This window comes from Marmota flaviventris, chromosome 10 (genome assembly GCF_047511675.1).
Source record: "Marmota flaviventris isolate mMarFla1 chromosome 10, mMarFla1.hap1, whole genome shotgun sequence".
NCBI lineage: Eukaryota > Metazoa > Chordata > Mammalia > Rodentia > Sciuridae > Marmota > Marmota flaviventris.
Window position 1 is genome coordinate 107,328,276 of NC_092507.1, and position 71,868 is coordinate 107,400,143.

At 43.4% G+C, this 71,868-nt stretch overlaps 1 protein-coding gene across 1 annotated transcript; it reads left to right on the forward strand.

The window, feature by feature from the left end:
• Window positions 1–28,221: 28,221 nt before the first annotated feature.
• Atp1a1 (ATPase Na+/K+ transporting subunit alpha 1) lies at window positions 28,222–57,702 on the forward strand. Its single transcript, XM_027940230.2, has 23 exons — window positions 28,222–28,512; window positions 38,604–38,714; window positions 39,309–39,368; window positions 41,000–41,203; window positions 41,787–41,900; window positions 42,231–42,365; window positions 42,492–42,609; window positions 43,008–43,276; window positions 43,801–43,999; window positions 44,332–44,441; window positions 46,766–46,900; window positions 47,368–47,560; window positions 48,810–48,985; window positions 49,682–49,818; window positions 50,589–50,739; window positions 51,284–51,452; window positions 51,585–51,739; window positions 52,291–52,414; window positions 53,511–53,656; window positions 53,788–53,918; window positions 54,193–54,294; window positions 56,645–56,736; window positions 57,343–57,702. The coding sequence occupies exons 1-23, from the start codon at window positions 28,501–28,503 to the stop codon at window positions 57,369–57,371; spliced, it is 3,072 nt and encodes a 1,023-aa protein (XP_027796031.1). The 5' UTR covers window positions 28,222–28,500; the 3' UTR covers window positions 57,372–57,702.
• The last annotated feature ends 14,166 nt before the right edge of the window (window positions 57,703–71,868 follow it).

The window sequence follows — 71,868 nt, forward strand, 5'->3', positions numbered from 1 at the left end:
AATAACAAGAATGAGTTTGGAAGAAGACCTCTAAGCCCCAGCCAATCTAGGCATTTCAATCTAGTGAAACCTTGAGCCGGGTATCTGGCCACACCATTTGCCATAATTAGGTGCCCTTATAATACATTTTATAAGATGGTCTATTATAGACAAAAGAGTTTAAGTGACTTGTCCAATGTCATACAGTTTATCAAACAATCTAGATTCTACAAAAGTCTCTGCTTAACACAGCACTGAAGTTTCTACCTCTTCCCATCCTTGCTGGCCAAAACTGAAAGCCTTTAAATAATGAGCTAAGCAAGTTGGCTCCTCCAGCCCCCACTCACCTGTCCTGCATAGGCACTCAGACATGCTGCATGTGGTGCTGCAAATAATCATCAGCATATACGGAGTGCTTACTATGTGTCCAGCACTATTCAAAGCATGTTGTATGATTAATGCTTCTAACCTGCAAAATGACACTGATGGAAACTACTACCACTACCCCCCTATTTCATAGATGAAAAGACCATGCTAGCACTGAAAGTTTGAAGAACATGTGTATGGTCATACAACTAAGTGGTAGAACTGAGATGAGAACACCACTAACCTGGAGCCTGAGCCTGTGCCACTGAGTTTTGAGCATCTTCTATGTTCTGGGTACTAGACTGGGTCCTCTGCATATAGTTTCTCTAATCTTCACAGTATTCCTGTAAAAGATTTATGTTCCCAATTTTACCACCCAGGAACTTGAATGTCAAAGAGATTAAATAAACTAGCTGAAGATCTTCCTGCCTAGTAGGTATAAATGTCCAGTTTCTACCAGGTTTATGCCATTCTGTAAAGTAACTTGCCTTTCCATGCACATGTTTTTTTTTTTTTTCTATAGCTCTAACCAGGTTTCCTATTCTATCCTCCCAAGACCTGTCTGAGATCTACAGCCCAGGTCTGTGTTCTGAGCAAGGTAGAGGGAGGAGACAGAAAGAAGAAGGTGGTGGCTGCCAGCTGCTGCTCCAAATAAAATATATCCCCATTTACAAAGGCACCAGGGACTGGTTGCCTAGCAACATCTTTCCGCCTCCCCAACCTGCTCCACCCCATCCCTACCCACTGCACATTATGCACACCCTTTGGCCTACAAATGCCCTTTGGAGACATCCCCCTCAAGACTGCCTTTGTTCATGTTAACCTGATTCGCTGGGCAAATGCTTGCAGTTTGCAACTTGCAGGGGAATCCAGGAAGCACACAATTTGTGCCACAGATGGCCCTGGGACGGGCGAAACAGAGCTATCCTCCCTGCATGGCCCATCCCTTGGCTCTCACAGGGTAGCTAGCACTGCAGGAAGGAGGGGGTCTCATTTCAGGCTCTTTGTCATATCCCCAAAGGTTTAAAAAAAGAGTTTTGTTTTTCACATATGTCAGGTCCTTTAAATAGTTCTTTGAAATAAAAGTTTGATTGGGATAGAATTAAAGCAGGCTGTCTGGATTTCTTTTTTCATCTTATCTCCCATGTTTGAAGTTAGAGCCTCTTAAATTTAAACTTATCTTCAGTTCAACCAGTCTAAAAGGCCTTGGGGCTATTCTTGTCCTAGAGTCTTAAAGAGAAGCAGGACGAGGCAGAGAATATGCAGTTCTCTGAGCTCTTCAAACACAAATGAAAAGTTGCAACAATAGTAGAGTCCCTAAAAGTCCAGAAGCTTCCAACTTCATGGTAAGAAGGGGATGCTAAACTGGGAGTCAGGGCTGCATTATTGCTTCCATGGGCTCTGAGCACCTGGGTCTCTATGAGCCCTTTTTCCATAAAAAGAAAGAGAAAATATTAAAAAATTATATTTTATGACTAGCTGGTATAAAGACAAATATAATCCAGCTGGATTCGTTTATATATATATACATATACATACACACACACAGAGTTATACTCATATATATAGTTATGATATACATATATATATATAGTTATGCTATACTCATATTTTACTGATTTTAAAAGAGATTAAAATATTTTTATGTCTCCTGAAAGTAGTGTAGGCCCAAGCCACTGTTCCCACAGTGCCCAGTGGCTAAGTGGCCCTGTTGAGAGCAGGTCACCACATGGCGACTGTTGCTAAGGCTGGGTGCCCAGCTGCATGCCTGGAGCTGTGTGGTAGGAAAAGATGTAAGTGCTGCCTGCCCTCAAAGGCTTCCAGCCTAACTGGAGAGATGTCCCCCCTCACCGAACCATAGAAACTCAAGTTGGCAATCACCAAGGAAGCACTTAAGATCCCTTTCTGGCCTGTTTGTATTTCCATGTAAATAAGTAATATATTTGCTTTAAAAGCAAAACTTATGGAGAAAAGTCCAGAGAGATGAGAAGTGACACTGGAAGGTGTGGTGATAGATTGGTGGGAATGGGCTTCCCCTCTGGTGGAATGGGCTAGCTGAGAAATAAAAGATAAGAGAAATAAAACATCGAAAAAACCACAGAACACAGAGAGTATGTCTCCAGGGGGCAAAATTGCGACGTATGCCGTCGAGGGGAGAAATAAAGAATGTCCACGTACTTCTGCCCCTTTCAATGTTTTATTCACTCAAATTACTCAATACAGTTTCACTCTATAGGTTCTTAATCAAGAAAATGTCAATCCTTAATGCTAGGCACTGCAATAGACATAATCAATTCACAGCAAACAATTCTAGATTAATTCTAAGCACTGGAAAACACACTTAATCATGACAGGCTAATGACAGACATTTCCTCTGCATGCTAAATTCAAAAGTGTTAAGCCTTAGGCTTTGTGTCCAGCAGATGCACACTCACTCAGACTGCAGTGACCAGGTCTGGATCCAAGGCAGGCTTTTCCTGGTGTGGAGTGGACGACTGGTTGAGGAGAGGGTTGTAAGGAGAAGTTGCGGCTCTCACCAAGGTCCAGACGAGGTGGTAGAGTTTGAGAGCAGTGAGGATCACGTAGAGGCTCAGGAAATGATGACAAGTGATGGGATGTCAGGTCCTCATCAGGCTCTCCAGCTCGAGGGCATCCTTGTTTCGGCTGGCTGAATCTCTGTTCATTTGCTCTATTATTTATACTAAACTTGGGGAGTTTTTTTTGACCCCACTTTCAATCCTTATCATCATTTTCCCTGGGGTCAGAAACATCTGGTCTGGTGGTCTCCACCCTGATCTTCTCCCTTTCCCTCTTATCAGGCGAGGACAGCCTGCCAGGGGCTTCACTCTGTTTATCAGGGTGAGGGGAGTCACTTGTTTGTGGCTACACTGGAGGGCTCTGTGGGTGTTGCCTGGTGGGACTGCAGGTTTGTTTCAAACTGGAGTTTTTTAAATGGAGTTGCTTAGGCTCAGGCCTAAGGCCATCCTCAGAGTGTAGTTTCAAAAGCAGGGTAGGACGGGCAAGTTGATCAGCCCGATAGAGCTTCTGGACAAAACGGAGCCCACACCTGCCTAATTTATATTGGGAAATGTCAAAGAGATTGTATAGAATGTTCTTTTCCAAAAAAGGTTAAAGGTGGGCGGTTTGGTTCCTAACAGGTTAGGCCCATCTCCGGAGCTACCATCGGGGAGCTTCCTAGCAGAGTGTAGGGAAAGGTCACGTGCACTGGGCAATCTATTGCCCTGGGAGAGCTATGCCTATCTCTCCCTGGCTTTTATGCTGAGAGAAGATTCTCATGAATTTCACATATGGCTTCCCTCAGTGGAGCCCAGTGGGAGGTCCCTGGGGGCATGCCCTCAAAAGAGATTGTGGAACCCCAACAGTCCTCTCTCCCTCTGTTCCTTGTTCAAGATATGATCACTTGCTTGCTTCCAACCTGTACTCCTATCATTGCCATCCACCAGATGCCATAAGGTGATGTGGTCAAGAAGCAGCCCTCAGCAAACCTATGCTATGTCATTTGGACTCACGGAGCCTCCAAAACTATGACCTAAATAAACCTAAGTTAGCTGCCTCAGGTATTTACTGTGGTGACATAAAGCCAATTAATACAGCCGAAGACTAGGATGCTGTAGCAGATACTGACATCCCAAGGCTCCTTATGTAAACACCTGCAACTCCCTGGGTTTTTCCAGCTTCAAGAATAGGCTTAGCCTATATATAAGACAAGCAGGGTTTTGATTTGCATTTCTCTGACTGCTAGAGATGGTGAGCATTTTTTCATGTACTTGTTGATTGATTGTATGTCCTCCTCTGAGAAGTGTCTGTTCAGGTCCTTGGCCCATTTGTTGATAAGATACCATCTCACTCCAGTTAGATTGGCAGCCATTATGAAGTCAAACAACAACAAGTGCTGGCGAGGATGTGGGGAAAAGGGTACACTTGTACATTGCTGGTGGGACTGCAAATTGGTGCAGCCAATTTGGAAAGCAGTATGGAGATTTCTTGGAAAGCTGGGAATGGAGCCACCATTTGACCCAGCTATTCCCCTTCTCGGTCTATTCCCTAAAGACCTAAAAAGAGCATGCTACAGGGACACTGCTACATCGATGTTCATAGCAGCACAATTCACAATAGCTAGACTGTGGAACCAACCTAGATGCCCTTCAATGGATGAATGGATAAAAAAAATGTGGCATTTATACACAATGGAGTATTACTCTGCATTAAAAAATGACAAAATCATAGAATTTACAGGGAAATGGATGGCATTAGAGCAGATTATGCTAAGTGAAGCTAGCCAATCCCTAAAAAACAAATGCCAAATGTCTTCTTTGATATAAGGAGAGTAACTAAGAACAGAGTAGGGTCGAAGAGCATGAGAAGAAGATTAACATTAAACAGGGATGAGAGGTGGGAGGGAAAGGGAGAGAGAAGGGAAAATGCATGGAAACGGAAGGAGACCCTCAGAGTTATACAAAAGTACATACAAGAGGAAGTGAGGGGAAGGGGAAAAATAATACAAGGGGGACAAACGAATGTCAGTAGAGGGGGCAGAGAGAGAAGAGGGGAGGGGAGGGGAGGGGTGATAGTAGAGGATAGGAAAGGCAGCAGAATACAACAGACACTAGTATGGCAATATGTAAATCAATGGATGTGTAACTGATGTGATTCTGCAATCTGTATATGGGGTAAAAATGGGAGCTCATAACCCACTTGAATCAAATTGTGAAATATGATATATCAAGAACTATGTAATGTTTTGAACAGCCAACAATAAAAAATTTAAAAAAAAAAAAATAAGACAAGCAGGGATTTTCAGAGAGTTAATGCCCAAGAAGCAATCCTCAACCAGTGATGGATAGGGAGTTAACATATAAATAACCCAGCTTCCTTATTCTTCATGCGGAATAACTCTGAGGCAGAGTCTATGAAATCTTACAGAATTTCCCTGTGATATTGGCCTTCTACGGTCCTGGGAGAGATCATAGTCATCCTGGATATACCTTCTTTGAATCAGAGTCCCTTTGGATGAAGGGACTATGTAGCTAGTTCCAAGACCATGGCATCTTAATGGAAGGACTGACATTTCTTCACTTTTTTTTGTCCAGCACTGGGAATTGAACTCAGGGCCTCACACGAGCTAGGCAAATGCTCTATCATTGAGCTACTTCCTCGGCCAATTTGACTATATGGTAAGACAGGGTCTTGCTCAATTGCCATCTGGCCTTAAATTTGTAATCCTTCTGTCTCAGCCTCCTGAGTAACTGGGATTACAAACATGCATCACCAGGCCCAGCTAAGGCTAACATTCTTAATAGATGACTATCAACTTTGTTATGATTTAGATTAGCCCACTGATGTGGGTTAACTAGGTGATAAGGTAGAGTGTGGTTGGAGGAGGTGGGTCACTGGAAGTGTGACTTTGGGGTTTATATTTTGTCCCTGATGAGTGGAGCTCTCTCTCTCTGCTTCCCGATCCCCATGTCCTGAGCCACTTTTACCCTCCACAACCTTCTGCCATGAGATTCTGCCTGGTCTTAGGCTCAGAGCATTGGAGTCAGTTGTCTATAGACTGAGAACCTCTGAAATTGTAAGCACCAAATAAACTTTTCCTCTTTTAAAATTGTTCTTATCAAGCCTTTTGGTCACAACAACAACAACAACAACAAAAAGCTGACTAAAACATGTCTTTCTGATGGATTTACCTTTTTTTTCATCTTAAAATGCCCTTCTTTAATCACAGAGAAAATTCAAAAATACTTAGATATGAACCAAACTGAAAATATAGCATTCCAAAACTTACAGGGGCATAGCGAAAGCAGTGCCAAGGAAAATATATGTAGCTATAAAAGCTTACAAGGAAAAACAAGAAATATCTTAAATCAGCAACCTGACTTTAAAATTTAAGGAAACAAACAAACAAACAAAATCTAGCAGAAAGAAAGAAAATGGAAATAATTAAGATTAGAGCAGAAAACAACAAAATAGAGTCTAGAAAAACAAGAGGCAAAACTAATGAAAATGAAAATTGTTTCTCTAAAAGGGTCAACATATCGACAAACCCTTAACTAAGTGGACCAAGAAAAAAGAGAGAAGCAGCCAGGCACAGTGGCACATACCTATAATCCCAGCATCTGGGGAGGCTGAGGCAGGAGGATCTCAAGTTCAAAGCCAGCCTCAGCAAAAGCAAGGTGCTAAGCAACTCAGTGAGACCCTGTCTCTAAATAAAATACAAAATAGGGCTGGGGATGTGGCTCAGTGGTTGAGTGCCCCTGAGTTCAATCCCTAGTACCACCCCTACCACCACCACAAAAAGAAATAAAAAAGAGAGATACTACAATTGCTAAGACAAAAAATGAAAATAGGGAAATCACTACCAATTCTACAGAAACAAAAAGAGTTAAAAGGAAGTACTACGAGTAAATGTGTTCTAACAAATTGGTTAACCTTGATGAAATGGACAAATTCAAAAAAAAAAAAACAAAATCTACTGTCTCAGATCACATATGCTGCTATAACCAAATATCTGAGACTGGGAATTTATGAAGTACAGAAATATAATTCCTCACCATTCTGGAGACTGGAAAGTCCAACGTGAAGGCAATAGCAGGTGATGTCCATGTCTCTTGAGAGCACTGGTCCTCTACTTCTGTGAGGTCACCATGAGCAACATCTTCACATGGTGGAAGTTACAAAAAGACAAAAAGGGAATGAACACCGAGTTCTCACATGGCAAAAGAGAAGAGCATAAGAGGAAGAAAGGGATAAACTCTCTCTTTCAAGCTCTTTTATAAGATGCTGACCCCACCCGAGAGGCATAGCCCTCATGACCTAATCATCTCCTAAATTCCCCTCTGATCCATTGAGTATTTAAGTTTTAGGGAGGACACAAACACTTAATAGTCTTAGTACCTACCAAGACTACATCACAAAAAAAAAGCCAGTCAGCACAGATCTACTACTAGTTAGGACGTTCAATTCATACTCAAATTTTTCCAAAGAAAAGCCCTGGGCTGCATGGTGAATTCTATCAAACATTTAAAGAACTAGTACCAATCCTCAAACTCTTCCAAGAAATGGAAGAAGAAAGGCTATTTCTTGAACTCATTCTTATGAGGCCAGCATTACCCTAATATGAAAACCTGACAGAAAAGAAAACTGTAGACCAATGTCCCTGATGAATATGGATGCAAAAACTCTCAATAAAACTGAATTCATTGGGTTATTTGGGTTTTGATGTTTAGCTTTTTGAGTTCTTTATATACCCTAGAGATTAGTGCTCTATCTGATGTGTGAGGGGTAAAGATTTGCTCCCAAGATATAGGCTCTCTATTCACCTCTCAGATTGTTTCTTTTGCTGAGAAAAAACTTTTTAGTTTGAGTCTATCTCATTTATTGATTCTTGATTTTAATTCTTGTGCTATAGGAGTCTTATTAAGGAAGTTGGGGCCTAATCCCACATGATGGAGATTAGGGCCTACTTTTTCTTCTATTAGACTCAGGTTCTCTGGTTTAATTCCTAGGTCCTTGATCCACTTTGAATTGAGTTTTGTGCATGGTGAGACATAGGGGTTTAATTTAGAATAGTGAATTTAGAATAGTTGAACTCTTGATAAGGCAGAGGGGTGGGAGGGGTAGGGAGGGTGCAGGGGTTTAGAAATGATGGTGGAATGTGATGAACATCATTATCCAAAGTACATGTACGAAGACACAAATTGGTGTGAATATACTTTGTATACAACCAGAGAGATGCAAAATTGTGCTCTATATGTGTAATATGAATTGTAATGCATTCCACTGTGATATATAAAGAAAAAAAGAAAAAAAATGCAAAAGAAAATAAACTTGTGATAAATTAAAAAGAACTGAATTCCTCTGCATATTAAAATCATATTATATATCATGTCCAAGTGGGATTTATTTCTGGAATGCAAGGATGGTTCAGCATATGAAAACCCATCAATGTAATATACCGCAGTGGCAGAATGAAAGGGGGAAAGCACGCAATGATTTTAATTAGGGCAGAAAAAGCATTAGACAAAATTCAACACCCTTTCATGAAAAAAAAAATACTCAAAAACCTAGGAATTGGAGGAGAGGACCTGAACATAATAAAAACCATATATGAAAACCCTACTCAGTGAAAATCACACTCAATGAAAAACTGAAAGCTTTTCCTCTAAAATCAGGAACAAGACAAAGATATTCACTTTTTGCCAGTTCTTTTCAATATATTACTTAAAGTTCTACAATTGCTCTTAACGTTCCTAATTGCTCTTATAGTCAGAGCAATTAGGTAAGGGAAAAACAATGAAAGGCATCCAAACTGAGAAGGAAGGAGTAAAATAATCTCTTTTCACAAATTACATGATCTCATATGTAGAAAACCCTAAAGATGTAAATAATGTTAGAGGTAATGAGAAAATTCAACAAAGTAGCAAGACACAAAGCTAATGCACACAAAAAAATCCATTTGCCTTTCTGTACACAAACAATTAACATTATGAAAAGGAAATCACAAAACAATTCCATTTATAATAACACCACAAAGAATAAAATAGTTATGATTCACTTAAGCAAGCAGATAAAAGACTGGTACAATGAAAACTGCAAAACATGGCTTAAAATTTTAAAGTAGACATAAATAAATAAAAACACAGCCCATGTTCATGGATTGAAAGATATACTCTTAAAATGTCAATACTACCCAAAGCAATGTACGGATTCGGTGTAATTTCCATCAAAGTCCCGATGATTTTTTTTTTTTAATATTGGGAATTGAAACAAAGCATACAATGGGAGATGATGTGGCAGTTCCTCAAAAGACTAAAAATAGAATTTCTGTATGATTCAGCAATTCCACCTCTGGAATTAAAAAATGGTTTTTAATTAAAAGAAATAAACCATTCCAGTGACCATTAGCTATTCTTTGAATGATATTGTTATTGTTTCTCAAGCTTATGAATGAGACAATAAAAGAAAGTTTAGAGGTGAAATTATTGGGTTATGAGAACCTTAACCCAATTAGTGAATTAATCCCCCAATAGGGATTAACTGAATTATAACTGTATGGACCGAGACCTCTGAATCCACGAGCCCCAAAATAAACTTTTTCCCTCGGTGTTGTTTTGCCAGGTATTTTGGTCACAGCATTGAAACACCTGACTAAAACATGTGGTTTTAGATTTTTTTATTATCCTGGACCTCCTCCTCTGCATGACTTAAAGATGTTGGAATCACTGTAAATCAGTATTAAGTAATTAATCTAATGCTACTCTATTGCTAACTTCTCTACATAAATTATCTAAATGACCCTTAATAGAAACTGGGAGATGAGTGTGTAAATGAGGAGACCGAGGCACAAGGAAATTAAAGAACTTGATGGGATTTGGACAATGCAAGCCCAAATGATCTGATTCAGGAGCCTCCTTTTTTAGTCATCTCTTAAAACTATGACTCCTATTTCACTAAGTTCAAGCAAAATCTGATTTAATAATTTAATAGAAAAAAATTGCATGAATGGTAATGTGCAAATTTTTTTTCTCCAATTATCTGTCTCTCTTTCTGCCTGAATGTATGTATAAAGAAATACCCAGAATGTATTTCCCAAAGGCTGATCCTTCTTATTTATGGTGGTGGGTTTGGAGGATTTTGTTTTATGTTTTCTTTGCTTTTTTTTTTTTTAAGTCTTCTTCTAACTTTTTATGTTGTTTGGATTTTTATGATGAATATGTATTATATTTGTTTTTTCCCTTCCAATGGCTTTATCAAGGTATAATTTATATACCATAAACTTCACTCAAGTGTATGCTTCAGTGAATTTCAGTGTATTCACAGAAATTTGCAATTATCACTACAATCTAATTTTAGGAGTAGAATAACTTAGTCATATGGTCTGTACTAATCTTTAAAAAAAAAAAAAAAAAACCTGCTAGACTGTTTTTTCAAAGGGGCTGCACCATTTTACATTTCCAATCAGCAATGTGTCAACATTTCTCCACATTCTTACCAATACCTGTTTATGTCCTTTTTTATTATATTACTCTAGTGGGTGTAATTATGGTTTTGATTTGCATTTCTAATGACTAATGACACTGAGAATCTTTTGACATGTTTATTGGCTATTGGTATATTTTTTTTCAAAATATATTATTTTTATAACAATCAAAATGATTAATTTTTAAAAAGATTTTTTTGACATTGATCATTGGGCATAATCACCCAGATGACATCTGCCCAGCACAGAGTACAATATGTCAGGTTGCCTGTGACATGCACTTGCCTATCTGCGAAGGCAGCCAGGACGCTGGGCCAACTGTCTCCGTAGACACATTACACCATTGACTCAAATGAAGCCTGTGGTCAACTCAATACCCCAGATCCTGTTCACACTGACTATTGTGAAGCTGGTTTCTCTCATTCTTTAAAAAAGAATGATTTTATTGAAACTAAACACTGAAGTTTATATTTATCCCTGTTGAATTTTATCCAGTCAGTTTAAATCCAATATTGTCCCCTATAAAAATAATATTTTATTTCAATTCTATCATCTCACTTTACCTATCTGGCATGTAAAATATCCCCTATCTGGGGATGTAAAAATATCCAAAAAGGTGGATTTCTGATGATTACATTTTCTGAATAAAATTCCTACTTTTCCATAAGCAACACAAGGACTCAATTATGAGAAATAATTTTGTTAGAAGTAAACTTAGCTGGATACCATGACACATGTCCATAATCTCAGGTACTGTGGCAGGAAGATCACAAGTTTGAGGCCAAACAGGGCAACTTAGCCAGGCCCTGTCTCAAAATGAAAAGTGAAAGGGTCTGGGGATGTAGCTCCAAGGCAGAGTGCTTGCCTAACACATGTGAAACCCTAGTAATGGGCAAAATTTTTATATTAAAAGCCACTGTAAAGGGGCTGGGATGTAGCTTAAGCTCAGTGGTAGAGCTCTTTCCTAGCATGTGAAAGGCCCTGGGTTTGATCCTAAGCACACCGCCCCCCCCCCCCCCGGAAAAAAAAAAAAAAAGAAAGAAAGAAAAAAAATATGACTGACCTATGAAACTCTGTATTTTTATTTTTCATGATTATCATAGGGACATATCTTTGCTTTATGAGAAGCTTCTAAATGAGCTTTGCTGTCTAACTGTGCTTCAGAGTAATGGCTATTTTTAACAGAGACTGAAAGAGATATGAAGTATATAAAATATACTTTAAAAGAAAGTATATAAAATGTCACTGATATGCAGATAGGTCCGATGTAGGGTTTTCTTTCACATTTTGATTCTTTTTAATTTCATTCTCAGTGGAAACTTTTTCTTGAAATTCTGGGTGACTTTTCACCATTAGGTACTACATTGCGTTACCCATTCATATCCGACTTCCTCCTCGAGACCAGTCCAATCCTTCCCCTTCTCTAAGCTCAGCAGATCCTCTTATGTATGTAACCCTCTCTGTTTCGTTTTCTCCAATTGCCTTCCATCCTCAGTTCCCACTTCCCTCCCTTCTCTAGTCCAAGCCTAGAGCATTTAATCTTTCTAGTCCAACTTGCCTGTGTTCGTCTAGGTAAACAGGCATCCATTAGAAAGTGTTTAGATGTCTGTGTTTTAAAATATGTAAATAATATTAGGCTGTATGTTATTAGATTTCCTACTTTAATGGGCCAATGTTATATTTTTGAGAGATATTCAGGTATAATATGTAAATCTAATTTGGTATCTATCTGCTGCATGCTATTCTATTAAATGCACACCCAAGGTACTTACTTACATGCTTCAAGGTGCACAGTCATCCTGAAAAACCTTTTTATGAGCATCCTTGTAAATTTCCTACATTTACACTGTTCTCTGTGCTGGTCAGAGATAAATACCCATAAAAAGAAATTTGCAGATTTGACTTACAGTTTCTCTGAGGCATGAAGAAGAAAATTGCTAAGTTATAGGCTCATGCATGCATAATTTCTATAAAAATTGCCATGTTGCTCCCCAGAAGAGCAGTAGTGTTTTACCCTCCCATAGTAGTAGTGCCAAGACTTTGTTTCAACTTATTCTCCCTGGCGCTTGGTGTTGTGTGACTTCATGGCTTTGCTAATCTGACGGAGGTGAAACACCATCTCAACAGTGCTCTACCAGCTCCTTTGTGACAACTGGTCAAGTTGAACATCTGTCTCCTCATATGATTATGGGAACTGCCTGTACATGTCCATTGTCCTTTTTTTTTTTCCAATTATTTTTCTGTCTTTTTATTGCTGACTGGCATTAATCCCCCGTGCATAGTGGCTGTTAAAATCTTAAAGGCTTCAGACATTGCAAATATCTTCCAGACTGACACCAATCACTTGTCACTGTTAACCTTGTCTAGTATGTCTCATATCCAACTGTGTCTTTCATTTTTTATTATTATGAAATTAATCCATTTACCTCTTGACAGCAGAAGCTTAGGGCTTTATTTAATAATTCCCTTACCACCAAAAGACAGACAGATATTCCCTACCTTATCCTCTGCTAGTTTTATAGTTTTCTTTTCACACTTTGACATTAATCCATTTTGATTTTTTAATGGGTTAAGATAGGGATTCCACTGTATTTTCTGTATATAATAAGAATTTTCTCCACAGTATTTTCTACTTCGTCTATCCATTTGCTCCAGACTTGTTGAGTATGTCCTACCATATACTTGCTTTTCATAAATGTATAGTTTGATTTGGGGACTTTCCATTCTTTTCACTGGTTTACCTGCTTTGTTCTGCACCTAAACTTTGCAACTGCATATTTTTCTCAAGTGTGTCATTTTCTAGTAGAGTGATCCCATCCTTATGTTCTTTTTTAGTTACTTAATTACTCAAGATTCTTGACTCTTTCATATAAAAGTTAAAATCAGTTTATTATAATTCTAGCAATTCTTGCTGATTTTCATTGGGATTATAATGATACGACGTCAGAGCAATGCTAAATTGTTTCAGATATTTATTTAAGTCTTTCATTTTTTCCTTTAATAAAACAAAAGAGAAGATTTTTTTCAATAAAGTTCGGATACATTCTTTATCAGTATAATATCAGATACTTTGTTGCTTTTGAAAATTATATATAAATAAAAAACATACACATCTTGTATAACCATGTGTTTTATAAATTAATATTACATTTTCTAACATGGTTTTATAAATTAATATTTCATTTTCTATTTGTACTCCTGTGGTCTCTTTAGAGTTGCATTTGAAGACAGGGAACCACACTTCAGTGATTTACCCTACGGTATGTAACCATATTTAATACCTATATCAGTCAATATCTTTAAACTTATGCTTCATTTGTGACCAGTGGCCGTCTTATGGTTTGGATCCAGAATGTTCCCCAAATTCTCATGTGTTGAGGCATGAGGTGGGGCTTTAAAAATGATTGGATCATGGGGGCTCTCAATTCATTCATCATTGGATTAATCCATTTGGTGGATCAATAATTTGAATGGACTACTAAAAAGTAGTGGTAACCGTAAGCAAGTAGGGCAAGATTAGAGGAAGCAGGGAGCAGTGGTTGTGCCCTTGGGAACTCTAGTTGTCCCCAGCCCTTTCTTCTGTTTCTTTCTCTGTCTCCACAGTCCCCCCCCCCATCCTGGCTGCCAAGAGCTGAGCGGCCTTCCCCTGCCTTGCCCTTCTGCCATGATTTTCCTCCTTAGCTCAGACCCAAAGCAATGGCACCAACCAACCATGAACTGAAACCTCCAAAACTTCAGACCAAAATAAATCTTTCCTCCTCTGAGTTGTTCTTGTCAGGTATTTGAGTTACAGAAAAAACAAACAAACAAACAAACAAGACCGACCCACACAGGCTCCAGAGAGATCAGCATCTTCACTGAGATAGTTACTTGCACATTATGTCTTACATTACTTTCCTTGAGATGTAGCTCTGTGCTACGTGCGCACAGACAGAAATAGAGAGCTGCTGTCTGCAGGGCCCTTGCTAAACTGGAATCTGAAGACGTGAGTGTAGTCCTTGCTCTACTTCTGACTTTGAACCAGTCCATAATCCCTCTGAGTACCACCTTACCCTTCATGAACCTTGACTAAGAAGTTGTCACAACAATTCAAAGAGGAAATAGATGTGTCTTGCACAGAATTTGGCATGTGGAGCCAATGCCTGCTATTGGAAGCTAAAGGCAATGAATACTTAAATCAGCAATGGCAAGAAAGGATCAAAGACAGAAAAGGATTATGAGCTTCAAAACCTCTTTCCAATGACTGATAATTATTACCAAATTTACTCCAGCCAAGAACATTAGAGACAATTGATAACTATGTCTCCACATATCACATGCATTCATCAGTCACCACTGAAAGGAAAGGCCCCGCAACTTGAAGACTGTCACTGGCCCTGGGCTTCCTGAAGCAGTCCAAGGAACATTTTTTCTGGGAATCTGTTCTTTTGGGTGAAGGAGGAAGCTGCTGTGGGTGGTGAGATACTCTTCCTCTGCAAAGGGATAATTTCAGCAGAATCCCAAATAGTACAATCAAGTTAGCTGTATTGAAATGCAAATTTTGTGCATATTAAAAAGTACCTTTACAGCAGCCCCTCCTGATCTTAGGGGGATACATTCCAAGACCCTCAGAGAATGCTTGAAGCACAGATAGTATTGAACCATATATATATATATATATATATATATATATATATATATATATATATATATATTAGTTTTTACCTATATATATTTACAATAAAGCTTAATTTATAAATTAGGAATAGTAAGATAATAATAATAACTAATAATAAATGCAACAATAACAATATACTATAATAAAAGTTATTCAAAATTTACGAATTGTTTATTTTGCATTTAATATTTTTGCACTGCAATTGACCACAGGAAACTGAAGTCTCAGAAATTGAATCCTCAGATGATGGGGTGCTGCTGTGGTTGAAACAAGTAAGAATCCCTCTTATTTCCAACTACAATGGAGATACTAGAATGAAAGATGATTTCACAGTGAGGATGGATTTGAAAGAGGCAGGATCCCATAAGCATTCTGTAGAAACCCCTATAAACCTTTTCCCAGGGATCTATAGCTAAAAGGAGAGAGGTGATTGTGATGAGATTGTGATGAGGAATGTAGCAGGAAGAGAAGGAGCAGGGAAAATTTGAAGAATAGGCGCTCAACACCTATGTGGGAAGACTCAAGTTCAAAGACTGGGCACCTCTGCAAAAGCGGCCCTCCAGGGGGAACATGGGAAGTATGAAAGAGGTTTAGATAGGGCAAAGGGGAGGGAGAAGAAGAGAGCAGGCATGGGGTAGGAAAGATGGTGAAATGAGATGAACATCATTATCCTAGGTACAAGTGTGAAGACACGAATAGTGTGACTCTACTTTGCGTATAACCAGAGAAATGAAAAATTCTGCTCTAATATGAATGCATTCTCCTGTCATGTATAACAAATCAGAACAAAATAATTAATTAATTAATCAATTAATTAATTTTAAAAGAAAGGGGAAAAAATCAGCCTTCCTGACCTTCCTAGCAAAATAGTATCCCCCACCTCAAGTCACTCCTTCATACCACCCTGCTTTAGGTCTCCTTTGAGCTACTCATTATCTTGCTTGTTTGTTTCTTTGTTATTTTTCATGTCATTCACTAGGCTGGAAACATTAGGTTGAAAACTCCATAGGAACAGGGATGTGATCCGTCTTGTTCATGTAGCTTGATCAGTGCCAGAAAGAATGGACACTCAACAAATGTCACTTGAATGAATGAAGAGAGTCCAGGTCTAACAGAAATGGTGCAGTAGATGGGCGTGGTGGTACACGCCCGTAATCCCAGAAGCTCTGGAAGCTGAGGCAGGAGAATCACAGGTTCAAAAGTCAGCCTCAGCAACAGTGAGGTGCTAAGCAACTCAGTGAGACCCTGTCTCTAAATAAAATACAAAATAGGGCTGAGGATGTGGCTCAATGGTTGAGTGTCCCTGAGTTCAGTTCAATCCCCAGTAACCCACCCACCCACCCCCCCAAAAGAAAAAGAAATAGTGTAGTAACTATTTCTTGTTTCCTCATGTCACATGAGGGCACTAATGGACCTTAGTGGTAGAAGGAAAATGAGGATGGAAAGTTGCCATAAAGCAATTTGGTGGAACAAGCAACTGCTCGGGTAAGTGCCACCCCAAGGAGCACTCTTGAGTCTATCTGCCAGCAATAAGAAAGATGAACACACATTGTCCCTGTTCTGACTTAACCCCTGTGTCCCTGTGGATCTATACATTCCTGGTTTATCTTGAGATAATTGTCAGGGAGTAATACAAGATATAGAGCCCGTGGCAATGACCTTGAATGAATGAGTAATGCAGCAAGTTACAAAGTTCTTAAAAGAAAGTTTGAGGTGATCTCATTCTCCTGAGCTTCTCTATTCTCTGTTCATTGCACATAGTGGGTGGTGTCATGGGGGAATGATTTGGATAAAGAAATAATCAGTTATTCTGGTTTTCTTTGTTCATACCCCTCTCACTTTATTTTTTGAGAGAAAGAATAATAGAATGGGATTGGAAAGGTGGCAGACCTCTAATGAAATCACTTTTTTTAAAAAAAACAAAATGATAACACTAGAACCATAAGGCAAACCAGTAGGGGGTGTTAAAGATAAAATTCCCACTCAGAAGTCAATGGAAATGTAGTTACAGGCAATTATTGTGTGTTCTCTGTTTCCCTTGTAAGCGAATTGACCTTTAAAAATAAAATTGCTCTTGATTGTTTTTAAAATCTCATTATCTGTGCTTCAGAGATTGTTTCCAACTGTTGCCCATATATTTTTAAAATCTCCAAATGTCCTGACGTAAATCACAGCAAGTAAGATTTCTTGGATTATTAACTTCCCCATGTATTTTAAATATTCATATTATATATTTCACAATGAATAGACACATGATATTATCTAAAAATTAAATACTATACAGTCATGAAGTAGTATATTTAAAGAACATTTTGTGACATGCAGAAAAAATTCCTTATATAATCTTATATATAAAAACAGGATATAAAACTTCACATTGAGAATGCGCTTCATTTGTGCTTCATTACATTTAAAATAATGATAATGGGATGATGATTGCAAATATAGGTGAGTTTTATTTCCTACTTTATGTCCTATAACAGTTTCTTTTTTCTTTTTTTTTATTTGTAGATGGACACAATACCTTTACCTTATTCGTTTATTTTCATGTGGTGCCGTGGAACGAACCCAGCACCCTACGCATGCTAGGCAAGATGTCCACTGCTGAGCCACAACCCCAGTCCCTATAACAGTTTCTTTGTAATTCCTGAATCCTCTTCAATAAATATCACTCTTAAAATCAGAGGAACATTTATAAAAAAAAAAACAAAACTATCAGCTATCTGTTCAATACAATTTAATTTGTCTTTAAGGTATCTTTTTGAAGTAGACAGAGAAATCGATTTTACTCTTGTATTTTAAGGTCAAAATAATGAGATAGTGACTATAATCACATAGCTCATGGCAAAGAATTGGAATCTGAAAGGGAAACCAACCTCTTAGATTGACAGGGCCTCTTCCCCACCCCAGTTATGAGTCCCTGGGAGCCACGCACAGAGCTGATCTCTGCCCTGGTGACTGGCTCTCCAGCACTGACTTCCTCTTTGCACTGCTGTATCTGGAGGAGCCCCAGAACCTGAGTCTGAGGCTCCCCTCCCCTAGTCAGTTCTCTAACCTTCTGCCTAGGGAAGCTGAGAATCCCAAAATGTATCTCTGATTTTCACAATTTTCAAATAATTGAATCCATCCAGCTGAGATCATTTCAGGTACAAATGCTATTATTGCAAAGGGCACCAGTAACATGTTTCTGAATTGCTAGAAGCCCAACTTCAGAATCAGCATGCCCAAGTCCCCTTGAGCACTTCTTGAGAACAAGGACTATATCCATTCTTTTCCAGATTCCTAAACAAATTCTCAGTACAAAGACTTATGTTTGTCACGGAATCTTCATCAACAGCCATTAACTTACTAGTCATCAGCCTTAGGACAATTGAGGCTACTAGTTCAAATCCAGAATTGGTCCACAGTGTATGCAAAAAGCAACATTTCACTACCAGGTGAAATGATTTGTTCATCAAATGAGGGATCTCTAAATTTTCATTAAGAGAATTAAAAAAAATCTTGTAACTTACTTGAAAGTGGCTGTTTTAATTTTTTTTCAAATGACAACCATTTCTTTCTTTTGGTCCTTGCTCTTGACAAACAAACAAAAATGTTGGTTACCTGGTTTCATACATAGAAATTTGACTTTAATTCGTACCAAGAGGAACCCAGGCATCAGTATTCTTTGAAAAATCTCTTTTGACAATTCTAATGCTCTGCTAGGTTTGAGAACTACTGATTTAAACTGTGAATCTTTGCCTCTATGACATATTTAGTATCTGTGACTTATCCGATGCCAAGTCTTTGGTCAAGAATGCAACATCCAATTATAACACAGATCCCACGGGTAAGATCAGTTTTAGGATTTTCCATGTGGTTTCCAGAAATGTACTACAGTGAGAATCAAGTATTGTTGGATATTTTATATTTTTCCAATATCCAAATACCTCCAAAAGAAGTACATACCATAAACCTATCTTCTAGATGTTCATAGAGGCTATGAACAACACCTACAGAAAATCACAATATAGGTCTTCTACAAAAACCAAACCTTTTGCTCTCCATGGGATTCTATGAGAAGGATCCTTTAAAAAGCAAATGAGACTAACACAGGAATCTCTGATACCTGTGTTGGAAAAGGAAGTTTTGCTGGTAAGCCAACAATAGCCCTTGTCCCCAGGATACAAGGACATACCGGTCCCTCCAGCCTCCCTGCATCCCTGTCCAGGAACTCAACCTAGAATCAATACTCTGCCTCTATCTGCCCATGACCCCAACTCTATTCTAAAGCATAGGACCTATTTTTCTGATTTTCTGAACACTAAGTATGGATTACAGTGTGAGAAGATGGAGTCCTATCTGTTCAGAGCTCAGAGAAGAAAACATTTTGCATAAAGGCAGGGATGTGGTTAGCCAGATGCTGCAGCAGAGAGAGAAACAGGAGTAGGCAAAGGAACAGGGAGACTTGAGACACTGTCCATTTGGCAAGAATGAGGAGAGTAAATAGACAATAATATCTCATGGGCTTAGAATGTGATTGATTCTAGATCAATATCAAAAGAGCCTTATTGGACAGAAATTTGTTTTGAGAAGGAAATTCATGAACTTGAATGCTTGAGAACAGGATACTGTGGATAAAATAATATGGCCTCTTTTCAAATTTGAGCAAGTGCCCCTTTTTGGATTAAGAAAAGAGATCATGAGGCAGAGGGAACATAAGGGAGCCTGCTGGGAGATGGTGCTGGCCACGTGAGGCTCTCTGGCTACATCTGACTCCTTACTTTCTGCTTCCTGCATGTGTTAAGCTGGATATAAAATATCCAGCTCCATATCCAGGCCCTGTCTAAACTACTGCCCTCTACCTTCTCTTCAGGATTCTCTTCCTATTGGCTCCTCTTGTTCTCCCTGGCTCTGGTTGGATAGCCTTGAAGTAGAACTGAGTGATGTCATCCAATAGCCTAAGGAGCCCCTACTCATATTGATGTGGGGGCCAGGGGACTGTCCTTGGAGAGAAAAGAGTCTTCCCAGAAAAGTAGTGAGGAGTCATCCTGAGTCCAGAAATCCTGCAAAATATGTTTAACTTAATTTCACCTTCACCTTAATTTCTCTGGTTGAAAAAAGAAAGATGCTTCCTTGAATTCTCACATATTGAAAACAGTAGTGTGTGTGTGTGTGTGTGTGTGTGTGCGCGCGCGCGCGCTCGCGCGCCGTTATGATGCAGCCGTCTTGAGAAATGAGTAAAGTGAGGTTTTTAAGATGGGCTTATATAAGAATCCAGGGTATCATGGAAAATTATATTTAAGAGAACTGATCCTTTAAATTACATGTTTTGGATTTACTCCCTCCCACTTTTTAAGAAGCAAAACATTTTGGTTCTTGAAGTTGACTCTTTGTAGTTGCCCTAAAGCTAAGAAAACATCATGGTGCAGTGGAAAGAGAAGGAGCTGTGGCTCTTGATTTGACATTAAGCAGCAGCTCTGTGACCCTAGAAAGCACTTGTACCCTCTCAGCCTCAATCCGATCCTGTAAGAAGAGGTTGGGCCAGATTATTTCTGTTGCAGAATTCTCACTTCATAAACTCAGTGTCCTTTCTAAAACCCAAAGTGCTTGTAAGCTAGAGTTTTATCCAAAGCTCAGCTTCCCTCCTAATTCAAGAATCAAATGCCGTCTGCATAAATCTCCTAATTGCACTCAGTTCTATTGTAGACATTTCAGATATGTAAGAAATGGACTCAAGAGAAGCACAAGAACTTGCTCAAGACCACCCAAGTTCAAAGCAGCTCTGTTCCTTGCTTTATCATGTCCTAAGCAATAGGACATCAGCTCTAACATCAGCTCTGTGAAGGTAAGTGAAAGATGCACTTAGCCCAGACAGGTCTGGCTGGAGAGCTATTTGCAGAGCTCCTGACTCTGTTCTCTTGGTACATGGGAGTCTGAGGTGACTGAAACACTCACATGCTGTTTATGCTGTACAAACATGCCTCCCATTGGGGAGCCGGAGTGACTGACAGTACCAATAGCAGCAGAGAACAGGAGGGCCTGATATTTCCCGCCAGGCTGCTCACCCCTGTCTCCATTATATGAGTAACTGGAAACAGCCTCCTGCATCCTCGAGGAGAGCAAGGTGATTTAAGTCACACATATTTCTGTGACATGGATGTCTAAACAGGAAGCCAAAAAGAATTGGCCTTTCAGATTTTATGTTTTTAAGACATGTGGCTAGAAATGAACAAGACCAACAATTCCTGCTGCAATTCTCAGTTTCTGCAGCCTGAGAAATCCAGCATGCATTGAGGTAACCTGATACAAAGCGGCTTTCACTACTTAGAAATGAAGGTTTCTCCACTGCTCACGGAATGCGAGCCTGTGTTTAGAAGTCAATGCAGGACCTTAGCTGACACTTCCATACCTGCCAAGAGCCACTGATGTGAACCAGGTGGCCTGCTTCAAGCAGAATTCAATTACCCAGATGGCAACTGTTTCTTAATTCAAAACTTTAACAGCACTTTTTTTTTTCCATTATGAAAAATGGGAGAGAGAGAGAGAGAAGAGAATACATTGAGTTTGAGCACTTATGGTTTATGAGATTACAGCCATGGGAGGAAAGCATGTCCCTGGCCTCCCCCAGCTCTCTGCAGCTCCGGTCCTAAGCACAATGCCTGCTTGGATGCCTGTCTTATTCCTGGAACAGAAGTGACGGGCCTGAAATTCAGCCTCCTCTTGGGTCTGTTCTTCGGAAGCTAGAATAACTCTCCCTAGATCTCTAATTAGCGATTGCATTAGCAGATGGTATCTTTTTTTTTTTAAGTGAAAAGGAAAAATGAGAAAAGGTTTTAAAGGTTTTAAATTGCATTTGGAAACAATGCTTTCTTTTTCCTGAGGAGGTTGTTCAGCATCAGCCCCTGAACTGCAGATCCTGGATTTTCAAGACTTCTTCTGCAGGTGAAAATCTCTCAGCTGGACTCCAGCTGCCATGTTGCAGTGGCCTATTTCTCTGCTTCTCTCCTATGGTTTGGTATTCACAGGACTAGTTCAGACAGGTAGAGTGTTCAATGACCTCCACCTCCCAACTGGGTAGACCCAGCTGGCTATGTTTCAGTAGACAGATTTCTTTGTTGGACAAGAGATCGGTAGGGAAAAGAGGAGAGCCAGCATAAAGTAGATTCTGTTCTCACTCCTCCTCTAGACTGATTTTTGTGGATGCCTTCATTCTTGCTTGGCCTTTGTGTTTTCCAGGCTTAGGAGGGATTTGGAATCAAGACAAGATCATTCCTTACTTTTTCTGAACAGTTACTACCTGGTAGACAATGTTGATCCTGATAGCAGCATGGTGGTACAGTTACTATATAGTTTTTATAAATAAAAAGTTTCATGTAGGTAAGGAAAATGGTATTGTTTGAAGAAGGTATTTGTTTGGGATACTGTTATTTGACCAACAGTTTTGGATCCACCCACTACCACCAGTATCACTATCATCTTCTAACATTGCCTTCATCACCACTACCATCATCACCATCACCGACTCCACCAGGACTTCTACCACCATGTTCATAATCAGGTGTCAAATGTCAAGTTGGCAGGGACTTGTCAAAAAAGCAAAAAGCTGAGATTTGTTGGCACACAGACATCTTTAACATGAGCTATTTGGACAATTGAAGCTAAATTATTCATTAATTTGGCCTCTTCCTCCTTTTTCTTTATCCTCTATAATTCTAATCTTTATAGATGAGATCCATTGCCAAGTGGCTTAAAAAATTTCTTTAGACAGTGGAATTGCATTAAGCTCTGGTCTCTGAGAGAAGCAGAAGCCAAAAAAGCCCTTGGTCTATTTGGAATTATGTTTAGAAAAACAAAACACAGGGAACCCAGATAAAATCCCTGAATCTTTCCAAAAAATTGAACAATCTTTCAGGATTAGGGAATTGTATGTTAACTGATGGTTAAAATTATGTCTCAATTACAGTTTCTCATCATATCCAGCTATTTGAAAGCCTCTGTTTAGGGAAAAGTAGGGGATAATGTGGATAATAATGGGAATTAAGGCATGCTGCATTTGGGTCACACACACAAAAAAAGAGAGAGAGAGAGAGAGAGAGAGAGAGAGAGAGAGGAAAATAAATTGAGAATGCTGTCACAAAAATATTCAGGAAGATATAGATGTCTTGAGATTCTGGATTGTATAATATGATCAGAAGAGCTTTGATAAATGAGCTGGTTGTGGAGTCCTATCCTAGTATTCTGGTGCTACCAAAGAAATCCTTCCAAAGCACAAATCTGATCATGCCACAACCCTGCTTAAAACCCTGCTGTGAGGCCCTTTGGCCCACCTGATAAAGCTGAAGTCCTTCTAGGGCTTCTGTGTCCTCCCGCAGACTGTTCTCTGCTCATCTTTTGAACCCTGCAGCTCTCCCTCTCTCAACATAAGCTTGAGCCATTTTGAACTGCTGGCCAGTCCTCCAACAGACTGTTTATGTTCCAAAACTTTTGCCCATGTACCGTGTCTGATAGTGTCCCTTGGCTCCTTGCAAACCCACACAGCCACTTAGTGACTTCCAATCCATCTTTCCAGGTCCAGCAAGGGAAGCTGTCTGATTCCAGGCAAAACTGGACCCTTCCTCCTTCACACCTCTGAGATAACCATTTTAAGTACAGCTCCTCTCCCTGTGCTACTAACATCTCATTGTATGTCTTTCTTTTATGTCAGATTGGGAGCTTTATGAGAGTAGAGAGTACATCTTAGTACATCTTTATACACCAGCACCCAGCACAGGGCTAGGCTCAAAGTAGATACCAAATAATGGTTCCTCCATTTTTTTTTTTACCCCATGAATCAACTCTTAATTTTGTTAAATAGTATAAGAATCCTAGAGTTATGGGTTAGAGAAGGCTCTTTATGAGAGGGAAAGAAAGGGGTTTATTTGTAAGAGTTCCTACGTGGAGGTCGTCCATCACTAAAATGGCAGCATCTCGAGTAAAACATAAGCTGTTAAAAATGAATTGAGCTGATTACTATTTTTGTACCTGACCTACTTTTTTGGTTACTTCTACGGCTGTTACAAAAGCCTCCAGAATTTTATAAATGAAACAAACCACTTTTTGATGGCCTCATATTCACTTCTGTTAAGGTAGTTCTCTACTGAGAAGTAAATCTGCACATTCTCTGATACCCCTCTTTAGTGCAAAGGCATTTATTGGCAGAGTATTGCTCTCAATAGGACCAACTTCCACAGAACATTCTCTATTGTTTTCCCATAGAAGAGTTTAAGGCCAAGAATAGCAAATCCATCCACCCTAGTGATGGCAACTTATTTCCTTTAATGCCTATCTTCCAAAACAGGCAGAGTTGAATGACAGTCACCTCCTGCCATTTCTCTGTTTCCAGCTTGCCCATACTGGTTTGTAAGCATGCTCCAAACCACCTCCTTGGATGGATGAAGATAGAACTCTGGTAGAGGACAGTTTTTCACTTCAGACCTCTTCTTTGTTGTTATTTGATTTTTGTTTGCATTGCCCCCATGGTTGATGATTTGTAGAAAACAATTAGTTGGTTTTCAAATGCCAGAATATCATAACATTTTATAGTGTTTTGAGTTGAAATGAGGAGAAAAGTGAGGGGTGTGTGTGTGTGTGTGTGTGTGTCCATGTCTGGGGCGAAAGTGCTATGAGACAGAATCCTGTCTTAATTTTAGAATCCAATGTAAAACACATGGGAAACAACTAAAGAATCCTTTATTGCTGTTTATTTATAAGAACCGTTCTTCATAAGAGCACTATAAGTAACAGTCATGTTAAGAGGATACTGAGTAAGAGTAATAAAATGTAATTCCATTCTGATTGATAGCATCTAGAAGGTATGACAGTTTTCAAGTAAATGCTGACACTTAAAATTTCCAGAGGCAACACTTAAAGTCTTCTACAACCTTTAGCAGTAGAAAACACATTGGAAAGACTATTAAAGAGCTTTCAAAAGGACTGGAGAAGAAAATAGGGTTTGGGAGGAAAGTTAATGGGAGTCAGAATTATTTAACTGGCAGACTGTAAAGGTCAGCAACGTGCCTAGAACTATGCTTTGAAAGCAGGAGGCAACAGATTTGCTTCTGAACAGGAGAAGGGAAATAAATTTGCACAGGACGGGTAGAAATGGGCTAGGAAGAACTTGGGAGATGATATGCAGAGCTGACTGTAGGGCAGGGAGAGTGGTTTTCTGGGGGAAACTGGGAAATGGGTAAATAGCTGCTGATTGTTTTCATGCTAACTATAGGGCAAGCTAGGGAAAAAAAAAAAAAAAAAACAAACCTTTTCATTCCAGATTCCTAGCTCATTGATTCCCCCCCCCCTTTTTTTTTGCCTTCCTATGGAAAATGCTAAACTTGGGGTGGGCTCCAACTCATATTCTAAAGTCCTTAATTGCAATGATGTGTTTATTCAATCCAGCAAGTACTTACCCAAAGTGCTAACATTCTTGGCTCAAAAAACTGACTTGCATCATATTTTTCACACATCTGCTGACTCTATTCACAATGACTGGGTCAACCCTCCTTGGTTGTGATCAAATCCTCCTTAAAGCTATCCAGGCTTGGCAGCCTTGAGGCCTATAAATGCTGAGTCTCTGGGCCAATCTGTTTAATTGTGCCCCAAGCTAGGAGCTTAAAAAGAGCTGATAGGATAAGAAGCACATGGAATAAAGAAACATTACTTCCCCTGCCTTCTCTCTCTTCTAGAACCCATGTTTGTCCCCTGCACTGTCTGGGAGTTAGAAAAGGTACCTGGAAGTCCTGCCACTATGCTTGGAATATCCAATGTTAGTCACTCCCTGAATCTGTTTCTTCATCATGAAATAAGGACAGTGTTACATTTTGAATCTCTAAGGTTTTATTCAGAAACCCTTCCTAAGACTAGAAAAGAAGACTTTTCCAAGAAATTGACTTTTCTACCTTTGGCCATTTAAGTTCAAAAGTGTCTCTTTGACATCTGAGGATTCTGCACCTCAGTCTTGGCCATGCCTTCCCTTTTCTGGGTCCCATAGACATGACAAGGGATCCATATTTTAACCAGGTAGGGTTCTTTCCATCACTCTTTCCCATGGAACACTATAGTTCTATGCTCACAGACCCAACCTTAGAAGTAGTCAGATGCTTCCCATTTTGCAATTTGGAGAACAAGCTTCTTCAATAACAAGTGGCCTCAGGAAGGCCCCTGAGCCTCTAGTCTCCCTCTCTTTGCCTTGCTGACTTGGGAGAATTCAAGGACATATGAAAAACTACTATATGAAGCCAAAATCAAAATCCAGAGTTCAGTTAACATTCCTTCTATTTTCACCCTTTCTGTACCCAAGAACCCAACTAGATCTTTGCGGTCCTCCTGAGAAGACTTGAGCAACCTGCATCTACCAAAAAAAAAAAAAAAAAAAAGGCTCTAGTAGAAAGGGAAACACTTTGGTTTATAAAGGTTGTTTTGTTAAATGAATGAGTGGTAATTTTACTTATGGAGGGAGAATAAGGCATCAGCTGGCAGGAGAAAGTTACATTGTTCAGACTTGTGCTTTCTACATTTTGTTGTTGCTGCATTCAGACCAGGGCCCAAGGGGTAATTAATCTTAAACAAGCTTAGAGATCTTTAGCAAGTAAAAGCCTGCTACAGAATAGCAGTAAAGGGGGGCTCTGAGGCATAGAAATGAGGATTTTTTTTTTAGAGCTTTGATAACATTGTAGCCTTTTGTTAAATTAACAGGATTGGGAACTCTGTTCTGAATTTGGGGGCTCTTCCTCCAGCATCCCTGACTTGAATTTTGTTTACAATTCTTCCTTCCTGGGAGTGATTAAATCAAGTCTGTAGGACACAAAAGCCCTTAACCATGTATCTTTGGATAAGAGGAAGGGGACTCTTACCAGCAAAGTTTCTTTTATAAAGGCATGAGAATTTTACTAAGAATGTAAGGGATAACACAGTTGCTAGGTTTTTTTTCTTCTCTTTTCCTTCCCCATTTTTTTTTCAAGCTTCATATTCTTGTTTGTTCATGTTGAATTAATTCTTGAAGTTGATAAGAGTTGCTTTAACTTGCTTAGTAAGTTAATATTTTCCTTGTTTTTCATAGAAATTTCCCAGAGATATGGAGTGACTTTCTCCTGTGAATCCTGTGGTTCCCCAGTGTACTTGACTTCCTGACAACTGTTGATAATATACTTTTTTTTTTTTTCTGTGTCAGAGAACTTCAGCCATTGTGGCCTCTGTTATGAAGCACTCAAGGTTGGGGGTGGAGTGTGGTCTGAGCCCCCCTCGCAAACCCAAGACTGCCCTAGAGGAGTTGATACCGCGCAGGTGGACAGAATGGAGAAGCAGACAAGACTTCAAAAACCTCCCCTTTGCGCCACCCTTTCTTGCTAAAGATACACATTTTTTTTGGGGGGGGGGGTTCAAGTTTTTCTTCCCTAAAAAGAGAATCCCCCAAATCGACAACTAGGTTTCATTTGCACAGTGGTGTGAATGAATTCACTGGATGACCTTCGGATTGTCACTTGGGGGTCTTGAATGGAGTGAGATGTGTGAGTTGTGGTGAGGGGTGGTGTGCTCAGGTCCTCTGGCGAGGCCAGTTCAAACTCATTTTCTGATGGTGGAGTAAGAATGAATACGAGGACCCCAAGTCAGCAGCGGAGGCATCCGAAAAGACACTTAGAACCTAGGGATGCCATCCGCAGATGGGCGTGGGTCCTGGGTTATGCAGAGGCAAAGTACCTCAGACACACGCCATCCGAGACATCCGAGACCCCTGGTGCATCCCTTAGTCCCAGACGGACGCTCTGGAAAAGCAACCCCGTACTACGCTTTGGTGCCTAGTCTCTGGCAACCAGGGGAACAACCGGGGGAGCCCAGTACCGAGACTTTACCGCATCCACTGCGAACCCTCAGTGCCCTACACAGCAGACGGGTCAAGCTGGGGCCGCGTCACGGAAGGAAGGGCGCGGGAGTACCATGGACTCTAAGTCTTTGCTGCCCAGTGGGGAAGCGCTCCCCACAACCCTCCCGGGACTTGGGCACACGCACCCGTACCCGGGGCCCCGGCGCCCTCCTGCCTGGAGCCGGGACTGGCCGCAGCCAGCGCGGTCCCGGCCCGGGGGTGGGACTTGGGGCGGGGGCGGAGCCAGCCCCGAGGCCGGTGTCAGGTTGCTCCGGTAACGGTGACGTGTGAGGCGTGGGCGGGGCCAGCACGCAGGTTGCATATTTTAGGAAGTGAGGAGGAGGCGCGGGCTTGAGCTGCGGCGGGGTCTGGGGCGCAGAGCAACGGCGGGAGGAGGCGGACACGTGGCAGCAGCAGCGGTAGCAGCCCCGGCGGCGGCAACAGCGGCGGCGGCGGCGGCATCGACCGGAGCCGCCTGCCGCCCTCCCTCCCTCCCGCCCGGCGGCAGCCCTAGCTCCCTCCTCTAGGCTCCCCCGGCCCCGCTCGCTCGGCCGGGAGCTGCTCTCTTCTTTTTCTCTCTAAAGCGACCGGACCGGGCGCCAGGCACCGAGCACCGCCACCATGGGGAAGGGGGTGAGTGTCCGGTGATCCCGGGGAGGGGCGCGGGGAGCCCTGGAGGGGAAGAGAAGGAAGTCTGGAGGGCCACCGCAGCCAGCGGGAGGCCGCGGATGAGGAAGCGGCGCGGCTTAAAAGACGACGCACTTTGGAAATGGAGGGAGCGCCGAGGGGACGCGCGGCAGCGCAGGGCGGTGCGCAGACCGCGGGCAGAGGCTGCGGGCCTCTAAGACCGTGCGCACGGTGGCGGGGGAGGTTCTGGGGACCGCGCTCGGGAAGTGGCGCCAGGCGGAGGGCCAGAGATAGCGGAGCCGCCCGGGGACGGAGCGGGCCGCCGGTGGCATCCCCGAGCCCGGCTCCCCCCGCCCCGGCCGCCCTCACCTCCCGTCTCTCCTCTCCTTTTTCCCTCCTCCCTCCGTGCCCGGAGGAAAGGCGCGCCCCTCCCCTTCCCCTGGGGCGCTCCGCCGGGGCCCCCTCCCCGGCTGCTGTTCCCGCCGAGGCCCGGCGCCGGCGGGGGCAGCCTCCGGGTCGAGGCTCCTTCTTCTGGAAGCGCTGGGGCTTAGCCAGCTCCCCGCAGAGGCGGCCGCCCTCCCCCCAAAGGAAAAAACTGGCTTCCCCTTACTGCGGAGCCAGTCGGGCGTGCTGGTGCCAGAAAGGGTGTGTCCTCACCGCCCTAAGATGGCCTTTAAGGTATACTTTTGAGAGCTTTATTGGGCCACTTTCCATAACAGGATGCGCCCGAGGTAATCCGAGTTGCCTTGACGGTGGGGAGAGGTGTGCGGATTTATTCGAGGGATGGGCCTTGAAGGAAGGCAGACTAACCAACCAGGGCCTCTGGGTACAATAAACCCGAAAAAAAAAAAAAAAAAGACTTGGGTAGTACCTGGGGGTAGGAATGGCTTGCGGGCCTCCAGCACCCAAGAGGCATCTATCTGGAGGGCAGGAGAATGACTAGCACCGAGCGCGAACAACATCGCCTTCTCACATTTCTGGAACCCGCTGTAGCCACTCCAGAACATCGAATTAAGGACCCCCAAAGAGCTCAAGTCCAATTGAAAAAAATTTACACAAAATGACCCTAAAAATTGTCCGTGGAATGAAAAAGCACCGAGTCATGCGACACAGGTGGGAGAGAATCCACTCCTTCCTCTCCAGGGCTTAGCGCCTAACGCGCCCCATAGATCTTTCCTGGTTCTAAGACTCCTGGATGTGGACAGAGAGATGGGTGCAGAGGGAGGGCCCCATTCTTCAGTGACTTTAAATGGATTTTGAAGAAGGTAATTGAAAGGCTTGGGCCTGGGAGGGAGAGTGGTATCTAGTGGGAATGCATACCATGTGTTGTTTTTAGAAGCATAAAATGTGGAGGTCTGGTCCTGGTCAGGTAGCATCAGAGCAAAGAGCTGAATGCCAGCCCTCTTTTCCCCCTCCCCAGGATGGAAACTGGGTTAGTGGCCTGTATTGTACCACACCATCTAACCTTTCCCCATTCCTATAAATATTTCCTTCTTTAAAGCTCATTCTTTTTTTTTTTTTTTTAATCTCTTCTTCCCTTAAGAAACTTTTTGTTTCTTTCCCAAATGGAGATACATTACTGATTTTAAGGAGTATAGAGATCACAGATGTGTACTGAGGCCTAGGAAGGTGAAGTGACTTGCTCAAGGTCAAATGGTTGGTCAGTGAAAGAACAGAAGTCCCTGATTCCTGAACAGCATGTGATCTCAAGCCTAAAGGTACACTTACTCCTTCACCATTGCCCTGTAGGCATGACTCTAAAGTTATTCTTCAAATGAAACTGAGGTATTTGGTATTGAATTCTAGGCCAAGCAGATGTTTAGGTAAGTAAGTTAATGTCCATATTACCTAGATGTCTCTTAAACACACTCTCATACCCAGTAGTGGTACAGTGTAGTAATATACCTTAGTAGGTAGTGGATGTTCAATCCACATGTCTTAATGATCAGGGCATTATCCAAATGTAGACATGACCCTGTTGTCTTCTGGTGTGCAAGCAGGTTGTGGTTAACATAGGATGGCATAGTGCCTGTCTGCTGTGTAGTATTTAGTATTTGAAGTTCCCTGAAACATTGATCATTAGGTTGCAAGTGTACGTGTGTGTATGTACATGTGTCCAAGCGTGTGCTTGTCCCAGTGGTTTATTGTGATAATCCAAATGTTCAGAAGAATATTTCATACTGAAATGTTGGGATTTTTCCACATGGGGATTAGAATGTGGGTGGAGTGGTGACTAAAGCCCTGCTGATAATTGGTTAACCAGGAAGCCTGTGCCGGCAGTTAATTTTTAAGGTCATTGTTAATTTCTTCCCCTCCTCTTCTCAGTACTGTTTAGGGTTTAGGTCTTGATGATATTTCAGGTAATTCTTATGTCCTTAAAAATCTAGTTCCTAGCATTTGGTAAGAAAACAAAGAATGGCTCTTGCTGAATCATTCCTGGATGAAATAGGATTTTGTCCTTTTTTTTTTTTTTTTTTTTCTTATTGGGTGTTTTTGCCGGTGACTTGGCCTAAGTCCTCAGCCATGCCTACCACCCACAATTGTTTAGCTCACCAAAGGTACACACCATAACTGTTTAGAACTGCAAGAAACTGTTCTTTAAAGTTTATTAAAGATGGGGGAGGGAGTTCTCACCATACTTTTCACTGTAGTTCTAGGTTTGGTTTGAATATTAACTTAGTCACCTGGAAAAAATGGGTAGTGATTTAAAGAGGGGCGAGGGAAAGGATCAAGTGAAGGCTGCACTGGGGTACACATGTCAGCAGAAATCCTGGTTGCATGGTGACATTATCAGCTGCCCTTTTGAAGCTCAACTTGAAAGTGTGACTAAATATTCTTTGGCTGCTATAAAGCTAGTACTTTAGACTCAAAACATGGTAAGCCAGAGTCCTCCAAATGGAAAGTTGGCTGGCCTGGCCAGGAGCAGGTGGAGGGGTTACCGGAGGAACTGCCCTTGAGGGTGGGGGGGGGGGGGCTAGAGAAGAGTTTGAGGTTGCCTTTCACCCTCCCTGTTAGTTGTTGTATGTTTAAGTGTAGCAGTTCCTTGCCTCTTGGGTTCTTTCTGTATCCTCTTATCTGGGTTGTATCCTCTTTTGGTAACTTTCTGTTTGTTAATTTGTAGTGTTCTCTGCCAGCAAGTTTGTAGCACTACAGTGACTCACCTTTGGGTGGGAGGGGAGGAAAGGGGGAGGCCTGCATCATAAACCTGAGAAGATGGGGAACAGCCAAAAAGCAAGCCTTTAAAAAAAAAAACTAAGAAGCTGCTTCAGAAAATCCATAAGGTGTTTATGCAGGTGAGGGCTGAACTTTAAAAATGTAGACTGCTGGGATTGTTATTCCTAATTCACATTTACAAATAAGAAGTGAATTTCAACATCTGAAAGCACAATAGACCTGGCACTCGCCCATGTTCCATCTCAGAACCCTTCGAAATCATTGTCTGCTTATTATTTTAGCAAAAACTGCAATAAGTGGCTTTCTCTTCAGATCAGACTGTGCTCTTTTAAATAAACCTAAACTGAATGAAAAAGAGGCTTTAAATAGCTTGAAAGATTCTGTTGGAAACGTGAAATAATTGCTTCCTTGGAAAACAAGCAGGTGTTTAAAAAGGAGAAGAAGAAAAAAAATCCTGACGCTTCAGTTTCTGGTCTGGCCCAGGTGTAGAGTACTCATCCTGAGGATCAAGTGGAGTCATCTGTGTTGTTTATACTGCGAGCACAGGGCCAGTGTGTGCTGGGGCTTACAAAGTAATAGGAATTGAGAGAACATCAGATCTTGAACTGAGTTTGCTGTTTCTCAGTTAATTGTGAGCCCTTTCAAAGCTAGAGGACAATTTTTTCTTTCTCCTGAAAAAAAAATTAAAGGTTGAAAATGTTGGGAAATACTGTGAGTCGCTCTTCAAAGGAAAAATCAAATGGAAGTGTCCATTGATATTGCTGAGAACTGTTATCTTTGCCCCCCAAAGAAAATATATTGAATAGCATCTTAAGAGTATTCATCTACTTTCACTTTTCAAGTAAAGGACTTTCATCACAATTGGTTATCTTTTTTTTTTTAAGTCTTGTAAAGCGAATCTGACTCTTCAGCTTTGCGATGGGAGCCTGGATACAGGTCTGTGCTGCTTTCTTCTAGCTGCCCAGGGCCTTCTGCCAGCTAGCAGGCCAGAAGGAGAAACACGAGTGTCAGATCAGATGGGCTCATGGTAATCAGAGTGGCTGGGTTTGGACAGCAAAATACTGGGCAAAATGTTTCCCCATCCCTGCCAGCGCTGTCCAAATCTAGATCACTCTGAAAATAAGGTGTCCAGTACGTGATAATATGAAATGAAGAGGACTTTTAAGTCTTCTCCTTTTTTAAATCCCTTTTGTGAATGTGTCTTAGGGAAAGGAAACGTTAACCAAGTCTGGTCTGAACTTTCTCCCATTGCTATGAATTGAGTGTATGAAGGGAAGTGTGTTCTTTGGCCCAAGTCGGAGAGAGACTGTTCTTTGCATATGACTCACCTCATTAATTGTGCTGAAATCCGTTGTCAGGAATCCACAAGAAGTTCCTTGCATTTATCTGACCGACGTTTGGAGTAGCAGGTTATGTTGGCAAGAAAAGAGGTGCCCACCATCCCGTACTTTCTCTCTGGTTTCACTTGGGTCTGGAGCCAAGGGATTTTTATCCAATCGGTCTCATTCCCTAGTTTCTTTGTGAGTTTACAATGAAATATATTTGGACTTTATCTGGTTTTATTGAAACCCTATTTAGTAACAATGATCTGATCTTCTCTGTTGGTGATCTGAAAAGTTGATTCCTGGTGCCTTATGCTTTATCTTTGGGACTTGCATTGTTTGGGGGCCTGATAATCAGCCTAAGGTTTTATGATCAGTGGGCTTTGGTGTTTATCTTCCTAGTCTGTAATCATGATGTTATCTGGGGCCCTAGGGCACTTTGGGGCTTACCCTCATGTTTTTCTTTTCCTCCATGTGATGCTTCCATAACACCATTTTTGTTTATTTCCTTGGATGCCTTTAACAGTCATTTTACTTCCCAGTCTAGGCTCCAGGGTATCAGTTGAGGATGCAGGGTTGAATGGAAGGTGTGGCTCAGTAGTAGACCACTTTCCTAGCATGGACAAGACCCTGGGTTTCATCCCCAAAACACTCCTCCCCCCCCAAAAAAAATACTTGGAATTGATTTGGCCCTCACTGTAACAATTTTGCCAGTTATGAATCTGTTGTCTCTTAAACCAGATTGATCTGGCAAAAAAAAAAAAAAGAGAGAAAGAAAGAAAAAGGTGGGGTGAGAGATGAAGAGGAAAGCAAATGGAGGATGTTAAGAAAGAAGCAGAAAGTTTTAACTGTTTCAGTGCCTAATGTAGAGGTAGAGTAAGTATCCCGTTGAGAAACCTCAGGGGTATATATGTGTATGTTCATTTTTGTTATTCATTTTTTAATAAATAGAGAAAACTAAAGAGAGAAATAGAGAAAACTCTAAGAGAGAGCAACTTTAAAGTACACTTTTTAACATTTTTAGGATTTTCATTTTTTAAGCAATTATAGATGCATGCTATTGCAGTTAGGTAGGCTGGTAGGCTTGTTAGAATTTACATGAGAGCAGATGGGGGGGACAGAGGTTAAGTTGTGTTCCTCTTGGGATGACGGGGAACTCCATGGCTGGAAGTACAGCTGTTCTTTTTTGTCCCCTGCTGGCTGATGGGCTGCAGCCCAAGTTTAGTGATAGTGAGCCAGGCTCTCAAAGGGACCTCCAGCTTTGGCCATATTGGAGTATCTTTTCTCCAGCATGTGTGTCTGGGTGAGTGAGAGGAGGAGCAGGAAGGCATAGTAGTCTCTCAGGTATCTGCTCGAGAGCAGTCACTGTATCATGACAATGTGTGTCCTTCCTCCCTTAGACTGGGCCATCTCGGCCTCAGGTCCCTGGCTAGAAAATTCCCTGTATGTAAACTATACCACTTAGTTTTAGGAACCAAAGGAGATGAAATAAACTGGGTTCATCATTTGTTGATTTGATATTTCCTTTTAAGTTTTAATTGACAAGATGAAATTTTAAAATGCCCAAAGTTGTTTTTCTTTAAGGGTTTGAAGAGTTTCTTAGAAAGTGAGGAATAGCAGTAATATATGTTAATTGGAATGAAGTTAACATCATAATCTCTGTGTGGCACTGTGCAGAGTGCCTTTACATATACAACTGTATTTGATGATGATTTAATATGTTACCCAGGAAAATTGGACACACACACACAAACACACACAAACTCCACCACCTTTTATGTTAACCCCAAATAGGCAGTTCCTCTGGGCAACCAGCCGGATTAGAGCTATCCCCTGGCTTCTCTGCCAAGGTAGAATTTGCCAAATTGAGTTCAAAGGTGCCATTTCTACAACTCTCAGCCAACTTTGAAGTGGGCTGCATGTGGAGCAGATACTTTTGCCCTCCTTGTACCCCTAGTCCAAAGCTTCTGTTTGTAGGTTTTTGGAAACTGCGGTTTGTAGATGTGTCGTTTCCAGATTTGATGACAGTTCCTTGTCTAATCAAACTATCTAGATGCCTTCTGTAGGTTCTAATAGTTATGCCAAGTGCTGTTCTCATTTTGGGGAGGAGGATACTGAGGCTGACTGTTCAAGGTCGTGTAGCTGGCCGGTGGCAGAACTAGAGTGACTACAGGCTGAGTTCAAAGCATCATCAACAGGCTGTCTAAAGGAAGAGAGAACCTCAAGCTTCCTATTTTCCTCTGATCATTTTCAGCAGAAATTTCAGAAGTCAAATACTCCCAAGATCCCTCCTGGCCACAGGACTTACGATGTCCTAGTGGGATTGTCCTTAATGCAAGGTGGACGAATCAATGAAGACTGGGGGCTGGGGCTGGCTGCTATCGGTGGCCACTGTGCTTAGGTAGACCTGAAGGGGTACACTCTTTTTCTAATTTTGTTGCACTTTTGTGTGTGGCCTTTCCCCCGCCCCCTCACTGCTTATTTTTGGATAATTCTCTGTAGCTGTCATATGTGTTCCACACCCTTCCCCCTTTAAGCAATTAATTACTGAAGAAGAGGAAGGAACATCTTCCTCTCTGAAGGTCTTAGGGCCATCTCCCTCACTCATTGTGAGGATTTGGAATGTATCACTAGATGATTGAAACTTGTTACATGGTTTAACTTTGGTTCTTGTCAAGAATTTCCTCTTCTTGGGTCTAATTTCCTTTCTCTGTACATGAATGAAATAGCAAAATTCCTAGTGAATCTTTGAGAAGACAGAAGAAAGTAATGGGAAGCACAGGATGAAACGATGACACGGGCTGAAACTATGTCACACTGGGAGAGCCCCTGCCCTCTCTGTGACTTCCCAGTTCTTAAATTAGAATGGAAAAGCAACAACAGCAAAAAAACCCACAACCCACTGTAGTTTTACCAGGGGCCCTTATGAGGATAGTGTGGCCTGTTGAGTGTCCCTTGTACTTTTCCTCATAGACACTCAGTGGGGTGCCATGGTGCATGATGGGAGTGGGGAAGTGATCCCGACTTCCTGACTGGAGAAGGGTCTGCGCGCCCGGTACCCAAACTAGTGGGAGGTCGCTGAAGTCGAAGAAATGCTGTGTTTGTCCTTCCTCCTTATGGTGACCTTTGTTTTCCCAAAAAAAGCTTTTAAAAGAAATAATAAAGAAAATACTGTTGGATCCAGTTTTACCCATGTTACCTGTCTCACCCAGCACCCCAAACACACACACACACACCCTCAAGACCTTTTCAGGTTTGAAATTGTAGTAATTAAAACTGACAGGAACTTAAGTATTGCTTGATCCCTACTAGGATAAGCTAGTATTAAATTATTGTTTTACTTTTGTGGAGAAGAACTAAATTGAATAAGCTGCTTAGTTTTGGACAAACATTGCCTGGTGGGGGAAAAATTTAAAAATTTGAAGAAAGACCAATTTCTTATGTTGATACTCTTTTCATGTGCCTTTTCACAAATGACTTCATTTAAAACTATTGCCTTATGTGGCATGATTTGATGAAGAAAAGGGAGTTTTTAGGGAATCTAGCTTCCCAACTAGTTCACCATTGATAGCTATGGAGCTGTAAGCAAGACATCTATTTTGTGAACAGTGATAAGACTTTGGAATGCATCCAAGGCCTTGCTGCTCCAAAAATTCTCTCCCCCCCTTCTTTTGGAGTGGAAAATATTGTAAAACTGAGAGTAATCAAAGCATACAGATGGTGAGGATGAGGGATTTTAACTCTTGATTTTCATTTATTGAAATATGTTTTAATGGTACTCAGCTTCCTTAAAATCTTGTGAACTGGATTTAAAAAAATCAGTACAGGACTGGCCAGATAAAAGATCTTAGAGATGCCTGGTCAATGTCTTTAAAATGATTTTTTTAAGTGTTGTGCTTTCCCATGAAGTATGTGAAGGTAGTGGCACTTTAGACTGTGGACTCCTCACTGGTAGAAGCCCTCCCTCTCTTTTCCTTTTGTTTAGTTTGCTCTCTGCTTCCAGTGTGTGTGACTATTTTTCATTTTAACTCTGGCACCAAGAGCTATACTCAAAAGAGGCACTCACCAATGTGGAGAGAATGTCAAGAATGTTGACTATCTTTAGACCTGCTCCATTCTGAACAGATAAGATGAAAACTAAAGTACCCCACTCTCTCTTGGAAGAAGTTATTTGTCAAGTCACACTGCCAAGGACCACAGAAGTTGAACAATGTAACTGATATAAATATCTCCCACACCCACTAATTTGGAGCAGGATTTCTCTTTGGAGTCTTAAATTCAAGTGGGAATACTGTATTTTATTTGCAGCTTGATTACTTACGACTGAAACATACTTTTCAACTTCCATTTCAGCACAATAAAAATGTAATAATATAGACACACGAGTTCCTGAGTATTGGTTTGGTGACTATTAATGGACTTCTGAAAGTTAGAAATGAGTAAGGGCAAGCCAGGAAATAATAGTAACTCCACTTATCCATTTTAAGGAAATTGCTAATACCTACCTGGCCCCCTAACTTGTAGTTGTGGGAAGTAGACTGGGGAGTGGGTGTCTGGAATGGGGCCTCTTCTGGTCTGGGGACTGACTTCATAGCACCAAGTTGAGGCTTTGTGTAGATAAGCTCAGGCTTTTTAAATGGGTGGGGGAGTGGAACAATCTAAATTTAAACTATAGAATCAACATTTTCTTTAAAAATATATATATATTCTTCCAGTTTTCTAGAGGCGTAGGTGGATCCTGTGAATTATGTGATAGTGCACACGTTTTTCCTACACGCTGCTTATGTCAAAACATTTCCAGTGACTTTGATTTGGGGGATTTTATTTTTAGGTGACAAAATGAGGTGGGGACTCCCTTGGGGGGAGGGTCTCAAAGAATTTTAGGGACTTTCAGACTGACTTTTTTTCAAATTAAAAGATGAAAAGGTCATTGTCTTATGTGAGAAGTAATGATTTTCAAAGTCAATACATAATATGTCTTTGCATTGTAAAGAATTTAAACGCAATGTAAAAGTAGCTAGCATTTAGATATGTCATTTAATCTCAGAAACCCTAAATGAGGCTGGCTTTGTTCTTATCTCCAAGCCGTGGCGGAGGAAATTGAAATTTGAGTACTAGTGACTTGCCCAAGCACACACACACACACACACAGGGGACTAGCTAGAGCCCAGAACTTGCTCTCAGGCCTGTCCGAATCAGAAGGCAAACTCCAGAGTCCTGTGGTTTAAGTTAACAATGTAAAAGATGGTTCCATTGTTTCTGGGGGGAGGATGGAAGGCTGCTGAATAGGGATTTTGGCGGTGGCACAACTCTCCCTATTCACCCCAAATGGAAATTTCTCTGTCAAGGCCATTCTGAGGCTTGCCTGCTCTGACTTCCTCCTGTTCCTCATGCCCTTGGTTGGAGAACGGAGTGTCCTACGTTGGTGTAGATGGTCGGAGTGTGCTGTATCGCTGCATACATTTTCAGGAATGTTATTCCAGTGACCATTCCAAATGATGAGGCCCAACTTAAAAATCCCAGCATGCCCTGCCGCAGACCTGTCAGTCTCCAGGTGCTGTGCATCGTTCATAACCACCCCTTTCCCCCGTTCTCCTGTAGGTTGGACGTGATAAGTATGAACCTGCAGCCGTTTCAGAACATGGCGACAAAAAGGGCAAAAAGGCCAAGAAAGAGAGGGATATGGATGAACTAAAGAAAGAAGTTTCTATGGTAAGTACCGGAGGAAGGTTGCTTTCTGTTCTCCTTAAAAATACACAGACCCCTGCCCCAATCCTTCAGTCAGGGAATTGTTTTATCTTGGAAGAGGTCATAGCATTTGGATAGCTCTTACCCAATTATATGTTGAAGTTTACACTTTAAATTTTTAAAATTTAAAATTCACACTTTAAAAGCTTTTAGAGTATCAGAAAACTTACTCGTTCGGGTACAGTCAAAAGTCTACAGAAGGGGGCTGCAGCTGATCTCATGGTCTTTGCTTTTCTCTGGCTTATTTTGAACATGGGGGACTTCTAATCTCTTCAGACTTCCACCAACACGACCTATCTAGACTCTAAAGAAGTCAAACAAGGCTTACTAGATCTCAAAGCTGCTGGGTCTCCCTGACTGGATGTGGCAGGCGATAATGGACCGCCATCACCTGGCATTGGCTAGCTTTTGCAATAGCTGTGAGGTTACCATGCCATTGGGCACTGGTACGGGCACACCAACAGACAACTCATTTATAAGCTGCAAGGTAGGAATAAGTAATGATGCTCTTTTATGCAACAGTGTTTCATTCTTTTCTTTATTTTTGTTTTCTCTTAGGATGACCATAAACTCAGCCTTGATGAACTTCATCGTAAATACGGAACAGACTTGAGCCGAGTATGTTTTGTTTGAAACTTGTGCAGAGCCCTCGATCCCCTGTCACATTTTGCCTCGTGTCATAGGTCTGACCTTGGGGGCTCTTGGAGGATGGGAGGAGGCCTTTTAAATTTTTGTAGACAGTGACTAAAAAGCTGAAATGTGTTGAATGCCTAATAGATACATAGTCATCGTTTCAGTAAAGACTCCCTGGCCCACCCTGAGCTCTGAGAGGAGCCTCAACTCAAATCAGTTGCTGACATGGTCACCTGCGCCACCCTATCTCTAAGCACACTGCCCATGTTATCTCACTAAGTCACTATTAGAGTCTGCTGAAGTGTGCTGTGGCCTGAGTAGGTTACTGAAATGCTCTGGGTCTGTTTCCTTGCTTTTTTTTTTTTTTTTTTGTTACTGGAGATTGAAACCAGAGGCACTTAACCACTGAGCCACATCCCCAGATCCTTTTATATTTTATTTAGGGACAGGGTCTTGCTAAGTTGCTGAGGCTGGCTTTGAACTTGTGATCCTCTTGCCTCAGCCTCCCAAGTTGCTGGGATTACCTGTGTGAGCCACCATAATCAGCGATTTCCTTACTTTCTAAAAGGGGTTTAATAGTAGTTTAAAAAGAATTGTTATGAAAATTAAACAGGTTGATTAAAGCACAACACTAAGTACCTGGTGAGTTGGTAGTGCTTAGAAGTTTGGTTGTGGTTTTGATTATTCTACCAAGGGTTAATCCAGTATGTATTTGAGGCAGAGAGGGTCTTGAATATTTCCATGTTGTTTTTTTTCTCTGACTACTTCATTTTTTCTTTCTGCTTTCCCCAAACTCTTGAGTGGATTCTAATATTAAACATAATGGTGACACAGAATATGTATAAACTAATACTTTAGGCATAAATGTGTTTTATATTCTCTTTTTTGGCTTAGTATTTTGATAAGACCAAATAATCTTATTTTCCTAACTTGATGGGAGTCATATATCTGTATTGTCAGTGAACCTTGGCCCATGAGAAAATAGCAGGGCATCTGTACATTGGACTTTCCCACTGACACTTTTCACCTGACAGGTTTACTGAGAGTGAGTTAAAATATGCACATTTATGAGCCCTTCCCCACCCCCACCCGATGACTATCTTAATTGCCATCCCAAGAATAAAGGTCTATACTTAAAACTTGGCTGTTAATCTGGTAAGAGGTTACATTTCTACAGAAAATTTTCCTTCTGAAGTTTGCAGAGGCTTTTCTCTCCTTTCCCTGACAGAATCGATACATAGAATACTTGAAGTTTTTAATTTGCAAAACTGAACTGAGTAGTTAAAATAGATATCTTTTTGGCAAAAATGCAATTTATCATGAATCCTTTGATCTGAAACTTAGGAAGAAAAATAGGCTGGATTCAGATGTGTCCTTGAATCATTTTTTTAAAGTTTTAATTGCAGTGTTCTGAGTTTGTCAGGAAACTTGGCCTTGTTCGTTTTCCCAAACCCTCAGAGTTAGTCATGGAGGGATCTGCCAGGTCCTACCTTGGCTCAGCAGCTTGGGAAGCTGTTTCCTCCCTATATCCTTCATTGCAGTCTCTCAGCTATCAGGGAAGCACATTAGTTTGCAGGTTTGGTGCCTGCCTTATCTTGCATTCCCCTTCTCCCCAGGGCTTGACAACTGCACGAGCTGCTGAGATCCTGGCCCGAGATGGTCCTAATGCACTCACACCCCCTCCCACGACCCCTGAATGGGTCAAGTTCTGCCGGCAGCTCTTTGGGGGATTCTCAATGTTGCTATGGATTGGAGCAGTTCTTTGTTTCTTGGCTTATGGCATCCAAGCTGCCACAGAAGAGGAACCTCAAAACGATAATGTGAGTTCTGTAATTGTGCATGTGGATTAGAGGGTACACAGCAGTCTCCATCCCCCCACCTTTTTTTTTTTTTTTTAAGTTTACCACTAGTTACCTGATGGGTTTAAGCATACTTTCTTCCTGGTTTGTTCACTCTTCTCCCTCCACCTTGCACTCTGGGTTCTCCTACTAGATGTCTATCTTATGCAGCTGCTATGGTCTAGCTGTGGTCCTTAGATGACAGAGAACAGCTTTCCTAGTTGGCACATGACACCTGTCCAGAAATGTTTGGTAGCTGTTCTTTCAGAAGTTACAAGTTGTTTGAAAAAAAAAAAAAACCTCTTTTGTTTCAGTAACAGAGGAGAAATGAATTCATACAGAATATTTCCAAAAGTCTAACATTAGTGAACAGGTGTGTCTGTGATTATTTCTGACCCTTCTGTATGGAGGATCTGGAGAGAAAAGTAGAAGAAATGAGTTTTGCATTTCTGAAGACTTTATCTCTTCTTGTTTAAATGTTTGCTTTTTATTCAGCCAAAAATGACCTGAATGTCCCCAGTTCTTTCCTAAGAGCCACTGTTCTAACTTGTCTTTGCCCTCCCAGCTCTACCTTGGTGTGGTACTGTCAGCTGTCGTCATCATAACTGGTTGTTTCTCCTACTATCAAGAAGCTAAAAGTTCAAAGATCATGGAATCCTTCAAAAACATGGTCCCTCAGGTACCTCATGCTTTGTCTTTCCCCATTGGGTGACTTAGCCCCTAAAATGTGAACCAATGTCAAGTTAAGATTTTCCAACTATTAAGTGACTCCATCCAAACATGAACTCTTAAAGCAAGCACAGTATCTTAAAAAAAATACCGCCTCTTAAGTGACTATTGAGCAAGCTTTGGTATCTCGTATAAATCCAAAGATGAATAATATCTTTGTTTATTGTTCAGATATTTAGAAGTATGGGGGGTCATTTGTAATTTCATTTTCTTGTTTTGGACACCACCCTTTTCTTGTCGGTATCCATTTAACAATATAAACTGTTTTCCCCTTCCAAAGCAAGCCCTTGTGATTCGAAATGGTGAGAAAATGAGCATAAATGCGGAAGAAGTTGTAGTTGGGGATCTGGTGGAAGTGAAAGGAGGAGACCGAATCCCTGCGGATCTCAGAATCATATCTGCCAATGGCTGCAAGGTAGATTTTTCGAGGCAAAAACCTTTCGTAGCCAGATCTGCTTTTTGGGCAGATCCAGTTGGGGAGCGGAAGCCCCTGATGAGGCCAGCGTATTCACACGGCACTCTTCGTTGTTTTCACATACAGGTGGATAACTCCTCACTTACGGGTGAATCGGAACCCCAAACTAGGTCTCCAGATTTCACAAATGAAAACCCCCTGGAGACGAGGAACATTGCCTTTTTTTCAACCAACTGTGTTGAAGGTAAACCATTCTAAGGCACTATTTGGCATGACATGCATTTACCTTGGGCACTAACAACACAGGAAAACCGTGGGGGCAGTTGCTCTTCTTCCATTGGCTCCATTTCTGACAGCTTACATCAAGTGCAAAGCAGAGGAGGTTCCTTGCCGTCGGGAAACCTAGGTATCCTGGTTGACAGCACCAATTCCGTATGAATATTGCAACTGCTGTCTTTCCTGCCAGTGGGTAGAAATCCCTTTGCCAAACTTAGGTTTAAAACAAACAGCAAAAGCAACCAAAGAGCTTTAAAAACGTGTATTTTGCCCCTTTCTAAAACCAACCTATGTAATTGTGCGAATTCTGGCCTGTCGTTCCTGTTGCGTACACGATTTGGTTCAGCTCTCTCTCCCTTTTCCCAGGCACTGCACGTGGTATTGTTGTGTACACCGGGGATCGCACTGTGATGGGAAGAATTGCCACTCTTGCTTCTGGGCTGGAAGGGGGCCAGACACCCATTGCGGCAGAAATTGAGCATTTTATCCACCTCATCACGGGTGTGGCTGTGTTCCTGGGTGTGTCTTTCTTCATCCTTTCTCTGATCCTTGAGTACACCTGGCTTGAAGCAGTCATCTTCCTCATCGGTATCATTGTAGCCAACGTGCCCGAAGGTTTGCTGGCCACTGTCACGGTGAGAGGCTCGGGGAAGGCATGGTCACCCTCCCTCAGTGCGGCTGGCAGTGGTGCCAAATACACGTGCTGGCTTCTTCTAAGGGGTTGCCCGCTTAGAATTTATTCCTCGTGTTTGTATGTCATTTTTCTGCACCACCCCGTCATGTAGTAAGCTTTGATAGTGAGAAGACCTCAGCATGTGTTTATTCAAAACCCAAATATTTACATTGTGTTCCTAAATTATCACATGATCCAGTACAGTGTAATGGAGAAAAGAAGAACTTTGGGATTAGTGGCAGGGTTGGGAGCATACCTTGTGGCAAACTTTGGCTATTATTATTTTTCTTAATATACTGCCTTTTTTTTTTTGGTTGCGGGGAGGAAGCCCCCACGTATATATTACCATTATGACTTTGGAGTTCAGAGGACGGTTGAAAAGAATTTAATTTTCGACAAATTTCTTCCGTGTTAGGGGATGGCAGGTATTTGTGTAGAATCCCAGCCTGGCTCAGTGAAGTCATCTTGTTCCTCACGCCACCCTAGGTGTGTCTGACGCTTACCGCCAAACGCATGGCAAGGAAAAACTGCTTAGTGAAGAACCTGGAGGCTGTGGAGACCTTGGGGTCCACATCCACCATCTGCTCTGATAAAACTGGAACTCTGACTCAGAACCGGATGACAGTAGCCCACATGTGGTTTGACAATCAAATCCACGAAGCTGATACAACAGAGAATCAGAGTGGTAAGACCTGCGGCTGCCTTGCACAGTAGCCACCTGCCAATGTTGGGCTTGCTTTTAGCTTTTTGATTTTGTTGTTGTTGTTGTTAGGCTCATGACAGTTTTGTTTTTGTTTTTTTTTTATCATTTATAAAGAATCAAGGGTGTTTTGGGCATGTCGATAGATAAGTTAATGTACCCTGCAGATGCCTGGAAAATGCCTAAAACCTGGTTTCGTTCATTAGGGAGCCAGACAGAGCATTTCATACTTTCACAGGACTTTACTGGGATGACTTGAGAACGCAGCACTCTAAGTTAATTCGTCATTTTCCTGCTTGTTTTCTTGCCTCTGTCAGGTGTCTCTTTCGACAAGACTTCCGCCACCTGGCTCGCTCTGTCCAGGATCGCAGGTCTTTGTAACAGGGCAGTGTTTCAGGCTAACCAGGAAAACCTGCCTATTCTTAAGGTATGCTCAGGAGTTGCGGTTAGCCTGCGGTTGCTTTGGTGGGGGGCTGTGAACACCCCATGGGAACCGCCTGTCAGCAGTCCTGTTTAGAAGTAGCACCCTACCTCTTTGTGTGTGCCCAGTCACTTCACTGTAGAGGGCTTGAGCTGTCTGTGGGAGGCTTCACTGTAGATCGTCCAGATTGTGTTGCCTGAAGGACTTTTAGTGCCCATGGTCCATGTTCTTTGGAAAGAAGGGAAAATATAGTAAAAATCTGACCCAGGTGGGAGACAGTCTTTCTTGGTAAAGAACTAATGATCCAGTTTTACTACTCTTGAGTTCGTATGATATCACCTAACCTAGAGGACACTGAGGGCTACTTTAGTGACTTGGATAATTGTATTTTCATATTAGGATACACTAGATTCCAGTAAATCCCTTAAGCCATTTATTTTCTTAAAATAGCTCAGCTATTTCTCTTATCTTATTTGTTCTTAGCTTGTTAACTAATGATGCAAAAATAAGATCAAGACAAAAATAAGCTCAGCCTCATGGAATTCTCATGCAGTTTGGAATGACTGAGATTTTACTGTGTTGTTCAAGCAAAGACACAGGGTCAGAAGAATCACGAGGTGCACAGAGTCCTTGAGGAGTTCGGAGTGCTGTGCAAGGCTCCCTGGGCCCCTGTGTCCTCTAGTGCTATCTGTGGTAGTTCTCCATATGAACAGAGTTGCCAAAACAACTGTGGCCTAGCTGTAACTGAACTGGCTTCTATTGTGAAGATAGCACTTGCTTATTCTTTTTTTTTTTTTTTTTTAAAGAGAGAGAATTTTTTTAATATTTATTTTTCAGTTTTCGGTGGACACAACATCTTTATTTTATTTTTATGTGGTGCTGAGGATCGAACCCAGCGCCCCGCACATGCCAGGCGAGTGCGCTACCGCTTGAGCCACATCCCCAGCCCCAACTTGCTTATTCTTTAAAAGAGGTTTTCTTGCCGGGCATGGTAGTGCATGCCTGTAATCCAGTGGCTTGGGAGGCTGAGGCAAGAGGATTGCAAGTTCAAATCCACCCTCAGCAACTTAGCAAGGGCCTAAGCAACTTAGTGAGACCCTGTCTTAAAAACTAAAAAGGGTTGGGGATTTGGCTCAGGGATAAAAGCGCCCCTGGTTTAATTCCCGGTACCAAAACAAAAAAAAAAAAATTGGCGTGAATTGATGCAGGTTTAAGAATGATGTTTATTTTGTGCATAAAACTAGAGATGCCTGCTTTTGAGTTTTTCCATACCTAAAAGTGGAAATTTTCAAGATTTGAACATCAAAACTCACAAGAATCAAATCTTCCCTGATGTTTTTTAAAAAAAAAAAAAAAACAGAAAAGTAACAGGAGATATATTCTAAGTATTTGGGGAATTGATCCATGTCATTGGCATTATTACCATTAACTTGTAGAGGGGTCAGCAGTAGCTTCACTCTGCTTAACAACTGACTTTTCTGAAGAATGATCCCTACTTATTTTGTGTTTCTTACCAAACCCAGCCACATTCCTACTGTATTTGAAACCATTAATTTGTTCATTTGCATGTGCAGCCTTAAGGTCAGAGTCAGATGTTGCCCTGTGTAAAAGATATTCATAATCAGTGATGTTTACCTGAATAAAAGTTATTTGTATCCAGCAATGTTAATTGTCTTGTTGAGACAAAATATGAGGGTTTCACCAGTAAGTGTATCACACAGAATAAAGTATGTGTATCCTGAAGTAGAGGCTGTAATGAAAGTGCTGTCTGAACTGACAACAGCCTGCAGTTTACAACCTTTGGGTCCAGATAATTTTGCACAGTTGAATTATGTTTAGAATATAAATTCCTTTGCTGTGCCCTTAACATAGTTTGTCCCTAATTCTGAAACCACCCCCTTTCCCACTTCCATTTTTTACAAGTTATAGGGCAATGAGACGCTATAAATGTTTACTTATTTCGTATTTTCAGATTAACAACCAGAAATATGTATTTGGGAATAGCATTGGCTTTGTGACTTTTCAGCAGGCCAGGGAAGTTAAAAATAGGCAAAGCAGGTTGGGAGGGTGTTTTGCTTCTTCAGGGTAGGTGACACCTTCACCCAGCCTGCTGTCAGAAGCTGCTGTGGGTTGGGGAGGGAGGTTGGAGTTGGCCTCTCTGGGGCTGGGAACCCGGTGGGCTGGGTCCTAGTAATGCTGCTTTCTCCTCAACTGTCTGGTCTCACCTGATAGGATTAGAATCTGTCCAGAGTTCTCTTTCATGTTTTCCGGTGATGCCTCAGTGAAGCCAGGCTTTGGCGGGTAATTAACAGGGGATGTTTCGTTCACAGCGGGCAGTTGCGGGAGATGCCTCTGAGTCGGCACTCTTGAAATGCATCGAGCTCTGCTGCGGCTCTGTGAAGGAGATGAGAGATAGATACGCCAAAATCGTCGAGATACCCTTCAACTCCACCAATAAGTACCAGGTCTGGAGATCCAGGGAAGCATGAGTGGGCAAGGGCAGGCTGGGGACAAGGCAAGGGAGGAACATGAGCCCAAAGAGGACATGTATAGAATATCAGTAGGATAAATGTGGTCTCTTCCAAAAGACTTGTGGGTCGGTGGGGTGGGATGGGGACAGGGATCAGGGCACATGTGACGCTCCCCTTGTTCTCTGATTCCCTTCAGGAGAATTTTATGAACATACCCATAAAAAATGACATATGTTCACATAAAAGCTTGTGAATGCACCTATACTTGTTAGTTTTTTTTTTTTTTTTTTTTTTTTTTTGTAGCATTTAAAAGTCATGTCACAAGACATGAGCTACTTCAGAGTTCAGAAAGGAATTCTGGGTTCATTTTGTGACGTAGACTCAGTCATGAGTGAAGCCTGTTTTCCTCCTGGGTGGCCACGCGCAGCCAACCCTGTTTCCATCTGGATATTCCCTCTCAGTTGTCCATTCACAAGAACCTCAACGCCGGTGAGCCCCGACACCTGTTGGTGATGAAGGGCGCCCCAGAAAGGATCCTGGACCGCTGCAGCTCTATCCTCCTCCACGGCAAGGAGCAGCCCCTGGACGAGGAGCTGAAAGACGCCTTTCAGAATGCCTACCTGGAGCTGGGCGGCCTCGGAGAGCGCGTGCTAGGTAGGCAGCCGAGCTGCTAGAAGCACTGGGCGGGACCCTGTCCAGTGCTCTGGTCTCAGGCAGTCACAGGTGACCACCTGCACTCGGCCTCGGTTGGCCTTCCTTTGAGTTGTTCTGGGGCCGTCCTACTTCTTGATTCGCCCCCTTCTTGCTTTGAAAACAGTAAGTGCTAGGAGAGAATCGGCGCAGTGGGCTGTGGGAAGGGGAATCCACGTTGGTCAGTTCTATTAAGGACAGGGGAGGGAATTTTATTATCTCACCTTTGTTGCGATGGCCATGGTCTGCAAGTTTAATTAAGTTAAATTAATTAATTCTCAGTGCGCCTGGGGCGAAGCCTTTCCCGACTGCAGAGGGATAGTTGTGCTGCTCCAGGGGAGCTGCTGCACCCGCCCGGAACCTGGCCATGACCTGGTCGGGCGAGGCTGCTTCCTGTCCGCTCTATCCTGACAGCTACAGGGGCTTTTGAAGTTCATTATGTGGTTCTCAGTATTCTCCTCAGCATGGCTAACTTACAACTAATTAGTTGGTCTCCTTCTCTGGTTTATACCCTTTGCTGCTGTCCAACCCAAAGATCACCGTCTTCTCTTAAGTCACTGTGCTTCTCTGCCTTTACCACCCCCTAAAGTAGCATCGGCCTCTCTGCTTGAGTCCAAATTGCCACCTTTTGTCTCCTTGAAAGACCATTGTGACCTTCCTACAGCATTCAAAGGAAGGTCTAGAACATCTTGTCTCTTGTAGCATCATAATATGATAATATGAGTAATAAACCCCTTGGCAGAACATCTGATCTGCATTTAATCTCTGAGCAGCTAGCATGAGTCCCCGCTTTGGTGCTCAGTAATAATATTTTGGATAAATGAATAAGTGAGCAGATATGTGACCCCCACCGGAAGTAACTGAGGTGGAGAATTAAATATTTTTGCCAAATTTAAACATCTTACTGTCAGTGGCAGCTCTAGAACCCTGGTAGGCTGGTGCTCAAAATTCGTGTTAGCAATTCAGTCTTTTCTACACTAAACAGATCTTCTTTCTTGATAATGCTTGGTAATGGAGTCTGTCTTTTGGGGTGTTTCTTTCTTTTTTCAACAATTCTGTATTGTTCTTCATGTTAAATAAAATCTTTCCTCTGTTATTAAACTGAGACCATTAAGAAACATTCCAGACTAAACATGCAGCAGGGGACGGGCCCCGTGCAGTGGTCCTTCATACAGTACTTCAGGTCCTCATGGGCTCCCTGCCTTCCTCGCAGGTTTCTGCCACCTCCTTCTGCCGGATGAGCAGTTTCCTGAAGGCTTCCAGTTCGACACTGATGAAGTGAACTTCCCTGTGGATAACCTCTGCTTTGTTGGGCTCATCTCCATGATTGACCCTCCACGAGCTGCTGTTCCTGATGCCGTGGGCAAATGTCGAAGTGCTGGAATTAAGGTAGCGCCAGCCCCCTTCCTTGGCCTCGTCTCTCCGTGCTTCAGGATGGCCCTCCCTTGTGACTGTCACCTCAGGGGCAGGCCGTTGCTTCTCCCACCTGGAGTATTCATTATAAAATGTTGGTGTAAACATACAGATGAGCGATTAAAGGGGAGACCTGCTTTTAGATAAAAGTAAGCAAAGTAAAAAGCAAAAGATGTGGAGCTTTAAATCTGGAAATATTTGAATTGCTCTACATCAATATTCTAAGCATTATCATCGCATCAAAAAGAATGACAATTTTGAGTCCTTGTTACATGTTATTCTCTCTCAAAATTGGGCCAGTTCAAGAATGCCAGCTAGCAATGTAGAGCACCTTTACCAGCATCTGATTTTTTTTTTTTTTAATCTTTTTCTTGCTGGGTTTGGTAAGTTTGCATATTTTTATGTGACTGTATAAAAGGAAAAATAGGTACTGTGTATGCATTGTGATGTGATCATGTACCGAGATAAAATCTGGGCATGGCTTTTTGTTTTCTTTCTGTGAATACAGTGTTTCAGCAAGTTGATGTTTATCAGCTTTATGTTTGCATTCTTTCCCTTTTGGCATTCCAGGCTAGATTATCCTAATTTCCTCTTGCCTACCTACATATAAGACTTTTTAAGGCCATTTGCTTGGCAGCCACATTCAATCAATTATCCCATCTGTTATCACAGGTCATCATGGTCACAGGCGACCATCCAATCACAGCCAAAGCCATTGCCAAAGGTGTGGGCATCATCTCTGAAGGCAATGAGACTGTGGAAGACATTGCTGCCCGCCTCAACATCCCAGTGAACCAGGTGAATCCCAGGTAAGGTGGGAAGCTTGTTTCTCTAATGGTTTGCCTCTGGGTTGTCCCTGGGTAGGGAACCCACCTGCACTGCCAGAGAGCTCATCACAGTCGCCAACACTGAGATGCTGCTTCCTGTTCTGAGTGCTGTTTTTTTAGTGACATTGAGAGAGGGATGATTCCCACTGGGAAGCTGAAGCTTAGAAAGGTTCATAGCACCTCAGAACTGTTGAAGTCCTACAGTAAATCCCCCTACAGTCCCAATTTTGTGCTGTTAACCACTGAGCTATACTGTCTAACACTTAGTACCTTGTCAATTTCCAGATCCATACTAACACAATAAAATGAGAACCAGGAATTCAGGCCAAAAGGGGGGGAAATAGTTGGTAACAAAGTAAAATAGATAACGGGGGCAAATTAGTTTTGTTTTGTTAAGGTTTAAGGCCTCCTCACTCAGTTTGGGTATTAGGGTAAGCTTTGGTCTTTTATCAGCTCTTCCACTTTCTAAAACTTGGCCATTTTATTTCAATGTGTGTCTGATAAAGATGAGGGAAAGGAAGATAGTAGGCAGTCCCCCCAACCCCAACTAGTGATTGTGAGACTTGAGCGTGATAATATATATGAAAATGCCCTGGAGCCTGTAAAGTTCTGCACAAGAATTAGCTCTTGGATGACGTTCTGTGCGTGTAGTGTTTTGCATAGTTTTAACAATATCCCCTCTGGAGGTGATGGGTATCGTGCTGGTAAAATGATGGATGACCTTTTTTATTTCTTTCTGCTCCTGATTCTAGAGATGCCAAGGCCTGTGTAGTGCATGGCAGTGATTTGAAGGACATGACACCCGAGCAGCTGGATGACATTTTGAAGTACCACACTGAGATCGTGTTTGCCAGGACCTCCCCTCAGCAGAAGCTTATCATTGTGGAAGGCTGCCAGAGACAGGTCAGTGGGCTGCATCAGGCACGCACCCTTGGACTGGTGCAGGCAATATCAGTGAGCGGAGTTCCAGTAAGAACTAAGCCACGGTGGGGGGAGCCTGCCCACTTGGCCAGACTGACGGTATTCATTGCCTCTCAGGAGTTCCCAGATAAGGGATAGGGGCGTATATGAACTGTTAAGCCGTGACAGAAGGACTTGCCAGTACAGGTCCCCACTGTGGCTAAAAACCTGATCCTCAGTGGCGTCATCTGCATCAGCAGTATGAAGTCTGACAAACTTAGTATACATGGAAATGGCTTGGAGACTCTGGTCTCCAACCTCCAATAGGAATGAGACTTCCAAGAGTTCCATTCACCAAAGCCATTCCTAGGTAGCCCTAGTTAACACAGGGAGAATAGTTTATGGTCATTTCTCCCTTCCGTCCTGTGGTCTGTCCAGTCTCGGTGGGAGGGGAGCAGTGGCTGTAATCATGCTGCGTGCATTACCCTCGTTCCATCCCTGGAACTGGTACGTTTTATTAACCCATCTCCCTTCTTGTTCTGGGTAGGGTGCTATTGTGGCTGTCACTGGTGATGGCGTTAATGACTCTCCAGCTCTGAAGAAAGCAGACATTGGGGTTGCTATGGGGATCGCCGGTTCAGATGTGTCTAAGCAAGCTGCTGACATGATTCTTTTGGATGACAACTTTGCCTCAATTGTGACTGGAGTAGAGGAAGGTGAGTGTCGTGCTTGAGGATATTCACCATCCAGATACTGCAGTTGGCATCCGTGTCTGCACTTGGTGGATATGTTCAGTTTCTAGTCTGCCTGTCTCTTTACACCAGACAGTGAAAGTCTTGCTTTCCTAGGTCGTCTGATCTTTGACAACTTGAAGAAATCCATTGCTTATACCCTAACCAGTAACATTCCGGAAATCACCCCCTTCCTGATATTTATTATTGCAAACATTCCACTCCCACTGGGGACCGTCACCATCCTCTGCATTGACTTGGGCACTGACATGGTAAGTGAATGTCACAGCCACACATCAGGTAGTCATAACATCTCCTCCAACACCAGCAGGAGCATTCACTCCTTGTTACTGGGACCCACAAGGCTGGTGTTAGGAAGAGAGTTCTTAGGAGCAGTAGCCAGTGTGTGTCCCAACCTCAGCATCAAAGAATGAGTATAAGCATTTTCCAGTCTACACTCACTTATCAGATAGGAATCTTCCCTTTTATGTGGTTTGACCTTTTTTTTTATTATTTCATGAGATTAAAAAAATTTTTTTTTGCACACCTGTAATCCCAATGGCTCAGGAGGCTGAGGCAGGAGAATCGCAAGTTCAAAGCCAGCCTCAGCAATGACAAGGTGCTAAACAACTCAGTAAGACCCTGTCTCTAAAGTCAAATACAAAATAGGGATGGGAATGTGCCTCAGTTCAATCCCTGGTACCAAAAATAAATAAATAAATAAATAAGATTTTTTAAAAGGGAGAATAAGAATTTTATAACAAGAGGCTCATAATACATCTTTCCTGTTTTTCGTAACTGAGTCCTTTCTCCCCTCCTGCAGGTTCCTGCCATCTCCCTGGCATATGAGCAAGCCGAGAGTGACATCATGAAGAGACAGCCCAGAAATCCCAAAACTGACAAACTTGTGAATGAGCGGCTGATTAGCATGGCCTACGGACAGATTGGTGAGCCACAGCACTGAGCAGGAAGCTGGCACATTGAAAGGATGTGTAGTGGCATGTCGGCCTCAGATCAGGACGGATTTCTGAGACTTCAATTCCAGTATGAGCCACATAATATAGGGTTTAGACTGGAGTTCTTAAATATTTTCTTCCATGTGAAGAGAAATAGAAGTCTCTGGCTGCCTGCCCGGTGACTTTTGTGGAGACTATGATTCTTTTGAGCACCCTGTAATTGGGCTTGACTTTGCCTGAGAACCAAGGAGGTCCTTCCTCACTGAGCCCTGCAGAACACCAGGTTCTGCTAAGGAACTGTGCGTCTCATTGACTCAAGGTCACCTTCCCTGGGGATGCACACTTAACTGTCACTCATTTGGACAGAGGGTGAAGAACTTTAGAAATGTATGGGTTTATCAGTGTGACCAACTGACAAATGGTCTCGGTGGCACGCCTTTCATTTCTAAATCCTTTGTTTGGTTTCCTTCAGGGGAACCTGTTGAAGATACCATGAGCGTCTTGTTCTAGATTAATGGGTTGCCTTGCTGTGAAAACTAAGGTGAAGTAGAACAGATTAGCACCTTATGCACATTATGACAAAAACTCATTAGACAGTGGCTGGCAGTAGAGTAATTGGATAGCAGCCCATGTCGAGCTCCAGGACAGCTTAATTTTGAGAGGAAGACGGCCAGGTCTCTGGATGCATAGCATGAGTCCTATCCTGAGGAACTTGGGGTGTGAGGTGGAAAAGAAGTCATTGCTTTTCAGATTAAAAAGGGGGAAGTAGATTTCCCCTTGGAGTCATGCCCATATACAAGAAGATGATCAAGTAAGGGAAATGGCTGTTTTAAGAGCAAGGCCCATCCATTAATTTTTTATACTCTAAAAAGAGACTCTAAAAGCAGAGAGGGCTTTATTTAGGTCAGTGCACCCTGCATTCCTCAAGTCCATCACTCCTAGGGCCCACAAGTGACCAGGCATCTCTCCTGTGCCTTCCTCATCCAGCAATGAGGACCTCCCTTTGTGCTCCCTCAGGCAGCCACCATGATCAGATGAAGGCTGTGGGGATGAACTTCTTGTTTAAAGGTGGTTTTCCCAACTCCAGGTATGATCCAGGCCCTGGGGGGCTTCTTCACTTACTTTGTGATTCTGGCTGAGAATGGCTTCCTCCCGATTCACCTGCTGGGCATCCGAGTGGACTGGGATGACCGCTGGATCAATGATGTGGAAGACAGCTATGGGCAACAGTGGGTGAGTGAGGGCCGCTTACCTGACCAGCCTGGTAGCATTGTAGCTCCTCGAGCCCTGAAGGACTGTGGCCACACCGCCACCAGCCGTGTTGTTGAAGCACCAAGGCTTACGCTTTTGCTTTTGCGTTTCAGACCTATGAGCAGAGGAAAATCGTGGAGTTCACCTGCCACACAGCCTTCTTCGTCAGTATTGTGGTGGTGCAGTGGGCCGACTTGGTCATCTGTAAGACCCGGAGGAATTCTGTGTTCCAGCAGGGGATGAAGTGAGTAGCAAAGGGCACATCACGGGCTCTGGCGGCTTTTCATTCAGCCCTCTGCAAAATGTCCAGCATTTGGCACATATGGGCCAAATTTCTGGAATCTCTAGCCTTTGGAGCAAATTTAAGAAGCAAAATGGAATTTTCTAGTTGTTCTCCTTTGGCCTCTGTGTGCTAATTACGTAGGTAGACAAGGATCTGCCATTCAGTGCGTGGCATTGAAGATAAACCTTTTTGTTCACATCTTTTAAGCTTTTCTTTTTCTCCCCTTGAATTTTAGGAACAAGATCTTAATATTTGGCCTCTTTGAAGAGACAGCCCTTGCTGCTTTCCTTTCCTACTGCCCTGGAATGGGTGTCGCCCTTAGGATGTATCCCCTCAAGTAAGTAGAGCCTCTCACATTCCAAAAAGTGTAGAAATAGCATGTGTGATGTGCGTGGCACCTCTTCAGAATTTTGGGTGGTGTGTATGAGAATTCCTATGGATTGAAAAGTTAGGAAAGCTTGCCTGAGCAGTAAATTGGGCTAGCAAATCCAGACTTGCATGGCTGCAGCTGGTGCCCGGAATTTGGCCCAGTGTGAGAATAGGCAGGCTCGGGTTCCTTGCAGTTGCTCAATAACTAACTGTTAGGCCCTCAGGTCCCTTACAGCTATAGTCCAGCTGTCTTTGGAGACCACCCAGAGTTGTCTTGGAGTTTAGGGACCCAGGCTCAAATCCTGATTTGCTTACCCTAGTCGCTGTGTCATTCCTCACAAGCCCTCCTCCTTTGGGGGGGGCTCTGCTCCCGAAAGAAGATGGATGAAGAAGGAGATCTGAGGCCCCTTTTAAGTTTATGATCTATCATAGTAGATCTGATGAGAGCCATCAGTCTGACTCCATGTCTTTGGTCAGAACCAGGCTGGCCTTAAAACACAGTGAATGATTTTGCACTTCTGTTTAAACTTAAATTTTCACATTCAGTGTTGACCATTATCTCTGGTAGCTATTTGAAACCGAGTGTGTTTGGTGAGGTTTCGTAACCGGTTAAGGTGAAGCAGCTATGATTTGATTAGAATATGTTAAGCCACAGCATTGGGCACCCAGAAGAGCCTTTGAGAAAGCTTTTGGTTTAAAGCATCAGTGTCTAGGAATTCCCACTCCCCCGGTCTTTGCTCAGATTCAACTGGACCCTCTCTGAGCTGGCCTATTGCCAGCACTACCATTCACCAGTCTCATCCTTACACTCATCAAAAACCACTGGCTTCATTTGCTGTTGTGTATGTGCAGGCATCCGTCTATGGTGCGAGGTGAGACTGGCATCCAGGGTCTATCTTACCATCCCAAACTGTTCTTTTAACCTTACCTTGCACCCCTGCAAGCCTATGGGAGGTGAGTTCAATATTCCCCTGTCCTCCGCCTGTGGGTTTGGTAAGGTCCCTCCCTTCTGTTCCCCCATCAATCCTGATGGGCTGATTTCCTTGGAGCTTGTCTCTGAGTGATCTTGTCCTCTTTCTCCTGGACAGTGGCATCCTTTCTTTGGCATTACTTGTCATTTCTGTTCCCCGGTAGATAATAATCTTGAAGGCATGGCCCGTAGTGTCCTTTTTGTCTTTGTTTCCCCAATGCCCTGAACAGAGTTGGTACACAGAGAGGCAAGACATGTCTCAGTTGAATTCTGTCAGCTTGAGCCAGTTTTTATCAGGAGAAGGCCAGAAAAGGTCACCAAGCTTTCTAAAAGGCTGAAATGGAAAATCACACTAAAAGACAGTCATGCCTCAGGACATTGCCATTTTCTGGGCCTTCAACCCTTTGTGACCACTAGAGAACTTGTTCTTTTTTTTAAACATTTTATTATTAGTTGTTGATGGACCTTTATTTATTTCTATGTGGTGCTGAGGATCGAACCCACTGCCTCACACATGCTAGGCAAGCACTCTGCCACCGAGCCACAACCCCAGCCTCGAGAACTTGTTCTTGACAGGCTCTATCCAATTGTGGAAGGTGGTTTGGTTCCTCTGGTAGTTGAGTCAAGTGTGATCACCTTTTCCCTGCTGTGGAAGACACACAGGAAGAGGAGGTGACTTCCAAGGCTCCACCAGAGCCAGCCTTCCTCACATGGGAGCTGGTCGTCAAGAGAGCAAGTGGAGGCTGCCCGGAGCCTGTCTCCAGCCTGGGGACCATGTGGCAGCAGCTTCCAGGGCCCTTGAAGGCCTTTGTCATCTGTTAGAGCTCAGCTTTTTTTTTTTTGATCCCCAGGTCTAGGACTCAGAACACACAGCTGGCTGTCCCAAATCTCATTGTCAGAGACCGAGTTTAGGGGATGAATAAACGGGTTTTGATCCACAATGGCAGTTCTTTGTCTTCAGATGTCAAGACTTGAGACAAATGTGTTCAAAACCCTCTTAAGCTCTTTAGATAGAAAAAAGAAGAAAGAAAATGTCCAGTTGCTCCAGGTTGTTAACAGAAAGTGTACTTGACTTACCTGGGAAACCAGTTCTTCTGGAAAGGAAACTGAAGACGGTCAAGGCTTCCTTTAGGAAGCCCGCGGGCCAGCTTCTGCGTCTCCGGGCCCTGGGCACATGCAGCAATAATCTGCTCCTGAGGAGTTTCGTTTGCTCTGTGATGACTCAGGACTTACTTGTGACCATTCTTCGCTGATGGCTGCCTCATCACAGTGGTGGCGTGTGGTCTCTGTTCCTTTGAATTGACCGTGTCTGTGTGTGTGTATAACTGGAACCTGGTTCTACTTCCAGGCCTACCTGGTGGTTCTGTGCCTTCCCCTACTCCCTTCTCATCTTCGTGTATGATGAAGTCAGGAAGCTCATCATCCGGCGACGCCCTGGCGGTAATTGGGGCATTTTCACTTTGGTTGGAAGGGGAGGGGGGTGGTCTCTGGTTTTCATCCTGGTGGCTGAGGCCATTACCCCAGCACACTGAGCTGAATGCAGTCACGTCTTCAGTCCCTCATTCTCCTTCGGCTTTGAGAACAGATTGCATTTTAGATTTGAAAATACACACCAAATATAATGTAGAGAATACTTGCCAAAAGCCCAGACAGCCTTTCCAGTTGACAGTATTCCTCAAGAATTCAGTAAGTACACTTAGCCAGGCATCGTGGTGCCTACGTGTAATCCCAGCTGCCTGGGAGGCTGAGGCAGGAGGATCAAATTCAAGGCCAGTCTCAGCAACTTAGGGACAATCTGTCCCAAAATAAAAAAAAAAAAAAAAAAAGGTCTAGGGATATAACTTAGTGGTAAAGTAACCTGGGTTCAATCCCAAGTACTGCAATAAATAAATATATAGATAACACACATACATTCAGTTGAGGTCCCGTGTTGAATTGGAGTTGTGACTTCACCCTACCTCCGTTGTCCTCAGGTCGATTCTCATGGGATTTCTCTTGGAAATGCTGGAGCGAGGACTCACTTTAGTATCTTTTTCTCTGTCGCAGGCTGGGTGGAGAAGGAAACCTACTACTAGTCCCCTGTCCTGCACGCCGTGGAGCATCATGCCACACACTCTGCATCCATCACCCACCCCCTCTCTGTGTACTTCAGTCTTGGAACTTGGAACTCTACCCTGGTAGGAAAGCACCGAAGCATGTGGGGGAAGCCAGACGTCCTGGAATGAAGCATGTAGCTATACTGGGGGGGTGGGGGGAGGGCTGCCTGAAAAACATCCATCTACAGAATGACATCGGGGAAGGTTTTTATGTGCCTTTTTGTTTTTGTAAAAAAGGAAAACCTGGAAAGACTGAAAGAATACATTTTATATCTGGATTTTTACAAATAAAGATGGCTATTATAATGGACTTTGTCTTGTGTCCTTGTCACTTCTTGGGTGCGTGTGTGTATGTGTATGTGGGATCATCTGCGGTTCTCTGTGTGGGTCCCCAGGCCGGCAGCTTCCCCTGGGGCTTGTTAGGAAGGCCAGCCACACGCACGGAGGCCAATCAGCAGTGTGTTTAATGTGCTCTCCAGGTGCTGCTGCCTGGTTCCCATTCAGGTTTGAGAAGCAGGGTTAAGAGAAAACCCTGTGCCCGTGCTTACTTGGAGTAGGTGAGGCTCCCTGACCTATTTTTCCGGGCGCTGCATCGGGTGCTGTGCTGTGACTCCACCTGCTGCCTGGGCTTCTGGCCCCTTGACAGGAAACTCTTCATCGAGGGACTTCCAGACACACAGCGTAATGAGCCTTAGCTCGGGCCTTCATGTGCGGCCTTGGTTACGGCCCCTCAGGCCTTCCCACTGGCTCTCTGAAGACCACCGCAGCCTCCAGTGCCCCAGACTCAGGTTCGCCTGAGGCAGGAATCTGCACGCGCTCTGTCAGGCCTGGGTGCTCATCCGGTGTTTCTCTCCATCCGACTCGTTCTGAAGTTGGCACCAGCGGAACCATTTCAAGAAGCGGTCATGTGCCAGAGGCCCTGGTAAAAAGGTGAAGGGGATCAGTTGCTTCGGGGTTGCAGCTGAAAACACCTGCTTTTAGGGGTCCCTTAAGGCCCCTCGAGCTGTCTCTAGTCCCTCTGAGGACTGGTAACTGCCGAGCACTCCTGCTGGCTGTCATCGCCGATTTGTCCCCTTTGAGCAAGGAGCAAGTTCGACAAGGAGTACTCTCACCTCGGGCACCAAACAGTGATCATCATCCGCCAGAAGATGATCGTATTTTTTTCTTCTGGAAAGTTTAATTCATTCCTTAGGCTTCTGTGATGCTCTGACAGAAGGAAGGGGAGGAAGGAGGGTGACCCCCACACACTGCTGCTGCTGCTGCTGCCGCCACTCCAACGGCATGACCTGGAAGGGCAAGACTGTCCCTTCATCTGGGACACCTCTATGCTTGCAGGCAAGTCATCTTTAATGAGCCGTGGTCCAGACCAACATAAGGACCCTTAAAGACCTTGGGATTAGAAGGCTGGAGACCAACGGTAATTAGGTCTTCCTTGAGGTCATCTCACACTGCAGGGACTCAGCTGTGATGGCAGGAGAGAGGCCACTCTGTGTGCCTAGACTGGCACTGGTCTTAGGCTTGTCCCCACCCCAGGCCCTGTATGTCTGCCCTCTGTCATCCCTGGAGAGTACACCAATGAGCCCGCTGTGTGATGAAAGTCATGGGTATTTCCTGATTCAAGGGTTTGAAACAGGCCAGGAAGCTCCCAAGCCAGGGCTCCTCCAACTTCTCCAAAAAGCCTAGTCTAGGAAACAACATGGGAGAAGGGGCAGCCATGAAGGGGAGGCTCTGCACCTCCACGCCCTTTCCCCCTATATAGTTTATTGCTACATTTTGATTATTCATAACAGTGAGATTGTCACATATTCGCACATGCAGGTGACAATGTATTGCTCAATATTGTTCCCTAGTATTCCCCTTTGTCCTCTTCCCTAGTATTTCCCCTTCTTATCTCTTTTTTCTGCCCTTTTCTATTTGACAAAAAAAATACAAAACCTTCACTAATCTACTCGCCTATTTTTTTGAGGGATGTTTGGGAAGATTTTTTTTTTTTTTTTTTTGTCGTTGTTACTATTTTTATTTTAATACTAGGATTGAACCCAGAGGTACTTTACCACTGAGCTGCATCCCCAGCCCTTCTCATTTTTTATTTTGAGACAGGGTCTTACTAAGTTGCCCAGGCTGACCTTGAACTTGTGATCCTCCTGCCTCAGCTTCCCGAGTCACTGGGATTCCAGGTGTGTGCCACCGTGCCCAGCTCCCACTCACCTTCTGGATAGCATTTGGTCTTTCCTCTTGGGGAAACACTCAGTGGGCCCTAGTGTTTGAATAACTTTCGTGGCACCACACCCCTGTTTCTGTTCCCAAATGGACTGTGAGTTCCATAATGACACAGACCAGATTGTACCCTCCCCAACATCAAGCACATTCAGTGTTTGCTGAGTGAACATTCATTCCCAGAATTTTTTTTTTTTTTTTTCTTTTTTGGATGTTGCTCAAGCAGCCATAATTTTAACATTGATTGTCCTCTCACCTGGAGTCTGTTTCTTGGCTCAGAGCTGACACTTCACCCAAGGGAAATCCGTGCCCGGGCTTGCCACCAACCAGTCTGTTAGTTAGGGCCTCTCCTCCTCTCTCCAGGCTGAAGTTTCAAGACAGAGAGTTTACGAATGAATCATGCATGGAACTGGCTATGATGGCGTTGAGTGGGGACCGTGGCAAACAAAGGTCTTCAGTAAAAAGATGAGATCAAAAAGAGACAGGGGGACACCCAGGGGACACTCATCCCTGGACTTGCCTGGGCTCTAGAGCTTTTTAATCCTTGTCCTGGGCCTCAAGTGATCTCACAGGGAAACCCTCCTTATTCCCAGCTAATTTGGAATCCGCTATGAAGAGTGCTGACGAGTCCCCTACACCCAGTTCTAACTCTCTCTCAGCTTTGAAATCATTAACAGCCTTTCCCCCCTCTAACCGAGAGGGTCTGTGAGGTCCGAGAACCTGACTACTCATTTCCATTTTTTCCCTAATGCCCAGGTCAGGGCCTCACACAGAAAACTCCTCGTTAAGACAGTGGCCCATGCTCTGTACTCAAAGAGAAGGGCCAAGGGGTAAAGAGCTTTGTCCATGCACCATGTGGTCAGAGGTGAAGGCAAGATTGAGACCAACGGGCCCACATGGGACATGTCCCACCGTGACTGTGTGCCACCTCTGAGGCCAACCCGCTGGCAAGCGTTGAGAGTGGTCTCCACTGTGGTTCCGGAAGCCTCACCCAGATTTTCAGGTGGGCAACGTGGGCACATCACTTACCTCTCCAAAGCCTCTCTGTCTACAAATTGGAGAGGGCCACAGCCTCCCTCATGAGGCTGCTGTGGAATTTAAATGAAATAAAATGTGGAAAGGGCTTGACACAGTGCCCGATCCTCTGTAAAGTTTCAGAAAACATTTCCCCACCCCCACACACATCTCCACTGTGACTGTACTCCAGGAGACCCCTGAAGATAAACCCAGGCGGGGAGTTTGATTTCCCACGTAATGAAACTACCTACATAACTGCACAGTGACTGTCACGTGCCAAGCAATGTCTTGCATTATAACCATTTTATAAATGAGAAAACTGAGGCTCAGAGAGGCGAAGTAACTTGGCAGAAGTCCCACAGCTCATAAGTGGCAGAGGTGGGCAAGTCCGCCTCCAACCCAGTCAGATGTGGAGTCCAGGATCCTAACGCTTTGTACCTGGCACCTGTGCCTGCTAGGGAAGTGGACTGCGGTGTAAAGAGCTACAGCAAGGGCCAAGAACCTGGGAAGGGCAGCGTTTTTATGAAAGTACAAAGAACAGGGAAGGTTAGAGTTGGTGTTCAAACATAAGATCATGGAAACTTTCTTGGAAATTAAACCCACGTTGTTGAACAGTTACTCAAATGAATTTGCCCCCAGGAGCTGCTGGGTGATCAAGCTGCGACTTGTGCAATGGGAAAGCAAGAGGGCGGTGGCGCTAATCCCGGGCAGGCTGGGCCTGCCTCTCCCATTGGGCTAAGGGCCACCTGCTTCCCAGGCTGCGGCCCCCTCGGGACAGGGCTTCCAGCTGAAGGGTGGCAGGTCCCTCACGTCCCACCGGCTGCAGAAACGCCCCTCTGCGTTAATGATTGCTTTCCAGGACTCAGAGGTCTTCACACTGTCTTCACACTGTCTATGGAAAGCAGGGTCCCTTCCCTTCGGCTCCCTGCTCTTCCCTCCTTTTCTCTTCCGTTCCCTTCCCTTCCCTCATCCAAGGTTCTGACTCAGTACAGTTAATTTGTGCGTAGGAAAGCAGAGCTGTTTAAAGACGTTGTTCAGTAATGTGAAGAATCCTTTTGTAGTATGAATAATTGCTCCATTTGAAACTAGTTGCAAGCTCTTACATTTTTCCTAAAATGACAGGCATATAAGACGCTAATGCCAGCTAATTTGTACCAGAGATGTACTTTCCCCCTTTACTGGTCTTCCCTGTGTGTTCTCCACGCCAAGATACCTTCAAGACCAATGAAGCTCAAGAAAGCAGACGGCCAGCATGCTCAAAGCCGGTTCTTCATCCCATATGGCTGTGCCAGGAGAGAAGCCCAGAGTTCCTGCAGGCCACCTGTTCTAGTCCCCTTGTCCCTGGGGCCAGCAGGCAGGGTTTCTTAAGGAAAGGAGAACCAACATTCACTACACGAACTACCGCCTGCCGCACTGTCTTTGGCACTTTGTTTATTTGATCCTATGAAGCAGACAGAGCTGGACAGTATTGCCACTGTGCACAGGGAAACTCAGAGAGTTTAGTGACTTTTACTAAGTGAGGGAGGAAGTGTTTGAGCACAGGTTTATAAGCCTAGGGTCTTTCCACCACACCAAGCGGCTGTGCTCTAGGGGGGCATAAAAGCCCCCCACATTGCCATTGGCAGTTTTGACCTCGACATTTCACCCTAAAGCTGAGACCCAACACATCATCTCACACACATAAATGTGGGCTCACAGACGTGTGGGTCCACACACTAGGCCATGCATCTAGGTATGCTTATCCAAAAGTAGCAGTGAGGGCTGGAGCTCCCTGGTTCTTGAAGAAGCCCTGTGCCTTTTCTTCTTGGCCACATTTTCCAACATCCCTTATGGGAGGCACGCTCACCTGACCACTCTGGGCAGTGGAATGCACGCTGACCTGATATATGCATCACTTCCAAGGCTGACCCCTAAATCCTAGCAGAGCAGATCATTCTCCTTCTACATCTGCCAGCTGAATGGCAGAAGACAGTAAAGCCCTCCGTGGCTGCACACTAGCATCCCGTGGGGAACTTCAAACCTCTCCACGCCCAAGCTGCATTCAAGACCAATGAAGCCTGAATCTCTGGGAGTGGAACCCGGGCATGGAGATCCATTAAAACTCTCCAGGTGACTCTGACGTGCAGCCAAGGTTAAGAACCTTGGCCTTAGAGCAAAGTGCGAGCCCAGTCCAGCAATATAAGCAACAGCTGGGAGCTTGCTAGAAAAATGGACATTCTCAGGCCCCACTCCAATCCTACTGAATCAGAAACTCTGGGGTTGGGTTAAGCCCTCCGGGTGATTCTGTTGTACACTGATCACTGCCCTGGAGAAAGGGCCTGGGTCCTGCACTGCTGCTTGGAGAAGGGCCCTGTGGACAGCCACCCTATCACAATACCCATGTTGGACTAGCGTGTGGGTGAAAAATAAACTTACTGAGTTAAGCCTCTGATTCCCTAGGTAAAGCGACCCTGTGGCTTCAGAGAGAACGTGGAAGATTTGAAGGTAGGGAGTGAGCAGTGGTGTGCAGGAATGGCTCATTTGTTCAGTGTTTGGGAATGCAGAGAGCCTGCTAACTTCCCCCTGGTAACACAAAGTTGACCAAGGCTGGAATAGTCACACCATGGAAATCATCAAATGCCACACACCAGGACTTCTTTTCCCGGGAGCTAGTGGTTGAACATTAACCAGCACACCAGTGGACTCGGTGTCACAATGGCAGAGTGGCGCAAGGGCCGTGCACAGTAATGAACTATCAAAGGAAAGGCCATTACCTGAGGCTCCAAGCCCCAGCGAGCACTCAGGCTGCTCTCAACCACACCCTGTGGGTGCCAAGTCCTTGTACTTAGAGCTTCTGGAAGCTGAACGAGGAGGACCACAGAAACATAGGAAGCAAGAAGTGCCTTGCAGGTTAAGAATCATGAGTAGCTGTAGAGTGGGTTTCTCAACCTTGGTGCTGTAAACCCTTTGGGTCAGATAGTTCTTTGTTGGGGGTGGTCCTCTTGTTTACGGTAGCCTGTTTCTTCACCTGCTAGGTGCCATTAGCCATCCTTCTCCTCCAGGCTGTGCTACAGAAAAGGATCTCCAGGCATTTCTAAATGGCTGCCGGAGGGCAAAATCACCCCTAGTTGAGAACTACTGGTGAAGAACTCTGTAGATGGATCTGATATGCAGATGCTAACACTCAATAATAAGGTGAGGGAGAGGGGGGAGAATAGAAGTTCATTGGATTAGATAAAAGGGAATGAAGGCAGGGAGTGGGGCTGGGAACAGGAAAGACCATGGAAGGAATTGGACGTAACCCTCCCGTGTTCATATATTATACACCACCAGTGAAACTTCGTGTACAGTCGCAAGAATCGGATCCTAATTAGGATGAATTATACTCCAAATAAATATCAAAACTAATTCTACTGTCATGTATATATACAAAGAACAAATAAGCCACTCGGAAGTCTGAGGCAGGAGGATGGCAAGTTTAAGGCCAGTCTCAGCTACTTAAAGAGACCCTGTCTCAAGGGGCTGGGGTTGAGGCTCAGTAGTAGAGTGCACGCCTAGCACGCATGAGGCACTGGGTTCGATCCTCAGCAATACACAATAAAGATATTGTGTCCACCTACAACTAAAAAATAAATATGAAAAAAAAAAGAGATTCTGTCTCAAAATAAAACATAAAAAGGGTTAGAATGCAGCTCAATTGTAAAGCACCTCTGGATCCAATCCCTAGTACCTCCCTGCAAAGTATTAGATAGATAGGAAGAGACAGCCTCATGGGGGAGGAACAGATCCCATTACAATTTTGAGAAAAAGATCTTTGGGTTCAACCACAATCTCTGTGGACCTCCCCCATTTGTTTTTAATCAATCTTGACCCCTCTGTTCCCTCTCTGATCACTCCATTCCCTTCTCAACCACACAGTTCCTGGAGACGATATCACTACATTTAATTTTTGGATTGGGAGTATCCAATGGTGCTCCCAGAATGCTCCATATGTGTAGGCCTCTCCCTGGACACTATTGGTCTTCATTCCTCCCTCAGGAAAGTATGATTCAATGACTGAGAATACTAGTTCAAATGCCTTCTTGTCTGATGGATCCTGGCTCTGCCACACTTCAGCTGTGTGACTTTAAGCAATTTTTTTTTTTTTTTGAAATCAGGGGTTGAACCCAGGGATGCTTAACCACTGAGCCACATCCCCAGCCCTTTTAAAATATTTTATTTAGAGACAGGGTCTCTCTAAGTTTCTTAAGGCCTCAATAAGTTCCTGAGGCTGGCATTCAACTTGTGATCCTCCTGCCTCAGCCTCCTGAGCCACTGTGATTACAGGCATGCACCATGGCACCTGCTTAAACAAATTTCTTGACCTCTCTGAGCCTCCATTTCCATGTTGAGCAAATGGGGCTTTCTCCATTTGAAAATATTTTCTCCATGAAAAAATACTCAACCAATATTGGCTATTGTTTTTCACGAAACAGATTTTACAGGGTCTAACCAGTGTGGAGGACTCTGCACCACAATCTGGGGACAGAGTCTGGCTCTGTCTTTGCCTTGTGTTGAGCAAATACAACACAAAGTCTCAGTCCCTGCTACTCACAGTCCAGAAGACGGTGCAATGATCAGGGCTTAAGAAGATGTGTGGTAAGTGCCCGAATAAGAAAATGCCCCGGTATTTAAAACTCACTGGAGGAGGCTTGGAGACTGGGAGGAGGCTCCTTGAGAAATTAAAAGTGGGTACTGGGCAGAACTTCCTGTGCTCCAGTGGGGGTATCTCGATTTTTCTGGGCCCTCCTGATGGACCCCCAAATCTTATCTCTATTTCCTTTTCCCTTTTCTCTATCATGCCCAACCCCCATTACTTTGTTCTGCCCATAGGTGACCATTTTAGTGTTTTTCATCTTTTAATTTCAGTGTATTTTTGCAACCTGGGAATTGTGTGTGTGTGTGTGTGTGTGTGCGCGCGTGTGCACACACATGCTTGTGCACATGCTTTTTAACTTTTAACATAAAAAATCTCTAAGGGACACAAAAGTAGAGATGATAATGCAGCAAACCTGCACATAGCCATCACCTAACTTGAACAGTGGCCATTTTGTCAGTTTTGTGCTGTCTCTTTACTGCCTTCCATCCCCCATGCTTTCTTTGAGTATTTTAAGATCTATCCCACACGTCCTTTCACCCATAACCCTGCAGTATGCATCTTCAACAGAAAAATGACCTTTAGAAAACTCATAACCATCAAGCAGATTCTTTCTCCACCTCTGCCACTTTTCTTGCGAAACATCTTGTCCTTAAGATCCATCCGGGTTGCTCTGGGCACTCCTAATCCACTGCTTCTAATTGCTGAGTACTCTTTATTGAGTGCATCCACCACATTTGACCTCTTCTAAGTAATGGCCACCCAGGTGGTGTGCTGCTCCCCTCCAGTGCCAGTAAAGCAGAGTGAACACCCTCACACGTGGCTCCTTGTGGCTCAGTGGGAACTTCCCTGGAGGCAGAATGGTGGGTCACGTGGTACATGCATTTACATAATCTGACCCAAAGGACCAGACTGCCCTTCAGCATGGCTGCACCAGTGCACACGCCCCCCACCGTGTGTGAGGGTTCCCAAGCCCCCTCCTCCTGCCAAACACTAGAAGTATCCAGCTTTCTAGCTGTTCTCAGCCTGGTGGATGTAAATTTCCATTGAAACTCATATTTCTTTGGTGATTTACAATGATTTGAGTATTTTGCCATATGTTTGCTAGATTTTTTTTTTCTTTTTTGCAGTATTAGGGAATGAACCCAGAGACTCTCTACAGAGACTGAGCTATATCTCCAGATCTTTTTTTATTTTTATTTTGACACAGGGTCTTCCTAGCCTGCCTAGACTGGCCTAGAACTTGTAATCCTTCTGCCTGAGCCTCTCAAATCACTGGGATGTACCATTGCACCCAGCCATTTGTTAGAATTTAGAGTTAACTTTTCTATTCATTGCTCGTTCATATCTTTTACCTCATTTGTCATTGGGATTGATATCTTTTTCCTATTTGGAGGTGTTCCTGGTGTATTCTACGTACTAGTCAGCTTTAGACCTTGCAAGCATCTCTCCATTCTGTCATTTGACCTGTGGGCAGAACCCTTTTGACCCAGAATCCACCCTTCCCTCCCATTGCCAGATCAGGGAAGTCACCTGCCTGCCTGATCCCACCCATTTGTGGAACTCCATACACTTTGCCAGGGCTGGCTATAGGAGCAGAGTTATGACCTGTTCTCCACTGAGAGAGAAGTCCATCAGAGGGCTTCCAAGAAAAATGTCCTCACTTTCCAGAGGCACAGGAAGATCTAGTGTTTCTCCCCTCAGGTGTTCTTGGGCTGTGACCAGGAGCTTCTCCAGCCACCTTGCTATTAGCCTGAGAATAAAACCCATCAGGAAGGCTCCAAATACTCAGTGGCATGATTGAGACACTGTATCAATGACCCTCAGGGCTGCCCAACCTCTGGACTTCCTTTTAAGTGAGATAATAGTTGTCCATTTTGTCTAACCTACATGGAGCCAGAGTTTCTGATACTTGCGGTGAAAAGGATCTTGATAGACATCATCTCAAAACCAAAGATTTTCAAATATTCTGATCACAAACCACCACTAAGAATTACTTTTTATATGGCCATCCAGAATACATCTAACAGAAGCAATGCCTACCTACTTAACTTCATGATGTCCAATCTGCTCACATAAGCACTCTATCGTTCTATTTTTCACTGTAGTTTTTTTTTTTTTTTTTTAATGATAAATGTGACCCACAAAGTTAATTACACAAGCTACTAACAGGCCATGATCCACAGTTTGAAAACACTACTTTAAGTCTCAGATTTCTGAACTGGGGCCTGACGGAATAATAGGCTTTAGTCAAGTAAGGTGGGGGCAGGGAGGGAGGTGTGTGTGTGTGGGGGGGTTCTACACAAGAGGTCTGCAGAGGCCTCAGTTGGACAAGCCAATCAGACACCTCCCTCCCCCAAGGGTGACCACTGAGTGAGCCCTTGATAAGCTTTTGTGGATTGGCTGTGTCCCCTCCCATAGCTCTCCTCCCAGGATGCCTTTCTGCAGCCTTATTCTGGGAGTAGATAAGACTAGAGCTCTTATCTCACCTCTGCCTGGCCCTCAGGACACTGTGGGCCCTGAAGTCTGCTAATTAGAGATGGCTGGGAGGATTACCAGGCCCTGCTCTGGCAGCTGTGCCCAGCTCTGAATTCAATACCCAGTGCCACACAGGGTAAGGGCTCACCTTGATAAGCACCCAAGACAAAGCAAGAAGACAGATAGGGTTTGTTCTCAACAAAGCAGTCACCCTCTGAATACAGTTTTTGTTTAAGCCCCAAGGCTGGGAACATTCCATGGCTGGCAAACTCCCTGTCTCCTCAAGGTCAGGCCTTCCTCAGCATTCCTCTCTGGAAATGTCTCCCACGGCTGGCCCTGCTCCTGCCCCCTGCTCTGGGGGCAGTTATGTAACTCTTAGGAAGACCTAGAAATGCAAGCATATGGTGCCCTCAATTCCCGGCACAGCCTGGCTGCTTCACATTTTTAGCTGGTGCTGAGAGACTGGCTTTCACACACACAAGGGCGCACATGAGCGCGCACACACGTACACGGCCCTGACTCACAACCACATTTCTGCTGCAGTATTTTAGACTTTTTGCAAGTTAAATACAACATCTGGAGCCTCTTAAAAGTGAAAGCACAGGATATTTGTCCCTGTAACTGTAAGGAAGGGGAAATGCATACATTACAATAGATAGCAGAAAAGGCCTCTGAGGCAGGATGCAGGAGACCATAAAATAGTGCCACTGTAGAGCCAGGGCTTTGGCTCCAAGGACAGCACATGACTGACAGTTGAGTTCTGTGACCAAAGCCCACCAGGCTTGGCGCTGAGTGCACAATTTCAATGTGCACCTATTATATAATTGCAAAATAATTAAAATATTAAGGAAGAAAGCTAGATTTGGGGGTAGGAGGTATCTAGAAAATATGTCCCACAAATTGTTTTACTAAAGACCCTGAAAATTAAGATTCAGAAAGCATTTTGCTTAAAGAAGAAGGTATGAGTACATATTTACAGGGGAGGATAGTTGTTACAAACACTATTTATCAAGTTAGGGTCAACCGAGATTCTCATTCCGGCTCTACAACTTACTAGCTAAGACCTTCAATAAGTCTCTTTTAACCTGTAAGTCTTAGTTTCCCAATATGTAAAATGGACAAAACATTGTGAGAGTGTTTGTGAGGATTAAGTGAGATTACAGAGCATTTAGCACCATGACTACAGAGAAAGGACTTCTAAATGTAGCTGATAGTACAATTTACTTTAAATGCAACTAAAACACCTTTCGATTGGATGATAGAACAGATTTTAGGTCAATTTTCTTTTCTCTCTTACTCTGTAAAGTCTGACCTACTGGAGAGAGGAGGAGTCCTGTGAGCTGGCTGCTTCCATAAGCTAAATCAGAGTGCCCTGCACACCTAGAAGCTGCAGGACCTTCGTCTGCCAGCAGGGCTGGCTCATAGGGGTGCCACTACTGGTTTGTGTTGCACTTGCTTTGCTTGATCAAGACACGCTATATACTTGAGCTCCTGGCTTTCCAGGTGTGGCTACCAATGCGTTCAGCAAATGCAAATGGCAAACAGAGCAGAGAGTAGATTCACTAAAGAGGGCCCTGATCCACTCCTCAGAGGGTTTGCTGGCTGCCTAGGCACAGTTGGCCTCCCTCTGATGCTCTCTTCTTACACAGTACCTGCCCTTTCTGTTTACCTGTGTTCATAATAAGCAGGTAGTAAGGATGGGTACCTATCACAGTGTGCGGCTTGTAGATCATTTTAGTGAAGAAGAAACTGCTACTATTTCCCAAGTTCTAGTTAAATGTCAGGAGATATATATATATATATATATATATATATATATATATATATATATATATATATATATTTCTCTTAATCCTCACAACAACCCTATTAATTCCTCTTTACAAATGAGGAGAGGAGCCTCCCTCCGCCCCCAAAGGCGGCTGAAGATGTCCAGTTCTAAAGGGGCAGGGAAGATGGAGAAAATGATTTATTTTAGCGCCAACCACTATGAGATACCCTGTAAATATCACCACATTTAATCCTTTTAACAAACCTGAAGCACCATCCTTATTATAAGGATGCATTTCTCTTCACTGTCCTCTGCCCGGTACTGGACTGTTGACTGGGGCTGGTCTATTGTTGTTGTCCCTGCAAGGGTTAGCCAGGAAAACTCCTCTTAGGGTTCGGAAGGGGTCCTTGCATTTACAAGCAGGCAGCCCATATTGGAACTGGACACTGCAATATGCACTCGGTTACTGCATGGGCATGATCTCACTCAGTCTTCATACAGTTCCTGAGGTCAAACTGCCACCGTCCTACCTCACAGGAGAAGGAGCAAAGGCTGGGAAGTTCTGAGAATGCACACAGTAGTCGTCCGAGTGGGTCCAATTGCCCAACCCACCCTCTGTCTGGGATGCTGATTGGTTTCTGAGCCACGGTGGCCTCCTAGGTCCAACCCACAGAACCTAGCAGGGCTTTGCCGGTGGGTTTTTGGACTGGGGCCCCATGAAGCTGCCCTTGGCCTCCAAAGCCAGCCAGACCTCTGGCAAACAGGGAAAGGAACCTGGAGACACCCACCGGCGTCCAGAGTCATCCAGTAAGAAGTCCCATACTTAAAACTAAGTGCATTCTCGAAACGTTAGACATTTTGAAAGTGTCAATATGATAAAATAATTTTAACAGGATCTATAGTTCTGCCACCAAGCAAACCATTACTGTTTGCATGTATGCTGCTTCATTCTATGTGTATGGATTTATTGTTATATATATAACACTGATGTTATAACTTGAGGAGACAGGGGGTTTGCCAGGCCAGGGAATGTCCTCACTGTGATTTTTAATGATAGCATTTTCCCCGCATTGGGTCATTCACCTGAGCATCTGCCAGATGTGTAACATTCAAGTGGTTTCTGTGATAAACACTCTTGTGTATAAAGTCTTCTCAATATTTAGACCAGTTTCCTTAGGTCATATCCACGGTGGTGGATTTACGAGATCAAAGAGTGAGGACATTTCAAGACTTTCAGTATCGCTGAATAGCTTTCCATGGGGGACTGAGGGAGGATTTGGGTATTTTGAACGCTCCCACTTATATCCTAAAAGGTTCATTCGTGAAAACAGTTAAAATGTACTTCCGTTGAGAGAGATAGTAAGTCTTTTGGAGAGTGTTTACGTTTAAATCCAGATCAGAGTTGAAATAGAAAATCTTATGTCCTAACGATGGGCGTTCAGGCATCAGAGAGCAAGTTAGGGAGGTCCTGTGGGTTAGGGTTTTTCTGGTGACCCTGAGTGGGTGGCCATTTATTCTGCCTATACTTAAGACTGCACTTGATTCCCAGCCCTGGTTAGAATTCTCAAGAAGGTCAAAGGTCATGGGAGAAGTGAAATATTTCCTGAATCCCCAGACTTTGAATGATCAGGTCTTTTCTCCTGCAGATGCCAAAGTAACCCAGTAATGATGTATGATCATGGGATAATACCTTCAAACTGTCCCTATGTGCAGCTGTCACCCAGGTACATAAATACTGTTGAATTGATTTTGTTGTCAGTGTGTGGGCTCCAGAGGTGAAAGACATCACCCCACCAATGTTACTACCATTGGTTCTGTGATCCCCAGGAATGAGATGGAGATGATCAGCAGGTGAGCCATCTCCCTATGGGAAGGGAGCCTAAGAGTTCTGCAGGACTGAGATGCAGGTAGATGAGAATATCACCTATTTGCCTGGCTGGACAAATCCATCTCTTCCTAATGCACTCTGTCTGCTCTGTGATCCTCCCCATCCCCAGATCTTGGCAAGTACCCTTAGTTCATTGACATCCAGCCTACGTTAGAGTCTTTTGTGCTGGGCTTTGCCCTACACCACTCACATTCCTCCTTAGAAGTGTCAGTCTTATCCCTCCAGGCTGCTGGGGCACACCAACAGACAGCGCCCACCAGGAAGTGTCTGCTGAAGAGAGATGCCTCCCTCGAGATCACAGCCATCCTTCCCAGGGCAGTCCACACCCCGTGAGGCATATAGGTCTGCCTCCCTCATGCCACCTTCCAGTCTCCTCCGGAGTCAGCCGGGGCTTCTGGGAAGGCTGCTTTGCAACCCGTCTTCTGTCTCTGCCCAAACTGTTTCTCCATTTCCTTTTCTTGATAAATATCCTACCTGGAAATCTCCATCT

What these genes read in the sequence shown, in the direction of transcription:
- Atp1a1 (XM_027940230.2), top strand. An exon ending in TAAAGAAAGAAGTTTCTATG is followed by an intron (nt 38,715 to 39,308) that starts GTAAGTACCGGA and finishes GTTTTCTCTTAG; the next exon opens with GATGACCATAAACTCAGCCT. An exon ending in CATCCGGCGACGCCCTGGCG is followed by an intron (nt 56,737 to 57,342) that starts GTAATTGGGGCA and finishes TCTCTGTCGCAG; the next exon opens with GCTGGGTGGAGAAGGAAACC.